This window comes from Notamacropus eugenii, chromosome 1 (genome assembly GCF_028372415.1).
Source record: "Notamacropus eugenii isolate mMacEug1 chromosome 1, mMacEug1.pri_v2, whole genome shotgun sequence".
Taxonomy (NCBI): Eukaryota; Metazoa; Chordata; class Mammalia; order Diprotodontia; family Macropodidae; genus Notamacropus; species Notamacropus eugenii.
The window spans coordinates 328771089-328843177 of record NC_092872.1 but is presented as its reverse complement, the minus strand read 5'-3'; the positions used below and the strand labels follow the sequence as shown (position 1 = coordinate 328843177).

The 72089-nt window shown below is 36.1% G+C and overlaps 1 long non-coding RNA gene across 2 annotated transcripts; it reads right to left on the bottom strand.

Annotated features, from left to right (window-relative positions):
• Nucleotides 1-42401: 42401 nt before the first annotated feature.
• Nucleotides 42402-51008, bottom strand: LOC140525601 (uncharacterized). Of its 2 annotated transcripts, XR_011974071.1 has the most exons (4): nucleotides 50826-51008; nucleotides 49805-49889; nucleotides 46124-46459; nucleotides 42402-42504 (listed from the first exon to the last, which is right to left on the bottom strand). It is a non-coding gene; the product is annotated as an uncharacterized lncRNA (long non-coding RNA). The 2 variants fall into 2 exon arrangements; XR_011974070.1 differs by lacking the exons at nucleotides 42402-42504; nucleotides 46124-46459 and adding an exon at nucleotides 47481-49303.
• Nucleotides 51009-72089: the final 21081 nt, after the last annotated feature.

The following is a 72089-nucleotide window of genomic DNA, read 5'->3' as shown; positions in this document are numbered from 1 at the left end:
AAGAGAAAAGTAGGGCTCCGCTTCTTTTCTTTCCTCTCTCCCCTCCCCCTCTCTCCCCGCTTGTACTTCTACTTCCATTCCCTTAAGCTTAGCCTTCTTAGGAAATCTCCCCCTCTTCGTCCTAAGAAAGAAGACTCCCTGCACTTGTAACTGAAACCCTGTAATAAAGCTCAACCCCTGTTTGACTCTGGAACGTCCTTTCTCTCATACGTGCATCCGGCGTGGCCAGCCGAAGACCTGGACAGGTAAGAAAGACTCGGGTAGCCCAATACAGGCCTCTAGGCTTGCCAGTTGGCGTCCCAACAGGGATTGGGAGCGTAGATAATCCTGGGTGCTTTTGGGGTACACCCGGAAGGGGCTGTGAAAGAAGCGAGTCCCGAATCCTAGATTCGGAAGGAGAGAAAGGGGAGAGAAGCTTCCCAAACCCCTGGGAAAAGGGCAGGGATGAGGAATCAATTGCCAGTAATAAAGCCAGAGGAACAGGAGGTCTGGGCTGAGAAACTTCACAGGGAAGGCAGGGAGGCGGGGGTCACAATAGAGTTAAACGACCTCCGAGAATTTTGTAAGGAAGGGCCGGAGAGGCCAGGGCGGGATTGGAATAAGAGTGGAAGCGGAGAGAGGGGAGGGGAGGACCCAGGCAAGCAGAAAGTTAAGCGGAAAGTTAAGGAGCATAAAGAAAAAATAGACCCGGAGCTCCATCTAGCGGATGGAAAAGGCGAGGCAGGGGAGAATACGCCGTGCCTTCCCTCCGCGCCTCCTTATAACCTGCTCCATTGGTCAGACAGTTCAGGGCCACAGTCCAGTTTGGAAAAAGGAATAAGAAAGGCTATAGAGAATGGAGAAGATGTAGGGACATTTCCTGTGTTAGAAATAGCGGACCCCAGTGTCCCCGGTGGGGTTCGGAGGAGCCACATACCTATAGAGTGGAAGAGAGTGGCGACTCTTAAAGAGGCTTGTACCAAGCATGGCCCTAATTCACCCTTTGTTATAGCCATGCTTGAAACTCTCAGCGGTCAGTTCGTTCTGACTCCTAATGACTGGAAGAGCTTAGCTAGAGCCTGCCTTACCCCTGGGCAGAAAGAAATAAGTACAGGGAGGGGCCAGGATCAGCTTCCCATAGCTATTGCCCTTCCCTTAAGGCACTGGAAGCTCAAAGAAAGCCAGAGACCAGTGTGGGGAATAGGAGGGTGCCAAAATACCTTAGAGACAATGCACCCAGTAAAGTGGGAGGCAGAGGATCGCCAAAGGACCGTATGGCCGTTGGTGATTCCAGGACTTAGTTTTAACATCTGGGGCAGGGACATTATGAGCCGCCTCGGGATGAAGCTATCAAATTTTTAGTAAGGGCCATTGCAGTTGTACTGGAGTCCCCACCCTTGAATTGGAAGTCAGACACCCCGATTTGGGCCTTGACTCCAGAAAAACGCCAGGCACTACAACTATTGGTTAAGGAGCAATTAGCACCCTGGAATGCTCCTGTGTTTGTTAAAAAGAAAAAATCTGGGAAAGTCAGGTTCCTTACAGATGTTAATGAAGCATTTGTAAGCACCTGGCAGCAGCTATACCTAAGTAAAGAGCCACTATGCATTCTTATCAATTTTACCTTAAAGGCGATCCTCGCTAAACAAAGAAGGGGAAAAGGTCGCCTAATACAATCAGAGCTAAGATCAAGAGGCCTAATACAATCAGAGCTTGATACAGCTGTCTCAAAAAACTCACATAATACTCCAGCTATGAGACATTTTAAGATACTAATAGGGGGTCGAGGGTATGTTTGTGTCTCCACAGGAAAAGGGAATGCGTGGATTCCCATTAGAAGGATCCGTAGGTGGGAACCGAGGTCGGAGACGACGGAGACGCAGGAGGCGGAGACCCCGGAGAGCCCAGAGACCCCGGAGAAGGATCATACACCACCTGAGCCTGCTGCTGACAGCTTTAACCTTGCTGCCCAGAGAGGAAGCAGCCCTCATCACAACCGCAGACACTGCTGCTGACAGTTTCCCATCTAGGCATCCTTTTTTCGCCAGCTGAATGAGGACTTTGATATCACAAACCCAGGACACTTGGGTGGGGAGGAGGTGACCAATTTTCCACCTGTATAGATCCATTTGCAAGATTAAGGGAGTGGTGGTGTAAGGCGCCTACACCACCTGCTTCTCTTAAAATATGCTTTGGGATTTTAGTTGATTGCACTTCCCCTGTTGTAACTCAGCCATTTAGTTTCATCTTTGTTTTATTTGATGCCTCCCTTTGTCAGTTGTGCTAGCTGCAGATTTCTGTGTGAATGAAGTCTTGTTGTAAGGTACTCATATGCTAAAGGCCTTCCTAATCCACTCAGCCTCCAGCCACTGTTTGCTCTAGAGCCAGGTGCGCTCCGCGCATAACAAAGAAGGGGATATGTTGGGACTGGAAGCTCAATTCCGTGTGGACAGTCTCGGGCAGGTAAAAGTGGGACTTCTAAATCTTAGAGTCTTACGAGGCCCTCCATGAACAGCGGGGGTTCGAGAAGGTCAGACCGAGCTAGCTCGGCTAGCTCGGGTATTTCCGCCTCTCCCCCGGAGATACCTGATGGGTGGAGTCTCCCTGCCCTCGAGGTCGTCCCGGATTGGAGCACACCTAGTTACCTAACAGCATGGTATTGAGATGCAAACTGTGTGGCTGAAGATTAAGTAGGATTCAGGAAGCCTAAAAGCTCTTAGCACGTGTGGAGCCAAAGAGAAAAGTAGGGCTCCGCTTCTTTTCTTTCCTCTCTCCCCTCCCCCTCTCTCCCCGCTTGTACTTCTACTTCCATTCCCTTAAGCTTAGCCTTCTTAGGAAATCTCCCCCTCTTCGTCCTAAGAAAGAAGACTCCCTGCACTTGTAACTGAAACCCTGTAATAAAGCTCAACCCCTGTTTGACTCTGGAACGTCCTTTCTCTCATACGTGCATCCGGCGTGGCCAGCCGAAGACCTGGACAGGTAAGAAAGACTCGGGTAGCCCAATACAGGCCTCTAGGCTTGGCACAGAAGCCTTGATTTCTATGTCTTTCCCTGATGGTAAGCATTGTTCTTCCTCATCTGAAAGGAAGGGAGGAAATATCTGTTCACCCAGAAAGTAACCTTCTATAGTCTTATTTTTCTTCCCTTTTCTGGGCATTTTCCCAGCCAGTGACTTGACTTCTGAGTGTCCTCTCCACACCCACCTCACCTCCAGATCCACCCAGCCAGCACTTGGGGGCTGAGATTCAAATGCTGCTTCCCAGCCTCAGGGCTTTCAGTGGGGGCAGGGCTGCTATTCAGTGTCAGATTAAGTTCAACTGCTCGGGTGGGGGCAGGGCCACCTCACCCAGGCTTAGTTCCCTCAGGGTGTTTATGTGGAGACCTTCAACAATGCCTGCTTTGGGAGCCTTTGTCTGCTGCTGCCTCTGCTGCTGCCTCCCTAGTGGGTCTGAGTTATGGAGACACCCCGCTCCCTTCTCCGCGAGCCAAAAAGACTCTCTCACTGACCTTTGGGGCCTGTGGGTAGAGGGACCCACGTGGCTGCTGGAGATCCTGTCACTGAAGCCTGCTCGAATCTGCTCCTCTCAGTGCTGCCCAGCCAAGGCAAGGCTGGGCTCCACTCTGGTCCAGTGCATAAGGGACATTTTGCGTCAGTTTTTCAGGTCTCTCTGGAACAGAAATCTCCTCCATTCCGTTGTTCTGTGGCTTCTGCTGCTCCAGAACTTGTTGGGAGTTCTTCTTTACAGGTAATTTATGGGCTGTGGGTTCAGAGCTAGCATGTGTGTATCTTTCTACTCCACCATCTTGGCTGCTCCCGACTGACCAGTTTTTGAAAGGAGAGGTCTGATCAGCTTAAGAAGGAAATGTTCTTGAAATTTATTAGGGTAATGATTAGATAAAGTAGAGAAAAATGTCTTTGATTAAATCAATTATAAGAAGTATCTCTGGATTTATCTTTGACCAGACCAAAAAGAGAATCCTCAGAGGGAGTAGTTAAAGAGAGATTGAATGGTTCTAGAAAAGTGAATCCCCAGGGCTAAATGAATATTGTTCTGTTTTGATTAATTAAAGCTGTCACCTGAACTTTGTAACTATGTTTTATTTTATTGTTGAATTTTTGCTTTGTTTTGTGAATACTACAAACTATGTGTGGAAATGTTGGGTCAAAAATATTTTGAAGGAAAAAATAGATTTCTGTCTCTGAATTTTATCATAAATTAATAAAATTTTCTGTGGAAGATTTGTGACTAAAATGCAAAGTACACAATTTTTCTTCTCCAGTCAGGATCAAAAGAGATCTTGACAGACCAGAGCATTGGGCTGCATCTAATAAGGTAAAATTTAACAGGATAAATGTATTATGCCTGGGTTCAAGAAATCTCTTTAATAATTACAAGATATGGAAGGCATGACTAAAAGGTCTTAGTGTACTGCAAGCTCAATATGTCTTAAGTATCATAAGACAGCCAAAAAATTTAATGTGATCTTGGCCTGCATTAAGAGAGTCACAGTGTCCAGGAACAGGGAAGTGATAATCCAAGGATAGCCAGACAAAATCTGGAGTTACATTTTCAGTGCTGGGCTCCACATTTTAGAAAGAGTTTTGATAAGCTAGGGAACATCTAGAGGAGAGCAAACAGAATTCGGAAGGGCTTTGATTTCATCATCATCATAGTCATCATTATTGTCACATTCATCATTACCATCATTTTAATGATAGCAATGATAATAGCTAACTTTCATATGACATGTTAAGGATTCAGAAGTGTTTTCCATGTTATTTTATTAGATTCTCACAACCCCTGGCAAAATAGATGCTATTGTTATCTACATTAATGGTTCCCAGCATTTTTTGTTCCTTAAAAATTGTGTTGTAAATCTTCAAGGTAAGTTCATATTAGTTCTGACTTCTTTTAGATTTATTCATTAAGTGCTTAAAGTAACTTACAATTACAGTAACTGTAATAGTAACAACTGCCCCCAATATCATTCAAGTTAAGATTTATGTAATATAGGTATATAAACTTAATTCTATATGTAATTATGAAAAACTCTAAATATAAAATTATAAAACTAATTTTATTTTGGACTCATTTGTATGAATAAAGGTTTACAATATTTGGCTCAACACTGAACACAACATGAAATCTACTTCTACATTGAGTTGATCTCTTCATTTTGATTTGAAACAAGAATAAAATGGGAATACTCATTCACACAAATATGATGCAGAAAATGGTAAAAGAATTTTACAAGGTCTCTTGCTTGTAAATGAAATTTATTAAGTAAATATTTATGACTAATTTTTGAATGATATTTGGAGTTCAAAATTCACATCACTCCATTTTTTATTCTTTGTCAATTCGTTATCAAGGAATTTAAAGACAAATTAAATGGGTTGCCAGTCCAATTTTATTTATTAGAAAATTCAGGAAAATATTCATTGAAAGTTATTTCTAGAGAGGACAGAGCCAAGATGCCTGAGTGAAAGCAAGTACTCACCTAAGGTGTATGACAAACTCCTTCAGACACCTCTAAAAAGAGAATCTGAGCAAATTTTAGACTGTCAGAATCCACTAGGAGACACAGTGTAGCAGATTTCCAGCCCAGGACAGCCTGGAAGATTGATGGGAAGGATTTGTTGCATGGGGCTCGAAGAGCACACAGTGCTCAGACTGTAGCAGAGAGGAACCCACCATAACGAAGTCAAGCAGGAAGTGGTAGACAGTCTGAAGTAGAGGCAGCAGTGCAGATTCTCAGACTTATCAGCCCAGGATGGGAGTTCAGTGGAATTGAGTAAGAGAAAAATGCAGAACCCCAGGTAACAGCAGCAGCCTCTCCTGAGAATATCAGCCCATAGATTAAATGTCTAAAAGTCTCCTACTTGAACTTCTTGGAACCAAGATGGTGGAGTGATCTGTAAGTGCCTGTCACTCTCCTCATTGCCCTTGAAAACCCAAAGAATGTTTCCCCAGGAAAAATTCTGGAGTAGTAGGATCAGTTGAAGGGATAAACAGTCTCTTAGAGCATAAGGCTATGAAAATCATTAAGGGGAATTCTTCTTGCTGTGGATGAAGGGGACCAGCGCAGGACCTGAGCAGTCTGAGACAGCCCTATCTCAGCGAACCGGGAGGAGATCCTGAGCCCTAGGGGGATGGAGCCCATAAGCACCAACATCAGGACATGAGGCTTGCTTCAGCACAGCCAGGGCAATTGGGAAGACACTAGCACAGATGGGGTGCACCAACTGCTAAGCCTGCCTGCACTCTAGCTCAGGAGAGGAGATTTTTCATGGCCAGACCACCCCTCCCCAACATACCACACAGTGAGCTACAGGGTGACTCTGGGGAAACTCAGAAAGACTTCACCTGGCCTCTGCTTCAGCACACTAGCCAGCTCAGCAACAGATAAGCTGTAGCATTCTAACTTCTAGCTGAAAGAACCAGAGGGCATAATACACAAAGCTTTAAGTTCTAAGCACAAGAACCATGGGAAAGAGGCCCCTGTGCTCTAGAAGCAGAGATTCACTTTAAAAGCCAGGTAAAAGGCAATCATCATGAGCAGGAAGTAAACCAGAAAAGACCATAGAATCTTACTATGAGGACAAGGACCAAAGGATGAATATCAAATATCGAACAACCTTGAGACTGTACTCCTGTGTGAAGCCTCATAAGGGAATAGGAACTGCTGTCAAGTCCAAAGAGCATTCTTGGAAGAGCTCAAGAAGGATTTTAAAAGCCAGATTAGAGAGATAAAAAAAAACTGGCTAATGATTTTTAAAATATGAAGAAAGGAAGCACAGAAGAATTTAAAAGGAAAATTGGACAAGTAGAAAAGGAAGTACAAAACCTACCTAGAGAAAATAACTCCTTAAAAGGAACAATTGGGCAAATGGAAAAGGAGACACAAAAGTTAACTGAATAAAACAATCTATTAAAAAATTAGAATTGGGCAAGTAGAAGCTAATGACTATATGAGACAACAAAAGTCAGTCAAACAGAATCTAAAGAATAAATGAGGGAAAGAAGATGGAGGAAAAGACACCAATAGTAATCATAACTGTGAATGTGAATGGGATGGACTTTGCCATAAAATGGAGGCAAATAGCAGAATGGATTAAAAACCATAATCCAACAATATGTTGTTTATGAGAAACACATCTGAAGCAAGGCGACACACACAGGGTAAAGGTAAAAGATTGGAGCAGAATATGTTATTCTTCAGCTGATGTAAAAAAAGCAAGGTTAGCAATCCTAATATCAGACAAAGCAAAGACAGAAACAGTTCTAATCAAAAGAGATAAGGGAGGAAACTATATCCTGCTGAAAGGTACTATAGACAATGAAGCAATATCATTACTAAATATATATGCACCAAGCTGTATGGTATCCAGATTCTTAGAGGAGAAGTTAAGGGAGTTACAGGAAGAAACAGACAACAAAACTAGATTAGTGGGGGACCTCAGCCTTCTTCTCTCTGAACTTGATAAATCTAGCCTCAAAATAAACAAGAAAGAAGTTAAGGAGGTGAATAGAACTCTTTATAACATAGATATCATAGATCTCCAGGGAAAAATGAATGGGGATAGAAAAGAATATAACTTTTTCTCAGCAGTACATGGCACATCTACAAAAATTGACCATGTACCAGGCCATTAAAACCTCACAATCCAGTGCAGAAAGGCAGAGATAATCAATGCATCCTTCCCTAATCATAATGCAATAAAAATTATATGTAATAAAAGGCCAAGTAATGATAAATCAAAAATTAATTGGAAACTAAATAATCTAACCCTAAAGAACAAGTGAGTTAAGCAAGAAATCATAGAAACAATCAATAACTTCATTCATGAGAATGACAATAATGAGACAACCTCCAAAATTATGAGATACTACAAAAGCAGTTCCTAGAGAAAGTTCTATATCCTTGAATGCCTACATGAATAAAATAAAGAGAGAGGAGATCAAAGAATTGGGCATTCAGCTGAAAAATCTAGAAACAGAAAAATTGAAAGTCCCCAAGTAAATACCAAATTAGAAATAATGAAAAACCACAGGAGAGATTAATAAAATTGAAATGAATAAAACTATTGAACTAATAAATAAAGCTAAGAGTTGATTTTATGAAAAAGAACCAATAAAATCTACAGAACTTTGGTCAATTAATTTTTAAAAAGAAAGAAGAGAACCTAATTATCAATATCAAAAATGAAAAGGATAAACTCACCTCCAACAAAGAGGAAATTAAAACTATAATTAGAAATTACTTTGCCCAAATGTATGCCCATAAATTTGGCAATCTAAGTGAGAGTAATGAATTTTAAAAAAATATAAATTGCCCAGAATAACAGAAGAAGAAGTTGAATACTTAAATCCATCTCAGAAAAAGAAATTGAACAAACCGTCAATGAACTGCCTAGGAAAAAGTCTCCAGGGCCTGATGGATTTATAAGTGAATTCTATCAAACACTTAGAAAACAGTTAATTCCAATACTATATAGACTCTTTTGGAAAACTGGTAAAGGAGTCCTACCAAATTCTTTTCATGATGCAAATATGGTTGTGATACCTAAACCAGGAACAGCCAAAACAGAGAAAGAAAATTATAGACCAATTTCTCTAAGAAATACAGATGAAAAAATTTCGAGTAAGATATTAGCCAAAAGAATACAGCAGCTTATCACAAGAAAAATACATCATTATCAGGCAGGATTTATACCAGGTTTGCAGGACTGGTTCAATATTAGGAAAACTATCAGCATTATTGATCATATCATTGATATTGATTTATCATATCAATAAAACTAACAGAAAGCATATGATTATGTACATAGATGCAGAAAAAGCTTTTCACACTCATTCCTATTGAAAACATTGGAGAGCATAGGAATAATTGGAGCCTTCCATAAAATACTGAGCACTATCTACCTACAATCATTAGCAAGCATTATATGTAATAGGGATAAGCTAGATCCATTTCCAGTAAGATCAAGGTTAAAACAAGTATGTCCATTATCACCACTGTTATTCAGTATGGTACTAGAAATGTTAGCTTTAGCAATAAGAGAAGAAAAAAAAAATTGAAGAAATTTGAATAGCCAAAGAAGAAACTAAGTTATCTCTCTTTGCAGATGATATGATGAGAATGCCAGTAAATCAAGTAAAAAAACTACTTGAAATAATAAATAACTTTGGTAAAGTTGCAGGTTACAGAATAAACCCAGAAAAATCATCTGCATTTCTATATATTACTAACAAAGTCCAACAGCAAGAGAGAAGGAGAAATCCCATTTAAAACTATGGTAGACACTATAAAATATTTGGGAATCTAACTGCCAAAACATACCCAGAGACTATATGAACACAAGTACAAAACACTTTTCACACAAATAAAGTCAGATCAAAGTAAGTGGGAAACTATCAGTTGCTAGTGTGTAGGCCCAGCTAGCATAATAAAAATGAGAATTCTACCTAAATAAATTTATTTATTTGGTGCCATACCAATCAGACTACCAGAAAAATGTTTTCTAGAGCTAGAAAAAATAATATCAAAATTCATCTGGAAGAAAAAAGGTCCAGAATATCAAGGGAATTAATGAAAAGTAATGCTAGGGAAGGTGGCCTCGCCCTACCAGATCTCAAATTGTATTATAAAACAGGAATCATCAAAACCACTTGATACTGGCTAAGAAATAGAGACCAGTGAAATAGGTTAGGTACTCAAGACACAGCAGTCAATGAATATAGCAATCTACTGTTTGATAAAGTGAAGGACCCCAGCTTATGGGTTAAAGAACTCACTGTTTGACAAAAACTGCTGGGAAAACTGGACAGGAAACTGGACATAGACAAATGCCTTACATTGTACACAAGAATAAAATCCAAACGTATAAAGACTGGTATTATAAACAACTTAGGGGAGCAAAAAGTAGTGTATTTGTCAGATTTATGGAGAATGGAAAAATTTATGACCAAACAAGAGATGGAGAACTTTATGAAGTGTAAAATGAAGAATTTTGATTACATTAAATTGAAAAGCTTTTGCACAAACTAACCCAATACAAGCAAGATTAGGAGGGAAGCAGAAAACTGAGAAATTATTTTTGCAACTAGTGTTTGTGATAAAGGTGTCATTTCTAAAATATGTAGAAAATTGAGTCAAATGTACAAGAATACAAGTCATTTCCCCAACTGATAAATAGTCAAAGGATATGAATGGGAAATTTTCAGAGGAAGAAATTAAAGCTATCTTTACTCATATAAAAACATGCTCTAAATCACTATTGATTAGAGTTCCAAATCAAAACAACTCTGAGGTACCACATCACACCTATCAGATTGGTTAACATGACAAAGCAGGAAGATGATAAATGTTGGAGAAGATATGGGAGAGTTGGAACACTAAATCTTTGTTGGTGGGGCTGCAAGATAATCCAACCATTCTGGAGAGCAATTTAGAACTATGCCCAAAGGGCTACAAAAATGTGCATACTCTTTGACCCTGCAATATTATTTCTAAAACTGTATCTCAAAGAAATCATAAAAATTGGAAAGGGACCCAAGTGTACAAAAATATTTATAGTAGCTCTCTTTGTGGTGGCCAAGAACTGGAAATTAAGGGGATGCCCATTAATTGGGGAATAGCTGAACAAGTTGTGGTATATGAATGTAATGGAAAACTTGTGCTATAAGAAATGATGAACAGGAAGACTTCAGAGAGGCCTGGAAAGACTTATATGAACTAATGCTAAGTGAAAGGAACAGAACCAGGAGATCATTGTACACAGTAACAACTACAGTAGGAGAGAAATTTTCTGGTAGACTTAGCCCTTCACTGCAATGCAAGGACCTAAAACATTCTCAAAGGACTCTTCAAGCAAAATGACATCCACATCCAGAGAAAGAACTATAGAATTGGAATGCAAAATGAAGTAGAATATTTTCTCTTGTGTTATGTTTTGTTTTGTTTGGGTTTTTCTCATGGTCTCTCTCATTCATTTTAATTCTTCTATGCAACTTGACTAATATGAAAATGTGATTAATAAGAAAGCATATGTACAACCCATATAAGATTGCATGCTGTCTTGGGGAGGGAGTGGAAGGGAGGGAGAGAAAATCTAAGACCTATGGAAGGAATTGTTGAAAATTGAAAACAAATTAATAGAATTTTTAAAAAATAGTTATTTCTTATAATTTCAGATGATCTAACATCTTCCTTGACAGCTAGATTGATAGTTCATTTTCTAATATGAAATTATATAATAGCATAAAGTACTCAGTACTATTCACATTGTTGTGTGGATCCAAAAGTTTCATTTCTTAATGATACTTTTTACTCTGTATTGAACATTGCATTGCACCCTATAATGGTGTGTGGATTTCACTAATTTTTAAGATTCTGTCTAATATTTCCTTTGTGGCCTTGGCATGTCACTTGTATATTCACATAGGCTGAAAAGATGGTCATTGAAGAAAACAAATAACTCCTCTTAATTCAAATATATAAGTAACCAACTAACATCTGTTTGTGTTAATAGTGTAATAGGTTTGCTGCCCATCTCTTTGCATAAAATGGTAAAAACCCAAACTTCCAGCATCATTTAATATGCTTTCTCTTTGATGCCAAAATTAGTTTGTGTATGTTGTGTTTCCATATTGCATCCTTTTTAATTTTAATACAAAAAATAATGCTTAGATCTTCTCAGCTATTGATTTTGTTTGATCTGTGCAAATTATGCAAGAGGACTAATGGATTTCTTATCCTTAGAAGATTCAATTAGTTACATAAAAATATCTTCCACAGATTTATATCCTGTTAACCAGTGACAAAAACAGCATAGTCTCTTCTGATTTACTATCATGCAGATATCTTAAAAATACCAATAAAACTGATAAATTACAAATATTACTTTCTTCAAATTGCAAAGCATGAATGCCACTTTTTGGAACTCTTTCTAGATGATTAAATGATTTGATATCATTAGATATATAATGTATAAAATAAGACACTGTATTGTTAGAAATGAATATCACTTCTAACTTCTTAATAAAATCATCTTTAAATATACACTTGGACATTTCTTCTAAGAGCCAAGATGTCAGAATAAGGCAGAAACTTGCCTGAACTCTTTCAAATAATATTCAAGCAACTATGAAATAATACCTCAGAATGAATTCTGGAGCAGCAGACCCAACAGAAAAGGTGAAACAATGTTCTAGCCCAAGACAAATAAGAAGGTTGGCAGTAAAGTTTCATCTCATTTGGGTTAAAAGGAAGCACAGTCCTGTGCAGGTGGAGTCTGGGCAAGCCAACAACAGCAAAACAATGGAAGATCCTGGATCCTAGGACAAGTCAATGTCAGGGGTCCATGGCCCCAATTCACTGGATCAGCAGCATACTGAAGCAGTAATGAGGTTTTGAGCTCCCAGTGCAACAGGCCAGTTGCCAGACCTCATGGTCTGGAACAGCAGGCCAGTGGTCAGACAGTAAGACCAGTGCAATAGGCTAGCAGTCAAGTCCAATGGCCCTGGAGCAACATGTCAGTGGCCAGGTCTGTTGACCACAGACCAGCAGACCCATAGCATGCTAACTTTGTTATATATGTAAAAGGAATAACAAGTTGTACATAATAGATTTTCAGTTTTATATAAAATCATAATTTCTCTCCAATTCTACTATGTTAAAGAAATGCCCATTTTATTTCTTAAGTTTTGAATAAAATAAATTGAACCAAAAAAAGAAGAAGTACATTTGAAGCAAAGAGACATACAGAATAAAGTTAAGGGGCTAGATCAGACTCTATTATGCTTCAGCTGAAGTAAAAAGAAAACAGCTAGTGGTAGCAATCATGATCTTAAACAAAGCAAAAGCAAAAATCAACCTAATGATATATATGCATCAAGTGGTATAGCACTAAATTTTTAAACAAGTTGAATGAGTTATACAGGAGAAAATAGAAAGTAAAATTATGCTAGTAGGGGATTCCTTTTCAGAACTACATAAATCAACCAAAAAATAAGAAATTAAGGAGGAAAATAGAATTTTAGGAAAGTTAGATATGATACATCTCTGGAGAAAACTGAATGGGGATAGGAAGAAATATACCTTTTTCTCATCAGTATCTGGCACCTACACAAAAATTGACCATGTATTAGGACATAAAAATTTCACAATCAAATGTAGACAGGCAAAAATATTAATTACATCCATTTCAGATCATAATGCAATAAAATTAAATTCAATAAAAGGCCTTGGAAAGAGAGATTAAAAATTAATTGAAAACTAAATAATCTAATCCTAAAGACTGAGAAGATCAAAGAAAAAATCATAGAAACAATAATTTTATTAAAGAGAATGATAGGAATGACAATGAGATAATACCAAAATTTACTTAGGGAAAAATATATATCTCTAAGTACTTACATCACTAAAATGGAGAAAGAGCAGATCAATGAATTGGGCATGCAACTAAAAAATCATGAAAAAGAATAAATTAAAAATCTGCAACTGAACACCAGATTCAAAATCTTAAAAATCAAAGGAGAGATTAATAAAATTAAAGTAAGAAAACCATTAAACTAATAAATAAAACTAGGAAATAGTTTTATTTTAAAAAACACAATAAAATAGATAAACCATTGATTAATTTGATTTTTAAAAAAAAGAGGAAAGCCAGATTACCAGTATCAAAACTGAAAAAGATGAATTCACCATCAATAAAGAGAAAATTAAAGCAATAATTAGGAACCTATTTGCCCAATTACATGTCAGTAAATCTGATAATGTAAGTTAAATGGGTGAATATTTGCAAAGATATAAATTGCTCAAATTAATAGAAGAGAGAATAGAATAATTAAATGACCCTATATTAGAAAAAGATCTTGAACAAACCTTTAATGGACTCCCTAAGGAAAAAACAATCCAGTACTAGATGGAGTCAAAAGTGAATTCTACCAAACACTTAAAGAACAATTCGTTCAAATACTACACAAGCTATTTGGAAAAATAGGCAAAGAAAGTGTCCTTTTACTATATAAATATAATTTACAAATACTATACAAATGAAGCAGCAAGAATGAAAAAGGAAGAAAATTATAGGACAATTTTCCTAATGTATATTGTTGCAAATATTCTAAATAAAAATACTAGCAAGTAGATTGTAGCAGCATGTCAGAAGGATTATATACTATGACCAAGTGGGATTGATACCAAGAATTCAGGGCTGGTTCAATATTAGGAAAACTATTAGCATAATTGACCATATCAGTAATAAAACTAACAGAAATCATGTGATTATCTCAATAGAAGCAGAAAAAACTTTTTGACAAAATACAACACCCATTCCTATTGAAACGCTAGAGAGCATGAGAATAAATGGGGCTTTCCTTAAAATTATAAGTAGTATCTATCTTTAGTAGGTATTATCTGTAATGGGGATAAGCTACAAACCTTCCCAAGAAGATCAGGGGTGAAGCAAGGATGTCCATCACCACTATTAATCAATTTTGAACTAGAAATGTTAGCTATAGCAATAAGAGAAGAAAAAGAAATTAGAGAAATGAGGAAAAAAAATATCACTCTTTGCAAATGATATGAAGAAAAGATATGATACTTAGAGAATTTAAAGAATCAGCTAAAATCTAGTTGAAATAATTAACTTCAGCAAAGTTGTAAGACATAAAATAAATTCATAATTCACCAACATACTCTATGTTATCAGCAAAGTCCAGCAGCAAGACACAGGAAGAGAAATTTCATTTACAGTAACTACAGACAATATAAAATACTTGAGAGTTTGTCTGCCAAGACAAACTCTGGAATTATATGAACATATGTGCAAAAAAGTTTTCACACAAATAAAGTCAGATCTAAACAACTGGAAAGACTTCAGTTGCTCATGGGCAGGCCAAACCAATGTAATAAAATATAATAAACCAATGTAAGAAAATAAAAGATAACCCAATAAAATAAAATAAAAAGTAATAAGCCAATAGAATGAAAATGACAGTTCTACCTAAATTAATTTATTTATTCAGTGCCATACTAATCAAACTACCAAAAATTATTTTCCAGAGCTAGAAAAATCATAAGAAATTCATCTGGAAGAAGAAAAGGTCAAGAATATCAAGGAATTGATTTTAAAAATAGTAAGAAAAGTAGATTAGCCATGCCTGAGCTCAAATTTCATTATAAAGTGGTAATCATCAAAACCACCTGGTATACTCTGAATATTTTTTCCAACCTTATACTGGGACCTTCTTGAGAGCAAGGATTGTATTTTGTCTTTCTTTGTATCCCTAGTGCTTAGGATAGTGCTTGCTACAGAGTAAATTAATACTTAATTTTTATTGACAGACTGACCCAACCTTCTTCCTACTCAGTTGCTATTATCTTTCCTCTCTTAGATTTAACCTTGTATATGTTTTGTACCTTAGACTTAGCCTTGTATGTATTTGTATTTATTCACTTTATATTCACACTATATGTATTTTATATTTGTTGTGTCATGCTTTAGATAAAACACAAGCTTCTTGTGAGTAGGAACTGTTTCATTCTTTGTACTTATATTCTAGACGTGTAGTATTGTGTCTGGCACATAGGTACTTAATGAATACTTGTTGATTGTTGGCAAGATAGCAGAGAACAGGAAAGAGATAGGGAAATGGAAAAGAGGGGTTGCAAGGAGATGAAAGAGATAGAGAGATAGGATTCTAGCTCTGTGTGGGAGAAAAGAAAAGCTGGAAGCAGAAAAAGAAACCAAACTCCTTAGAGAGTCCAACAGATGAATTAGTCTAAGAACTATGCTCAAAGGATTCAGAAGATTGGAAAATCTTGGAGTCAGGAGATTCTAGTCCTCACCTCTTCTACTGACTGTATGAACTTGAGTAAGTCATAAACTCTTTGAGTGCCAGTTATCTAGTTAAGAGGTTAGACTAGATGATCAGCAAGAATTTTCTATCCAACATTCCATATTGCATGAAATCTTTGAACCTAAATGAGGTTTGTATTCACATTATTCTCAGTATAGTAAAATAATTTCTTACCCTTTACAAAACAGACTAAGTATGATGTGGTCGATGATTTACTAGTGATTTAAGTCCTAACATTTTATGTCATCAAGTAGGGGAGACATGTTTTTCTTTTTCATCTAAATTTCTCATGTAGATTTCTCAAAGGTTTTCAGGTAGGGTTTTTTCAGAGATTTCTTATAACTCTCTTCCTGACAAGTTTCAGTTTTTAATATAAGCTAAAGTTTAAGGAGTAATTAAATATGACTATATGACTATCTAAATAAATTAAACTGAGATAGACTATTTGGGATTACATGAGTTTTTAGTTGCATTTTATTTTCTTGCTTGTTGCTGAAGTCATGAGAGACAGACACAGACAAAGACAACTTCAATATAAGCGTGCAATTAAATCTAGGACTATTGGTCAAGTGATTCTGCTGTGACTTTACCCATAGTGAAATCCATTCATTTCTAGCAAACGTTTGCTCAGAATGCAATAAAAATTAGTTTATCTAGAGACAAAATCCATTATAAAAGTACTGACAACAAACAAGCAAGATTTAAAGAAAACAGGATACTTCTAAGGGTAAGAAATATTAAGCTAGTAAAGGACAATGAGTCAGGGGAGGGGGAGAAAGTAGAGAAGAAAATAAATTTAACTGATTCATGCATAACCACCAATTCTGTCCAAGCAGATCATTCCTAAAAAACGTTAGTGAACCAGGCAAGGCTCCAACTGCTCATTGTATTCAATTCAGGGTTAGCAGTGCTACTTCCTTGTAGTTATCTGACCACTGACCCACTGTCTATATATTACTGGACTCTAAAGTTCTAGTGATTATGCCTTTCTGTGCCTCTTTTGCCTCCTATAAATCTTCAGTCCCTTGTTCTATCAGGAAAAATCACACTTTGCATGAGTCCCTTTTCCAATTAAGTAGGGGAGTGGGAGGAGCTACATTTTAATTTTGAGCTGGCAGGAATAATTATCATTTGCTCAGTTTGGGTCTGTGTCACATTGTTTACACAAAGAAGTGTGGGGAAATGTCTTATGCAGAGACAGTAAAGTGTATTTGAAGGAGCATTGGACTTAGAGATCTGAAGCTGAATTTCCTAGATCCTAGCTAGAAGGGCTGTAAAATTAAGTGTAATAGCTATTAGATTCAAATTTCTCCTCTGCTATTTATTACCTATGTACCATATACCCTGGAGTTACTCTCCCAAATGTCGATTCACAGTAGCAGTTCAAGTTCAAGTCACCATAGCCAATTCACAGTAGCAGTCCAGGTATCTCTGATGAGTTGGAGGCATCTAAAGCTATGGCTCATAAGCCCCTACATATGTGCTTCACCATATACTCCATGATTACCACTCGATATCAATTTAGTCAGCCAAACAGTTAGCTTGTAGAAACAGGTTTTTAGGAAGATGATACAGCTGGTATAAAACATTCCCCCAAGTTTGGTAACTAGTGCCATGCAAGTAACTCCTTCTCAGGGGCTAAGCTGGAAGGCTTCCATCCTAAACTGTCATATGCTCAGTTACAAACTTGCTTCCTGGTTTTATACAAGCTCCCTAGGTAGTAACCAAGTCTCTCAACTGAATCTAAAAAGACTTCCTTTATGGTGTCATTTTGATCTATCTCCAATAACCTTCAAGTACTCCTAAACTGATCAAGGTCTTTGAGAAGCGTATTGATTCAGTACAGGTGGTAAGGCCTTGTTCATATCTATTTCAAACCATTGTTTGATTGTCTTGGACTCTTGATAATTGCTGAAGTAGGAATATGGGACACATCTCGTATACTTCTAAGACTCTTTTGGGTTTCAGTTTCATCATCTAAATATTAAGGGATTGAATTACACAATCTCTATAATTCCTTCTGGCTCTAGAGCTATGATCCTTCCAAGCAATATGAGTATAGATAAATCATTTAGCCACTCTGACCTTCAGTTTGCTCATCTCTAAAATGGGAATAATATTTACATTGTCAATATGCAAGGGTTTTAGTAAGGGAAATGCTTTACAAAGGAATATATAAAAATTAGTAACGATAATGTCAAGCCTTGAAGCAGAGGGCTTTAAGAAATAGTCACTTTACCTTTATCATTCCCTCCTCCCCACCAAAAGTAGAACTGATTTAGGTTCCCTTACATAGATGCCTATTTGTCCTAGGAAATAATCCAAGCCTAGAACTGGTGGTAATTAGTTTATGATTTATCATAACATCATACTTCATCCTGTTGCTAAAACTCAGCAATTAGATATTGCCTGCTTTATATCTCAAGAAAATCACTGAGTTTTTAAAAAGTCCTCATCTGCACAAAAATTCTTAGCAACAATTTTTGTGACAATAAATAACTGGAAACAAAGAAGATTCCCATTTATTGGGGAATGGCCAAACAAATTATGACACACAAATGTAATGAAATCTTACTGTTTGAAAAGAAATTATCTATTTGATGAATACAAAGTAAACAGAACCAGGAAATCTATATACCCAATGACTTCAACAATGTGAATAGAAAGAACAATGATCAAACAATTGAAAATGAATGCTGCAAAATGATAGAGAACAAGCACAGACGCAAAGAACATCTCCCCTTCCTACCACCCATCTCCAACTCTTTTACAGGTATGGGAATCCATCAGTATAGACATCACATATATTTAGACATTTTCTTTAAAATATTTAAATGTGGGGGCAGAGCCAAAATGGTGGAGTAGAAAGATACATATACTCTAGCGCTTCCCCCACAGCCCACAAAATATCTGTAAAAAATGACTCTCAACAAATTCTAGAGCAACAGAAGCCACAGAACAACAGAGTGAAAGAGGTTTCCAGCCAAAGGTAACCTGGAAGGCCGGCAGGAAAGGTTTATCTCACGGGATGCTGAGAGCAGAGCAGAATAGAGTCCAGCCCTGGCCATGCAGCACTGGGAGGAACAGGACCTGAACAGACCTCAGGAGCAAAATTCCCAGCAGGGAGGGTCCCAGATCCCTCAACCTGCAAGCAACAAAGAAAGCTCCAAAGGTCAGTGTGCAAGGGCTTTCCCAGCTGGGCTAGAGGGGAGTGGGGTCCCCCCAATACTAGCCCCAGGCAGTGGCAACAGCATGCAGTGGGAGGCTATGCAGAAGCAGCCTGGGTCCATTGTCCAGGCGGCTCAGCTTAGAGGTTCTGGTGGAATTGAGCAACTGATCTGAACCTCAGCCCTCAGTGGCAGCCCTGCCCTCACCCAAAGCCCCTGGGGGAGTTGAGCAGCTGATCTGAATCTCAGCCTTGAGCACAGTACTGGGGAGAGGAGGAGCACTAGGACCCTCCTCTTGACAAAGGATTCAGAAGTCAAGTAACTGGCTGGGAAAATGCCCAAAAAAGGGGAAAAAATAAGACCATAGAAGGTTACTTTCTTGGTGAACAGGTGTCTCCTTCCATCCTTTCAGATGAGGAAGAACAAGGCATACTGTTAGAGGAAGTCAAGGCCTCTGCCTCCAGTACCTCCAAAATGAATATGAAATAGACTCAGGCCATAGAAGAACTTGAAAAGCATGTCACCAGCCTGCTAAGGGAGAATGAAAAAAATACTGAGGAAAATAATACCTTTAAAAAGAGGCTAACTCAATTGGAAAAAGAGGTTCAAAAAGCTAACAAGGAGAAGGAGGCTTTAAAATGCAGAATTAGCCAAATGGAAAAGAAGGTTCAAAAGCTCACTGAACAAAGTAGTTCTTTAAAAGAGAGAATCAAGTTCAGGGAAGCTAATGACTATGACATAAACCAAGAAGTTAGAAAACAAAACCAAAAGTTTGAAAAAAATAGAAGGTAACGTGAAACATCTCATTGGAAAAACAACTGACCTGGAAAATACATCCAGGAGAGACAATTTAAAAATTATGGGGCTACCTGAAAGTCATGATCAAAAAAAGATCCTAGACATTATCTTCCATGAAATTATCAAGAAAAACTCTCCTGATATTCTAGAACCAGAGGGCAAAATAAATATTGAAAGAATCCACCTATCACCTCCTGAAAGAGACCCAAAGAGAAAAACTCTTAAGAATATTGTGGCCAAATTTCAGAGTTCTCAGGTCAAGGAGAAAATACTTCAAGCAGCTAGAAAGAAAGGGAGGGTACATTGAGGGAAGGAGTAATCAGAATGCAAGGTATTATAGGGTGGCAGAGGGGAGAGATGGGGAGAAAGATTGGAACTCAAAATTTTGTGGAAATGAATGTCAAAATCTAAAAATAAATACAAAAAAATTTTAATGTTTGTCTTTTTTCCTTCCTCTTGATTACTTTTCTCTTTTTCCTCACCTTTTTCTGTCAAGAATATACTTTGTAATTTACACAAATGACTACAATAATGTAAATAGATCATACAATGACTGATGAAAGATTTCAGTTGCCTTAGGTAATTAAAAATTTTAAATACTACTGCAGAAACTTAGTTTATGTTTTCCAGAGGCTAACCTTATTATCTAATAGTATTTACTTTCTGCTTTGGAATGATCACTTTTCATTGTGGAAATCTGGGTCACTCTTCATTCATGTTCACATTGTGTTGTCTCCACTCTAGTCATTATCCCATCTCTTCCTGACTGCAACAATAGAATCATTTGTGGGTCCCCCAACCCTGATATGCAATTCTGTGACTTATTTTTTCTCAGAATTGGGCTTTCCACACCATTTTGCAGCCATCTCCATACCATATTGTCATTGTTCTCAACCCCTTTCCAACTCCCCTCTATGTTGTCTTCTCCCATTTGAATGTGAGCTCCTGGAATACAAGGAATAACTTCTTTATGCCTACTCTCTCAGTATAATGTCTGACAGAAAAATTACTAGTTATGATTTATGTAACATAATTGACTCTAGCTCTTACTCTATCAAGGACAGACTGTTACAGCTCACCCTCAGGGTTCTCAAGTACCTTGAGGGTTTTGAGATGTCTCTTTTCTCTGCCATTGTCCTAAAACCCCAATGGCTCTTCCCATTTTAAAGAACAAATGACTATCACCCCACTTCCTTAACCACTTAGCATAGGTAGCTTTTTGCAAAGGAATATGTACTTCAGAGATATAAGAAGAATAATCATGTAGACCTTGCCCCCAATACCTGAAACCACTGCAGTTGGAAGAGAGAAGATAGGCTTACAATTTAGCTTAGCCCCTGCATTGCACCAGCTAGAGAATCTACTCTGACTCTAGAACAGAAAAAAATAAACAAAAATGCAAAGAATAACAGCATGCAGAGGTCAGAGGAGATATCGGGGAAGAGGTAGAGGTTGCACTGTTCTTTCCCCTACATCTTAGTTCTCTCACAAGAAGCCACTAGTGAAGGAGTCACCTTGCTCCCTCATACACAAATACAACAAAATGCATTTCTGTTTCAGACATGCCATTTTGAAGATGCTGATCATTCCAGCTGGAAAAAGGCTCTTTCTATATTTGCTGTAGGCCAGCACAGAATGTTCATACCTGTTTTAGTCCTCATAATTATCCCAGAAGTAGCTCCCTAGTATCTCATGGAGATGATGCCATCTTAGCAAACTGATGGTGTTTGCAACAATACCTATTAGATATTGGTTTTATATTCTTTTTGATAGACTTATTTTGGGTCCTGGCCTGAAACTTAAAAATAGGGGGAATTGTTTTGAGCATAACAGTGTCTAATGGAGAGAAAATCTCAAATTTCTGGAAACTGTGTAGCTCAATCATGGCATGGCCACCTGACTTGCCCACTCTAATCTGTCGTGCTCACCCAACCTGTACCAGCTCTGAGATTCCCAGAAAGGGGAAACGCTCATACTGTTACTAATCACTAGTTTCTCTCAGATTGCTAAGGATAACATAGGTATGGGAGAAAAAGAGAGCACACTTTTGTACTACTCACCACTGTAGTTTCTAAGGTCCTAATCAGCATGCTTACTATTTACACAAAGTCTGTCATTATAGCACCATTAATTCAAAATATTCACGAAGTGATAAGACAAAAACAATAATAATCATCAGAACATTTACTCAAGAATAATCATAACAATCCACTCATTAACTTGAGTCAGAGTCTCTCACAAATATATGCAGTGTGGAGAAGTGAGTATACACTTAATTCTTACTATATGTGTGTGCATGAATACATATGTATATATGTAATTATATACTATATGGTTATATATGTATTATATATTAAATAATATGTGTATATACATATATGTGTATGTATTTATATATCCCTATATAAACTTCGTTCTATAGCAGGGAGGCAATGTGTGCAGGGCAATTAGTGACTCAGAACTACAGGCCCTGATATCCTTAATCCCTTCAGGAATCATTTGCATCACACAAAGCTGCTTCTTTGCTACTGCCCCCCCCCCCCCCCATTCTTGTGACTCTCATTCAAGAGAAAAAGTCACTTATCTTCTGCTTTCAAGTTGATGAAGAAATGACAAGCTCTGTTTGTTTCCAGACATCTCCAACAGGATGTCAAGAAAAATGTTTGACTCCTTGAGTGACAAGCAGTTCCCTTCAGCCAGAGAATGCTAAACTTTTCAGAACTACAAAACAGCAAGGCATTCTCTTTTGCCAAATCAGATTCAAACCCTTTCTTCATAGGAAAATCTCACCTCCCTCTCAGACCAGAAAGGGTAATGGAGAGTAATACAGAAATGTCCTCTCTCTCAGCTGTCGGTGGCACTTTCAAGCAATAGCCCCAAACACTCTTCCAGCAGCAGTAGTAACCTTACAGCAACTGGTCCAGCCTTTCTTCAGCTAATCATCAAAGCAATGCCTCTCTTCCAATCAGAAAGTCCTAATAAGGTAGTTGAACAGGCTACTGGGATAGGAGTCTTTTATGTTTTTTGTTATAACTCCTGTTCAGCTCCTCTCCCTACTCTTCTGTTCAACATGCAAATAGTTTTTTCTCAAATCTTCTTTCCTGTTGGCTTTTTAACTCCTCTTCCTGATAGACTCTTAGCTCCCTCTATTTCCTCAAATTATCTTTACCTTTTAAGGAAAGCTCAAATTGATCTTTCTGTCAGACATGAACTCAACAATCCAATAGCTCAATTATATAATTATGAGATTATGTAATAATCTTTCCATAGTACTCAAATGTTTATTTGATTTGTAACTTTCTCAGTTAGAAACATTAAACCTCTAAAAAGTTGTATAAAAATTAGTTTATAGAACACAATATACTGTAATCATTGTTTCCACAATCATTTTTCTGGCTTCAAACAGATCCTCTTAGTACATTCTTTTGACTTGTTCTCAAAGCGGTCTGTGTTTCTCCTTCACATTTTACCTGATACTGTTAATTCATGAGTTAATTCTATTTTTTTCCCTTACACAAATGTTATTTTTTGTCTTTTAGGGGCAACCAAATTGTTCACATATGAAAGAGGTAAATGCCTTCTATGTGTTTCTCACATTTTTTTGTCACTCTTCAGTCTTAGACACATAGTAGGCATTCAACAAATATTTGTTGATTTTACTGAGGTCTTAACAAGCGAGAAATGGTAGAATAAATAGCTAAAGAAGTCACTGTAGAACTTCAAGGACAGAAGCAAAAATACAGAGCACAGGATGTTGTCTTCTCAAGTAGATGGCAAATATGTGGTTACATGACTGAAAGAGTTCATGAGTGGTTTCAGCAATTTCTGTTCCTGAAATATATTTCATCAAATGTTTGATCTCCCAGAGATTCAGAGGGCTGATAACAAAACTTCACTTCTTGACCCTACTTTGAAATAGGAAAGTTAATCATTGCTTGCTAGAATTCCTTTTCAGAAGCCAAAGAATGTGCACACTTAGTCAAGAGATATTAGGGACTATTTGTTTGTTTGTTCATTTTATTCATTCAAAAATAGATAAATTTCCACACTCATAATCACATTCTTCAGTTATGAATACTAACTCTGTATATCAACTTTTTCATGTAGATTAATTAAACTTCAAACCACGTACTGTTCTTCAAGGACCAATGAAATGAAAAACAAGTCACAGCAAACTAGTCATATAAAAACACATCAGAAAAGTAGACATATATTTATGTGTGTATGCATATATATTATACATAAAACACATCAGAAAAGCAGATCTAAATGTATGTATGTATGTATGTATGTATAATACACATATGTGTATGTATGTATGGTACATATATCATCTCAAATACTTTTATTGTCTTCTGAAGTGGTTTGATTTTTTTGTCCTTGAGTCTCAAAGATGGCTCTACATGCATTTCTAAAAGCTCTATTTTTTTCACCACCTTCTCATCAGGCAAGTAAACCCAATGAACTCTATCTTAAAAGAAAAACTAAGTAGAAGGAGCAGTTAAAAGATTTATTCAAAAATCTCAGGGTTTGAATCTGCCTGAGAATCCTGAGGGAAAATGTAACAGGCCTGGCTTTGAGAGAGCCATATTCAAGTATGGTGCTTTTTTTTGCTTTCATTAAGGTCATTTCTACTTCCTCAAGTTTATCATTGTGATGTCATTTTGGTCCTCTTCAGGAAAGACGAATAACAATTAAGATGTTATGAATGACTTTATCTTCTAAATCAATATCACCATTCACGGTTATGTATTTTTACTCAACAAAGGGATCTAGTATTTTTGCTACTTCAAAAGTCTCTACCTTTATTTAGACTTTCATTGTGATAATACATTTACAATCCAATGCAATAAACATTTATTAAGTACCTACTATGTGTAAGACTGAGTACTTTGCTGGAGACACCTATGACAAAATGAATGATGGTTCTTTACTTCAAGGAATCTATGTTATACTTGGAAGAAACAGTAAGTAAGCAGGTATGCTTAACCACAGTTTAGTAGTGTAACTCTCCAACAAAAGGATGATCTTGCATTTCCTTATTATCATTTTCAAATGCTTAGCTTTTTGATTACAATTCTTTTTGATTACACTATTATATTCATCCCTCCACATCATATCATGGCTTTGTGGTTCTCCTGGGTTCTTAAAGACTATTCCAGTGCAGCATAAACTCTGGAAGATTGTACCATGATGATGTAGCGGTTGTGAAATGAGTAAAAATTTCTTTGACTAATCAAGCAGTTAGTTATTCTGTCTTGTCTGGTCCCACCCTTGTATAGATGGTGCCATTTTTTCCCAGGTACTTCCTTCAGGTGTCATATTTTAGGAGCCACTATTTTCCTTTCAAATATGCCACAGGAAAAACAATAGAAATAGGAAGTACATGAGACAGTTGCCTCAAAATCTATTTCCAGCTTGTTTAATAATTGGTGTACAAGTGTAAGTCTTGATTCACTTGTTCTTCCCCAGGTTTTGCAAAGCTATAACATGCTATGCAAGAAAGGAGAAAGAAGAAGGAAAATGGAATCACTGTCTTGGATCTAACTCACTAGATGAAATTAGCAAAACAAATATCTGCTCTGACTTCCTTGGGCTATCACTGTGGCTCTACTTTCACTTATAGGATGAAACCACGTTTCTGTGGTTTGAGCTCTCTAGTCCCCTACTTCTAAAGCGTATTGAAATGGATTACCAGACTGCCCCTTGTTTTCTGTGATATTCTTTTATGCTCAGCAGACCCCACTATGGATCACAGCAAGGGCCATGCCAAATCTTATTCTCAGGTCCCCAGTATAGCAACTGATGATGTTGATGACTACTTTGGTATTGATAGCCATGGCAACTTCCTTGTCTCTGTTTTTACTTACTTTCATGGCAGCGTTAGCCCTTGATGAGTTTCCCTTGAACTGTACTATGCTCATGCCTATCACTTTCTGGTTTTTTGCAATCATCTGACACCAATGAGATGTTCCTCATCCATGAATGAAAATTATTCAAGTTTTCTTGATAATTATAACAAATAGCTTGGTTCAATGATCCTTTCTGATCATAAATATTAGAAGAAGCATAAGACAGGGAGATATACTTTTGCCAAATACCTTTGGAATCCAGCATAGAGTTCAAGTTGCATAGGGATTAAATGGTAAGGTCCTCCAGATAGTCCTCTCTGTGGAAGAAATTATGATAAATACATTAAGCTCCACAACATAGCAAACTTTTGAGTAGAGATCTGTCATTCATTGCTCAAAGGAGTCTGTCCTGGCCATTCACAAAAAAAGAATAAGAAGTTTATATTGCCCATAGAGCTTGTAATCTAAGATAACAAGTACAAATTGACAAGAAGTTGAGCTCAGTACTGAATAAAAGGAAAAGAATATGCTTTCCTGACTTTGAGAAATTGAAAAGTCCCTTTAATGACCCTATGATTATGAAAAGAAAAGCACATCATTTTAATACCAAAATTGTACACTGTTGCTTCACGGCAGAAAAAATATGGAATACAACTATATTTGAGGAATGAAAAGTTAACATTATGTCAAAGGCAACCACAGCTAAAGAATTTCAAAGAGGAGGGAAGAAGTAGCACATTCTGGGCCTGTGGAAAGACATAGAGATAGGAAATGGACAGGAAACATCAACCATGGCAATTTTTCTAGAACAGTGTGTGAAGAAAAATAATGTTTTAAAAGTTGATATTAATTGGCAAGCTGAGGAACTTACAATGTCAAAGGAATTGTGGGGCCATTGACAAATTATACAATTTCTCAAATGCAATTCAAGTCATTCTCTTTCTTCTTTTCAATTCTTATGCCAGCTTATTTTCCACCTATAGTGTCTATTTGGGTTATACTGTCATTATTGTTTATAACAACTCCTCTTATGGGGACAAAATATTGGAAAATGAGGGGATACCCATCAATTGGGGAATGGTTCAACAAGTTGCATTATATGATGTGTTGTGAAATTTTTATGCTAAGAGAAATGATAAGGAGGATTGTTTCAGAAAAATCTGGGAAGAAGACAGACCTGTAGAAGCTCGCCCCCCACAGCCTATAAAATACCTGTAAAAAATGATTCTAAACAAATTCTAGAACGCAGTAGCCATAGAGTGACAGGGTGAAAGAGATTTCCAGCCCAGGAGAGCCTGGAAGGTTGACAGGAAAGGCCTATTGCACTAGGCATGGAGCAGAGTGCAGCCCAGCCTTGGCTGTGCAGTGGAGCATGGACAAGACCAGAGCAGGCTTCAAGGTGCCACTAGCAGCAGCTGCAGTTCCAAGAATCTTCATCCCATGGGCAACAAAGACAGCTTCAGGGGTCAGTGAGAAAGCTCTTTCACTTGGGTGAAAAGGGAGCAGGGTCCTCTGATAGCTCCAGCCCCAGGTGCCCTCAGGTGGTGGCATCCATTTTTGGAGTCCTCAGGCTAAAGACCCTGGGGGAATTGAGCCACCATTCTGGATTTCAACCCTGAGTGGCAGACTTGGCGTGAGGAGGAGCACTGGCTGGTGGAGCTGGTGGAAGCTCTGGAGAGGGATTTCTACTCACAGATTCTGGGTGGAAAATAGTGATTGCAGTTGCTCCAAGACCAGAACACAACGAGAGGAATAAACTCCTCTCCCTTGATTGTGCCACCATGGAGGAATTGAGCACCTACAGGTCCTCAGAGTATATCCTCATCTTGACCAAAGACTCAAAAGTCAAGTAACTGGCTAGGAAAATGCCCCCAAAAGGGAAAAATAAGACTATAGAAGGCTACTTTCCTGGTGAACAGGTATTTTCTTCCATCCTTTCAGATGAGGAAGAACAATGCATACCATAATAGGAAGACATCAAAGTCAAGGTTTCTGCATCCAAAACCTCCAAAATAAATACGCACAGGTCTCAGGCCACGGAAGAGCTCAAAAAGGATTTTGAAAATCAGGCAAGAGAGGTGGAAGAAAAATTGGGAAAAGAAATGAGAGAGATGCAAGAAAATCATGAAAAGCAAGTCAAAAGCTTGCTAAAGGAGACCCAAGAAAAGGCTGAAGAAAACAATACCATTAAAAATAGACTAACTCAAATGGCAAAGGAGGCAAAAAAGCCAATGAGGAGAAGAATGTTTTAAAAAGCAAAATTAGCCAAATGGAAAAGGAGGTTCAAAAGCTCACTGAATAAAATCGTTCTTTAAAAATTAGATTGGAGCAGATAGAAGCTAATGACCTTATGAGAAACCAAGAAATTACGAAACAAAACCAAAATAATGAAAAAATAGAAGGCAATGTGAAAATATCACTGGAAAAACAACTGCCCTGGAAAATATATCCAGGAGAGACAATTTAAAAATTATGGGACTACCTGAAAGCCATGATCAACAAAACAGCCTAGACATCATCTTTCATGAAATTATCAAGGGAAATTGCCCTGATATTCTAGAAACAGAGGGTAAAATAAATATTGAATGAATCCACCAATCACCTCCTGAAAGAGATCTGAAAAGAAAAGCTCCTAGGAATGTTGAAGCCAAATTCCAGAGTTCCCAGGTTAAGAAGAAAATATTGCAAGCAGCCAGAAAGAAAAAATTCCAGTACTGTGGAAATACAATCAGGATAACACAAGATCTAGCAGCTTCTACATTAAGGGATTGAAGGGCTTGGAATATGATATTTCAGAAGTCAAAGATATTAAGGTTAAAACCCAACAAAACTGAGTATAATACTTCAGGGGCGAAAATAGCCATTCAATGAAATTGAGGACTTTCAAGCATTCTTGATGAAAAGACCAGAGCTGAATAGAAAATCTGACTTTCAGACACAAGAATCAAGAGAAACATGAAATGGTAAACAGCACAGAGAAAGCAAAAGGGACTTACTAAAGTTGAACTGTTTACATTCATACATGGAAAGATAATATTTGTAACTATTGAAACTTTTTTCATTATTTGGGTAGTTGAAGAGATTATACACATGCACACACACACACACACACACATAGACAGAGGTCACAGGGTGAGTTGGACAGGAAGAGGTGATATCTAAAAACATAAAATTAAGGGATAAGAGAGGAATATATTTGGAGGAGAAAGGGAGAAATGGAATGGGGCAAATTATCATTAATAAAAGAGTCAAGAAAAAGCTTTTTCAATGGAGGGGGAAAGGGGGGAAATGAGAGAGAAAAGTGAAGCTTACTCTCATCACATTTGACTTAAGGAGGGAATAACATGCACACTCAATTTAGTATGAAAATCTATCTTTCACTACAGGAAAGTAGAGGAGAAGGGGATAAATGGAGTAGGGGGATGATAGAAGGGAGGGCTAATGAGGGGAGGGAGTAATTAGAAGTAAACACTTTTGGGAAGGGAGAAGGTCTAGAAAGAGAATAGAATAAATAGGAGGCAGGATAAGATGGAGGAAAATATAGTTAGTCTTTCACAACATGACTCTTGTGGAAGTCTTTAGGAAAACTACACATATATAGCCTATATTGAATTGCTAGCCTTCTCAGCAGTGATGGGTGGAGAGGGAGGAAGGGAAAGAAGTTGGAACTCAAAGTTTTAGGAACAAATGTTGAGAACTGTTTTTGCATGCCACTGGGAAATAAGAAATATAGATAATGGGGTATAGAAATTTATCTTGTCCTACAAAATAAGAGAGAAGATGTGGATAAGGGAACGGAGGGGTATGATAGAAGAGAGGACAGATTGGGAGAAAGAGTAATCAGAATGCATGGTGTTTTGAGGTGGGGGAGGGGAGAGATGGGAAGAAAATTTGGAACTCAAAATCTTGTGGAAATGAATGCTGAAAACTAAAAGTAACTAAATAATTTTTTTAAAAAAATAGAAAAATCTGGGTAGATCTATTTGAACGGTTATAAAGTGAAGTGAGAAGAATCAACAAATTTTTGTACACAATAAGAGGAATATTGAAACAATGATTAACTGTGAAAGATTTAGCTGCTCTGATCAATACAGTGATCCAAAACAATTCCAAAGGACTCATGATCAAAAATGCTGTCCACCTCCACAGACAAAACTGATGAACTTTGAGTATAAATTTAAGTTGTTCTTTTTTACTTTATTTTTCTTGCTCTTTTGTATAACATGACTAATATGGAAATATGTTTTGCATGATTTCACATGTATAATTCATATATTGCATGCCTTCTTAGTGTGTAAGGGAGGAGCTGAAGGAAAACAGAATTTGGGACTCAACTGTTTTTGTTAAAGTAAATAATAAATTTTAAAAATAAAAATTAAAAACAAGTTAATGACTTTATAAAAAAGAAATATTCAAACAGAGCACAAAGATTGAGCAAATAGAAGAAAATGTGAGGTATCTCATATGATAAGTAAAATGAAAGGTCAAGAGGATATAAATTAAGCAGCATTGGATACTGTAAGCAGCCAGAAAGAGCTCAAGTACTGAACTTTCAAGTACCTCATTCAGAATCAAATAAGATTTGGAAGCTGTCACCATAAAAAAACAAAAAAGATGAGCTTGGCATACAATAATAAGAAAGCCAAAAGTTAAAGATCTACAATGAAGAATGACCTCTGGGGAGAGGTGGTGGCAGAGAATGAGTATTACATTACAGGGGGAAGTATACACTTATTTAAACAGAGAATTTCAAAGAACTCTTGATGAAATAATCAAAACTGAGTAGAAACTGAATGCAAATATAGGAAAGAAGAGAAACATAGATAAGTAAATAGTAATGAGTAAAGTAAATAGTAATGAGTAATCAGCAAAGAGTTCTTAAGGGTGAACTGTCTGCATTCTAATGAGTTTGGGGGGATGATATAGGTGTCTCTCCAGAATTCTATTGTCATGAGGGTCATAAAAGATGTCAAAATAATATGAAGAGCTTGGGACTCTTTAGGTTATTTTTTAAAGTTAATTTATTTCTAGTTTTCAGCATTTCCTTCCACAAATTTTAAATTTTCTCCATTTCCTCCCCCTTCCCCCTCTACTTCCCCAATATGATGTAGACTTTACATATACATTCTTATTCAAAATATTTTCACATTTGTCCTGCTGTATAGAAGAATTATAATGAATGGGAGAAAACATGAGAAAGAAAAGACAAAACAAAATAGTCCACTTTGCTCTGCATTCAGACTCCATAATTCTTTCTCTGGATGTGGATGGCATTTTCCCTCGTGAATACTTTACAGTTGCTTAAGATTTTAGGGTATGTTTTGATGTTCTTTAAGGGGAAAAAAGAAAGGGAGACAAGAAAGGCTACCCTAGGAACAAGAAGAGAAGGAAAAGTGAGGGAATTTATCTCACTTCATTGAGATGTACAAATAGAAACCTATAAAAGCAAGGGACAGGGGAGAGCTCATCACTTGAATATCAATCTCATCTGAACTGGTAAAAGAGGATTAGAGTACCCACACACAGAGTCAGATGTAAATGGGCATTCAACTTATCAGGAAAATAGGAATGATTGGGGAGAAGGGAGAGAATAAGAGTGAAGGAGGATTCAGGGATAGATTTTTCATAAGCCAAATAAACCCTAAGCCTAGGAATCAGACCAGGGGAAATTGAGAAAAGTTTAAAAAGAAAGAAAGAAAAGGTAAGAATTATGATAAAGTTTGGGAGGAGTTATTGTTGTTTGCCCTTCATTCTAGAAGAGGACCGTGATCTCGAGAAGGTGTTGCCATGACTTGCAAATGAATTGAATTTAAATGAGGGAGGGCTATGCAAAGTCAGCAGCCTTACTTTCTCTTCAGGAGCCATCTGGGTCCAGTGGCAAGACATAAATCAGGATGGTTAGAGATGCCCCTCTTGGGAGGGGTAAAAGAAGATAAAAAAACATAAAATAATAAGATAGGAAATATATAATTTATTATCATAACTGGGAATATGAACAGAATAAACCATCATAAAATGAAAAAGGATATCAGAATGAAGTAGAAAGTAAAACCTAAACATAGTTAAAACATAAAAACTCAAAATACAGGGATGGAAAAAAATCTATTATACATCAACAGAACTCAAAAAGGCAAGGGTGATAATTATGATATCATATCAGTCAATAGCAAAAAAAGACTTAATTAAAAGGTATACACAGAGAAACTATATTTTGATAAAGGTACTACAGACAGTTTATGGCATATCATTTAAATTCTTGAAGAGTCGTGAGGAGAAATAGTGAGTAAAACTCTAACAGTGTGGGGGACTCAAGTTACTCATTTTCACACCTAGACAAATCTAACAATAAAAAAAAAAAAGCAAGAAAGAAGGTAAGGATCTGAATGGAATGTTAGGAAAGTTAGATACGTTAGCTCTCTAGTGATTAGTGAGATAAAAAGAGATATGCATAGTTCTAAGATATATATGGGATCTTTATAAAAGTTGACAATATATTAGGGCATAAAAACTTCTATGGATTGAGGGGAAAGCAACAAAAGTTGGAGGCAATGGGAAAAAAATTGATACACTGATTTACTGTAGGTGGAATTGTAAACTGATCTAATAATTGTGAAGTTATCTCAAATTATGCCCAAAATGTTATTAAACAGACTATACCCTTTGACCCAACAATACTAATACTGAGTTTATTTCCAAAGATGATTAAGGGGAAAGGAAAAAGAACCTATATATTACAAAATATTTATAGCAGCTCTCTTTGTGGAAACAAAGAACTGGAAATTGCATGGATGCACAATAATTGGGGAATGGCTCAACAAGTCATGGTATGTGAGTGTGATGGAATACTACTTGACACAAGAAATGACAAGCTTGTTGATTTTAGAAAAACATAGCTAGTCTTAAAGACTGAAATGAGCAGAACTAAGAAAATATTTTATATCGTAAACAGCAATATCATTTTAAGAACAACTTTGACTGACTGGGTTATTTTGACTATTATACATACCCAAATTATTTATAAAGAACATGTGAAGGCAGATACTATTTGAATCCAGAGAAAGAAGTGATAAATAGATGTATAGAATTGTTTTATATATATATATACATATATATATGTGCGTGTGTGTGTGTGTACATACATATATATGTATATGCATATGTATATATGTATATATATAACTATAGATATATCTATAGATAGATAGATAGATAGATAGATAGATAGATAGATAGATAGATAGATAGATAGATAGATAGATAGATAGATATGTCTAGGGTTGAGGGTAGAGGGAAGAAAAAAAGAAATAAAAGAAAGTTATATACTGATTTTATTATATATTTAAAAGGAATAGCAAGTTGTGCATAATAGATTTGCAGTTTCATGTACAATCATCTTTTTTATTCTACTGTATTATGGAAATGCTTGTTTTATTTCACAAATTTAAAAATGTGAATAAAAAAAGAAAAATGGTAATGTTAAACACATATTTTACTGACAAGAATGCAATGAAAATTATATTCAACCGAAGGTCATTGAAGGAGGACTCAACGTTAACTTAAGTTTAAGTAAATTAATCCTAAAGAGTTGGCAAGTTAATGAAGAAATATTAGAAATTCCACATCATTTCATTAAAAATAATGGCAACAATTAGACAATGACAAATGAGACTTCAGAAAGTCTGCAAAAGCAGTCCACAAGGGAAAATGTATATGTCTAAACACTTTCAGCAATAAAGTAGAAAAACAGTTTAAGAAATTGAAATTAAAAAATGAGAAAATTTAAAAAAATGCCAATTAAACACCAAAATAGAAACCCTGAAATTCAAAGGAAAGAATACAAAAATTGAAAGAAAAAATGAATAACAACAGCAATAATAAAAGTAAGAATCTGTAAAAAAAAAAAATGGACAGAACAGCTCATTTAAAACTGAAAATTTAAGTGAAAAGGATGAATATTTACAAAATATAAAACACCAAAATTAGCAGAAAAAAAAAAGGCTAAATAGGTTAATTAAGTTAAGCAACCTAATTTTAGAAAAAAAAATTAAACGTCTTAATTAATTCTCAAAGATAAAAACCTCAGGACAAGATGAATTTACAATTGAATTCTATCAACTACTGAAAGAAAAATTAATCCAATTATCACACAAACTCTTTGCAAATATATCAAAATTAGAGATCCTCTGAAATTCTTTTTATGCAACAAAAATGATCCTGATAGCTAAAACAGGGATAGCCAAAGTGTGGAGAAGAAAACTATAGATCACTTTCCCTAATGAGCCTTCATGAAGAAATTTTAAATAAAATATTAGAAAACAGACTCCAAGAACATATAACAAATATTACACACTTTCCTCAGGAACGTTTTATACCAGAAACACAACATTGATTTAACGTTAAGAAAACTGTAAACTTAATTAGCTATATCAATAATAGCCACAAATATTATATGATTATTTCAATAGATACTAGAAAAGCAGCTGAGTGTGTGTTCATCTTTCATTGCCAAAGAAGACCATGCCATCAGAGAAATAATAACATGACTTGCACTTGACTTTGTTTTGAGGGAGGGAGGGCTGTGCAGGTCACCAGCCTCACTTTTTCTCCAGAGCCATCTGAATCCAGTGACCAGATATTCATCAGGATGACTTGAGATGACCCAGGATGAGGCAGTTGGGGTTAAGTGACTTGTCCAAGGTCACACAGCTAGTGAGTGTCAAGTGTCTGAGGTGAGTTTTGAACTCAGGTCCTCCTGAGTCCTGCACTGGTGCTCTATCCACTGCTCCACCTAGCTGCCCCAGAAAAAAAAAAAAGCATCTGGGTAAGATGGTAGACAAGACAGTTTCTCTAATTCTTGCAGTCTTTAAAAATTTTCTAAAATAAGAATTATGCAGAAGAGGAGAAATAATTTCAGCTGTCTTCCAAGAACTATAATGAAATAATGAAATGATGAATTTAGAGTAGAGAAAGTTAATCCCTAATCCCTTTTATCCCTATCCAGGAATTATTAGAGATCTACTATATCTAACTTTCCTAACTCCACATTTGACTCAACACCCCTATTCTTACAGCCCTCATATTATGGCAGGGATGTACAAATGGACCTACAGGTTTTACTCTGAGATCCACTTAACAATTCCCTTGTGGCTACTGCAATCTCTGGCACCAACATTCTCTCCACTTCCCCTGTTCTCACTTCAGCAATCTATGGAAAGGAGTAATAGAACTCAACTCTTTTCATCCCTATTTTCACTCCTCACAGCTTCCATGGAGGAGGTGAAGATATAGGAAAACAAAAATTTGTTCTGCCTAGGGTGACAGTATTATAGTATTACAGTAATACTCAACCAAAGAATTAAAGAAAAAAGAGAATTGAGGCAGGGCACCAGTATGTGTGGGGCTCCACCAGGTTTGCAAGAAAGAGGATTGGCTTCCAGTTGGGGTCAGTTCTTTCTCCCAGAAGTCACTTAGGAAAGGACCCAAGGATGGATAAAAGTGAATTTCCAAGCTTGATAGGAGGATGAAACAATCTTTGGGTCCCACTCTCAGGGATCCACCATTAAAGGGGAAGGAGCTCAGAAAATGAGCAATAAGGAAATAAAATTGGGAGACTATGGAAGTTACCAAAGATTTTAGGAGAAGGAAAACTCAGCTAAAAACCTTGAGTACATGCTGATAAATCAAGAGGGAAGATTCAAATAACAGAAAGAATGTATGACCTCTAGGATATCTAAATGAGTCCAAGCATCTCTGAATAACTATTGCAAGGAAATGGAAAATGAATCAACACCTAATGAGGCAAAAGATTCAGTGGATTCCCAAGGAAGCAATTAACCATGGCAGGATTTTTCCAAATGATTCAAGGGAGAAAAAAGAATCAATAAAGCAGAATTTATGACCTGTACATCAGAAGTAAGTGATAGAAAAGAAAAGCTCGAAATCACAGTGGTAAATCTCCAAAGAAACAAGCGGAGAGAATAAATGATTTGGAAAAATGAATATACAGAAGTGAAGAGCAATATACAAGAAGAAGAGGAGCAAAAAGCAATAATATTAAAAGAACACATGATTTTTATACAAATGATTATCTCAAAGGCAGGCTGTGCAGAGGTAATATAAGAATCACAAAACTTCCAAAAAGAAATATGATAAATTTAAAAAACAAACACTATAATGCAAGAATAATATAAAAAATTGCCCAATTTCTGAATAGAAAAAATAAACTACCAATTAAAAAGATACACAAATAGCCTCCAGAAAGGGGCAGAGGGAAACTGCTATAAACAATATAATGCATATTGTTTAAAATGAACACTTCCAATGACAAACAATTCCAATGAGAGAAACTTCTACAAATGACCAGGAGAAATATCTTCATATACAAAAGAAATCATATTCAAATAACTAGAGACTATTCTACATCTACCAAAATACACAAAAATGTTTTCCAAAAAGAGATGCAATAACAGCAAATAGCTCAAGATGCAGCTGAAAATGTCATAACTTGAAAAGCTAAGTACAATCATCAATTTTAAAAGATAGAAATTGATAGAAAAGAGGTATTTGAAACTCTCTAACAAAAAAAGACAAACATGAGCATATTTACTTCACAAACATCTCTATTCTGCCTTAACATAAAAATAGTAAAAGTAGATAAATAAAAAAGTCACAAATCATGAAACAAAATACCCCAGAAAAAAAGGAAGAGAAAACTAAAAAGAAAAAAAAACAAAAATAACAAAATCACAACAAATGAACCATTATGAAATTTCTTTCTAAGGTAGGAAATAAGGGAGAAAACAGAGCTTAAAGTTCTATGATGGTGGAAAAACACCACAAAATATAATTCATTCATCTAGTGAGTTAGTGTTTTAATGAGACTAATGAGAAATTCAGAATGGTAGCATACCTCAAAGAATTAGAGGTATACCAGGAGACAGAGGGAAATCTGTGAGAAGCATTAATCAGGACAATCGTAAAAAAAGAAGAGAAAAGAACTCCTTTAGTGTCTGAGGAAGGGAAGCTATGAGAATATAGGTGAGGCGACAAAGGGAGGGACTAAAACAGACTGGAAGAAATCTCCATTTAATTGTAAGAAGTACCTCACTAAAAAATGTTCCCATGGGGAGAGGTATTCTATCTGTCTATCTAATTGCATACACATATATATTGAAATGTGGTCCTTAACTGGTTATAATCTTGTTGTTTATAGAGACCATGACTTATGAAATAATATTTTTCCATGCTTAGCATCCTGACCCAGTATAAAGGGAATCAGAGCTCCAGGAAGCAACACATCCAGAAAGGTGAGAGGACATAAATCCAGAGGGGAAATTTCATGACAAAAGGTGAAAAAAATGACACATTGAGAATGTAAAGGATAGTAATGAACCTCATAATTAAGGACATAGGAAAATTGGGCAATATTTCTATCTTCTCTGTTTTAGGAAATGATACTTCTAAAAGTGGGGCACTACAGCAATAAAAGTGAAAGGAGCAAAGGCAACAACATAGAAACTATTAGGAAGAGGAAACTTAAAATTGGTACATTAAAAATTTTAATTCCATGAAGAATAGAGACTAAGAAAGGAGTAAGTAAGAGGATCATGAATACAAAAATAAAAGTCTAGAACAGAAAAAAAGGGAATAGAATTTTTAAAAGGAGAGCAAAAGAAAGAAATCTATTTTAGGAAAAAAGATATAGTAAATTTAAAAAACTAAGAAATGAAAGAACTTGAAGGGAAGAAAAGGAAGGACTTAACTCATTAACTATTAATTAATTAGAGAAAATAGGGGACTAATTAAATAACTAGATAACAAGAAGAAAGAAAAAGGAATTAATAAACTGAATAAAACTCCAAAAGAAAGGAAATGGGGTATGGTAGTGGTGGGGAAGAAATGAGAAGGGAAGCTTGAGGGTGAGTTAAAGAGAGTCCGTGGGAATAAGATTGTTTATCATAGATCATAACTGAAGAGAAAATAAGGTACAGTTTTTTACAAAGCAAAAGGAGCTCCTCAAATATATCAATTCAGAAGAGGATATTAGAGACAAATGGAGGAAAATATAAACCTTACTCTCATAACTTTAAATGTGAATGGCTTTTAAAATGCAATAAAACAAAAAGTGACAAATCAGACAAGGAAACGAATTTCATACTCTATTACTTACAAGATATACATACCAAAATTGAAAACATAACAAAATAAAAATGTGGAGTTGAAATAAAATTTACTATGTATTACCTGACTCCGAAAGGCATGGGTTCCAATCATGTTATCAGATAAACAAAAAAATTCATAACATAAGAAGATAAATAAGGAAAATAAATATTTCATGCTAAAAGAAGCATAGATAACAAGCCAATCTCAGTGTTAAGCAAATCCTCCAAATACCTTAGCATCTAATTCATAAAGACAAAAATAACTGAATTATAAAAAATATAGATATTAATATGATAATGGCAGAAGACTTTAGTATCCTTTATTTTTGACAAATATAACACAAAAAGGGAAAAAATATAGAATTGAACAAATTGATAAAGAAATTAGAATTTAAATATTAATGTTATCTTCTAAGTGGCATTACTGAAGAATATTTACATATATAATCAGCAGAACTTCATGGAGAAAAACATTTTTAATGATGATATATTAAGGCACAGAGATATTGCAAATAAATGCAAAAAGGAGAAATCATAAATATATCCTGCACAGATAATAGCACAACAAAAATTATAATCAGTTCAAGGAGCACAAACTAAAACTCCAGTAGAGACTTAATATAATCCTAAATTGTGAGTGGGTCAAAAATAAATTGTGTAAATATGATTTGAGAAAAAATCAAATAAAGAGTAACTGTGAAAGAAAATAATAATGATAAAATAACACTAAAATTTCTTGGATGCAACTAAAGCAGTCATCAGAACAAAAACATTTCCCCAACTACACATATAAATACAATAGAATAAAATGGCAGGCCAATAAACAGAATGTTCATTTGAAAAGTAGAAAGGTAAAATATAAGTAAATGGACAAAATATAAATAAATGAATTGAAAATTAAAGAAATTCCTGTATCTGATCACAATCTATTGTAATTTCACCTCCCCCTTTGCCACCCTGACCTCCAGGCCCTTGACCCCTCATTTTTCAATGAAGTCATCATACATGAACTTGGCTACATTCTCCTCTTTTCCCCATCTTGACTGTAGTGTATCTGTTGAACTCAGTACTCTCTTGAGTCCCTTATCTTCTTTTCTGGTCACTTATTGTGTCCTGCCAAGCCTCAGCCTTAGATAACTCCCGCCATCCACTGTCACTCCCATGCACATCCTGCTGAACAATGACTGAGAAAATTATACCATTTTCCTGACAGGATCCAGTACAAATTTATATTATATAACCCCAATTGAACCCTCATTGCTGCTTAGACCAGTCTTTTACACTTCTCTGATCAGCTCACTATCCTATTCTCCACAGTAGATCTTCCAAAGATTTTCATCCCTCTTCATACTTCCTATGCCTCATCCTTTCCCACCCTTCTAACCTCATATTTTACTGAAAAATCTCTCTCTTCTGCTTTTTTGTCTCTATTTCACATCACTCAGATGCAATGAACAACTAACTCTTTCATACCTGTCTCACATGATGATATGGCCCTTCTCCTTACCAAGGCTGACATTTCCACATGTACAAGGGATCCCATTCCATCCATCTCAAACAGCATATTATTCCTCTATCACCATTTTTTTTCACATAATCTCTCCTGTTTTTAACTGTCTGACTGAAATAAACTGGAAATAAGAAAAGAATATAGAAATGACTTTTGAAAAGATTAACAGAATTTTTAAAAACCTGATTCAAAAGAAGAAAGAAAATCAGATCATGAAATAACAAATATAGAGGGTAAAATCACAACAACAAAAGGAATAAAAATAATTATCAGAATTTATTATGTATCTTTACATGCTAATAAAATTGAGAACATAAAAATAGAGGAATATATTCAAAACATAAAATGCCCAAACTAGCAGAATATCAAGTGGGTATCTTAAATAATCTGATTTCTTGAAAGGAAACAGAACTATTTCTAAATGATCTACCAAAGAAATGAAAAAAAGAACTGCTTGGTCTGATGAATGCATGATAGAATTCTACAAACTTTTTAGTGAACAATAGTTACTAATACTATATTAATTACTCCAAAAGATTCAGGAAGAGGAGATACCATCAGATTCCTTCTGTGAGACAAATACAGTCCTAACACTCAAACCAGGAAAACTATAGACCAACATAAGTAATGAACATCAATTCCAAATTTAAAATAAATTCCTATCACAGTATAGCAATTCATCCAACAAATAATTTATGGTTGCCAAGTAAGATATATTACAGATGTAGTAATGGTTTAACATAAGGAAAATCACTAACATAATTATATTAAAAACCAACAAAAACATTTTTTAAAAATACATTATTTACTCATCAGATGCAGAAAAAGTCTCTGACAAGGTATGAAACTCAGTGTTGATATAGAGGAACCTTTTTTTAACACAAGAAGAATTTACCTAAAACCAAAAGAAAGAGGTATTATATGAGACAATAGCTTCAGCAATGATGCAGACTACAATAAACCCTCAAAAATCAACATCATTTCTACAAAATAACAGAATCCAAGAGACAATAATAGAAAAGTAACTCCATTCAAAATAACTAGAAAATGCATAAAATATTTTGTCATCTATCAAACCGTACAAAATACTTGTATAGATTCCATTATAAAGTGCTCTCTAAAGAAATAAATGACTTTTTATAACCTGATTCCATATCTTTTCAGTCTTCTTACATGAATTCTGTGATCCAGTGATATTGGTCTCCTTGCTATTCCTTGCATATGACACTCAATCTCTTAACTCTATGCATATTTTTTAGACTGGATCCCCTTAGGATGGAACTATACTGACCACTCATATATGTCCAACCCTCCACTGTTGGCAAGAAAGCTCTGACTTGCTCCATTTCTGATCTACCCTGGTTCATGCCTCCTTAGTTATCTTGATGGTCCTCCATTTCCAAAGACTCACTGTATTAATACCGTACTTTGCAGACATCTGATTGGCTTTTGCCACTTTGCAGAAACTACCTATTTGATAATAATTACTGGAAAAGCTGGAAAGTAGGCTAGAAGAAATTAGGTTTAGTTAATAAATTATGTTTTATGATAAATTCCAAATGAAATAATTATTAAAAATCATATAAAATAGAAGAGAATCAGATAGTAACTCTGTCGTATCTATGGATAGATGGTATATTCTTAAGGAAACAAAGGATAGAAACAATTGAAAGATAAAATATTTGTATATGAAACTTAAAAGCTTCCGCACATGTGCAATTAATAAGGGAAACAATTCAGTAGAAAAAACATCTTAGGATGAGATTTCTAAAATAAGGATTTCTTATATAAGATATATAGACAACTGACATCAATTCATATATATACTGCATAGATATAGAAATTCATATATACATAAATGTATTACTATTATTATTGTTATTTTACCAAAACCTATTCCCCAATAGATATGTGTTCAAAGCATATGAACAATTATCAAAAAAAATTGTGAACTATCAACATGAATGTTCCAGATAATTAAGAATGAAATAAATGCAAATCAAAACAAACCTATTGTTTTGCCTGACTCAGAAAACTTGCAAAGCTGACAAAAGATAGCAATGTTAATAGGATTGTGTCACACTAATATATTATTGGTGGAGTTGCAAATTAGTACAACCATTTTGTAAAGCAAACTGGAATCGTGACAATAAAGTAACTAAAATGTTCATACCCAGATGTTCCAGTCCTAGGTTTACCCTCCCAGCAGCTATTGATAAGAAGAAAGTTCCCATGTACACCAAAATACTTAGAATAGCACTTTTTGTGATTTCAGAGTGGCTAAACACATTGTGGTACATTAATGAAGTAGAATATTGCTATGCTATAAGAAACAACTAAAGTGAAAAATGCAGAGAAATATAGAAAGTCCCACATGAGGTGATATAGAGCAAAGCAAGAATCATACATAATGATTACGAAAATGAAAATAAAAACATCAATAAATGTTGCAAGCAGACTTCAGAAAAACCTGGAAAGACTTTTATGAACTGATGCAGAGTGAAATGAAAAGAACCAGAAGAACCTTGTGCACAGTAACAACCACATCATGCTTTAATAGACTTAGCTCTTTGCAGCAATGCAAAGATCTGAGACAATTCTGAAAGACAAAAGATGGAAAACGCTATCCACATCCAGAGAAAGAACTTTGGAATCTGAATGGGGATGGAAGCATCCTATTTCCTCTCTTTTTCTTTTGTTGTTTTGTTTCTTCTTTGTTGTAGTTCTTCACATTAGTTCTAATTCTTCTTTACATCATGACTAATGTGAAAAGATGTTTAATATGAATGTATAAGTAGAGCCTATACCATATTGCATGCCATATTGATGAGAGGGAAGGAGATTCAGGGGGAGAAAATTTGAAACTCAAAATCTTATGGAAGTGAATGTTGAAAACTAAAAATAAACAAATTAATTTTAAAATGACAATTGCAAAATTACAAGAAACAAAATTATAAAGAAGAGATAGGAGAAAAAAATCATAACACATTCCTTTGCAGAGAAAGAAGTACACAGATTTGGTACATTGCATCTATTTTCAATATTTTTTAATGTATTAATTGGGTTGTTTTAAATTTTTGGCTCATTCTTTTTCTTTAAAACTATTCTTTGTTTTATGGATGTCTTTTCAGGAAGGGGATATGTGAAGATGAGATCCTGGGAGACATTCTGGTGACATAAAAGAAAAATAATTTTAATAAAAACTTATCTTAAAATATCATTGAAGAGCACAGGTTCTTCACTATGTTAAATAGTATCTAAAACCAAGAGTCAATATTGTGTATATGTAATGACAGCAAAGTAGATAGATACCTTTCCAATAAGATTAATCATAAAACAAGACTGTGCATTGTCTCCACTACTATTTTATATTTTGTACACAATATTCTGAAACAAATGAACCTAATATCCTGTTGTTTGATAAACCCCACTCTTGGTGTAAGGACTCACTTTTGACAACAATTTCTAGGAAAATTCGATAGTAATTTGACATGTTAGATTTAGTCCAACAACTCACTTTATATACCAAGATAAACTCTAAATTAATATATGACCTAGTTGCAAAAGGTCACATCATAAAGAAATTAGGGGAACAAGGAAGAAAATATTTCTCAGGCTTGTAGGTAAAAGAAAAGTTGATCAACAAACAAGGAATAGCAAAGATCACAGAAGATAAAATGGACTATGCCATTATATAAAATTAAAATAAATTGTGAACAAATCCAAAGCAACTAAGTTCCTAAGGTAAATAGTTAAATGGGGGGGGGGGGTGGAGCTTTACCTCAAATTTCTCTGATAAAGGTCTCTTCCAAAATATATGAGGTACTAATTCAAATTTATAAGAATAAGAAATTTTTTGCCAATTGATAAATTGTGAAAGTATATGGACAAGCAGTTCTCAAGGTTCCAAAGCTACCCATAGCCATATTGGGAGGAGTGAGGGAATCTTCCAAATCATTAGTAGAGAACTTCAAATTAAAGCAACTCTTAAGATTTCACCTCATACCTATCAGATTGACAATTCTGACAAAAAAAAGGAAAATAACAAATGTTGGGAAGGTGGGAGGACTATGGGAAAATAGGCTCATGGAACTGTGAATTGGTGTGACCATTCTGGATCCTAATTTGGTACTATGCCCAATAACTACTAACCCTTCTCTACCCTTCCCTTCTCTGAACCTCGAGCCTACTACATTCTAAAGCTGAGGCACCTGCCCTGTGTCCCCTTCCCCCTGCCCTGTACCCACCCCCCCTACCCCCTCCCTAAAGGCTCCTTTCTGGACCCTCCTGACTTCAGAGTGATTATCAATAGGAACTGTTGCTGTTTCCTTCCCAGCCTGATGCCTTTCTTTTATTTGCCTCATTTAAAGGGCCATACCCTGACTACTTCTTAAATAGGCCTATTGAATGAATGGGTGTTACCTCACCCTAAGTGAGTACCTGCATAGACCTTGGCCTAAAGGGGCCAAGGTCTCCCAGTGCATCCTGGGCCATCTCCAGTCATCTTGAGGAATACCAGGTCACTGGATTCAGATGACTCTGAAGTAAAAGTGAGGCTGGTGACCTTGCACAGCCCTCCCTCACTCAAAACAAAGTCAAGTGCAAGTCATGTCATCATTTGTCCAATGGCATGGTCGTCTTCATCAGCGAAGCACAAATACAACAACAACAGCTAAATTGTGTAAATACTTTAACCCAGAGCCATCTTTACTAGTATTATGTACCAAAAAAAAATTAAAGAGATGAAAGTTTTATGCACACAAAAATATTTATAGCAGTTCTTTTTCCAGTGGCAAAGAACTTGAAACTAATGGAATTCCATTAATTGTACAATGGCTGAACAAATTATGGTGTGTGAATATAATGGTACACTACTGTGCTATAAGAAATGAAAGATATTGAAATTAGCAGTGACTTCTTGATCACCCGAGAATTCTCTGAGAAGAATTTGTCAAATGATATCCAGACAAACTGAGTAGCCAAGTGATTTGTCTTCCTTCATAAGTTACTTCCTTATCTCATTTGAGGTAAGGTAAAATTAAGAAACTTCTGAATGCTCCTGTTGAGTTCAAACTACCTGAAATTACCTTTCTCTGTGTTTCAGGATTAATTCTTTTAATAGTTTTTGGTGCAATAATGTGGAGGTAAAGATTAAGAAAATAGCTTTGATTATGAGCACCTTTTAATGCAAACTTACTTACAGGAGAGAATGATTAGCTCTGTGGCAATGAACAATTACCTAACCTCACTGAACCTTAGTTTCCTATCTGTAAGATGGGAAAATAATATTTGTACTATTTCTGCTCACCAGTCGCAATTTGAAGATTTAACCAAGAATCAAGAGTAAAGGCAAAATTTAGGAATGATTCCTTAGCCCCTATTTTATCATTTCAGTATTCTCCCAAACTGTTTTATAAGGGGTGCCCCTTTTCCTCCAAATAGTCTTTTACACTTCCTCTAAGACAGGACTTCTTAAACTTTTTCCACTCCAACCTCATGGCCTACCCCATATTCCTTTAATCTCTCTCAAACTCCTATCCCTAGTTTCATTCTACTTTCCCTAATCCAGAAATGCTTTTTCCATGCCATGTTCATGGATACCTAAGGCCAGAGGTACTTGAGATTCTACTCAGCCTCGATGATGAAATTCACCCCTCCACAATCATGTACACTTTATGTGGGTTGAGGGGGCCAATTTGATGAATTCACCCAAGGTACCACCCCCAGACAAACTGAACCAAATTTACCTCCCATGTTGGAACTTGCTGCACACAGTTTTCTCAATGTCTCATGTTAGTCATGAAAGCATAGTACTGGACTTCATGAAGCCTTCTTCTCCTCTTATAAATTATGAAATTAAGACTATGGACCAAGTGGCAAAGAGAAGAGAAGTTCACTCAAGGACAATTTGCTGTCTATATTCTCACCTTTAGTGTCTTCTTTTCATAAAGTATGGCTATCATATTAGCCAAGTCTAGACTATAGAGTGGAAATAATACAGATGAGGCAGAACTGGGCTAAGAGGACTATACACAAACACACACACACATACACACACACAAACACGCACACACAAGATTCAATCACCCAATCAAACTGTTCTATAGAGAACAATTCCCCAGAATATAAGTCTTGAAGCACACACATAGAACCACTAAGTTTAGAAAAGATTTTCAAGGTTTAACTCAATGCCTGGCTCAGTTTGCATGCCTATCATTCTCCTGAAGTAAATTGAAAAGTCCTTTTTGATTCCTGCTTCATCCATAGAAAAAAATAAATACTAGAGATGTTCTCAGTGGAAGCTTTCATTGTTACCAAGCATAATAGAAACATTTTAAAGGTAAATTTCTTCAGCTTGATGTGACCTTTTATCTGACAACTCAGAGCATTGTTCATACTGATAAGCAGATTTTCTTTCCAGTAAAATAAAATATCAGAGACTCTGTGGAAAAGGTGATCTGCTTATCCTGTTGTCTAATCAAATAAGAGCTGGTTTTTGTTTCTCTCTCACAAAGCTGATTTTGCTGTATTCTATTCTCACAATCAGCTCAGCTTATTTGCCAGGAAACCAATGGACTGACAGCTTGTACAGCTGTGTCTCTGACTTAACGGAGTAGGTCCCTGACATGACATTTGAGTAGATGTCTTTCAGTATTGGCCCCAACAATTGTTCTTTTTGCAATTAAAACCCTAGCATAATGGCACCCAAATTGGGTACTACACTTGTCTAAAAGAGATGCAAGATATTTTTGCTTTTGTAACAAAAGGGTATCCGGCTTGACTTTACCTCTCTTTACTTATCCTCTCTGAGGTCACTGAATGTGAAAATTTCTCTTTCTTCATTCTGGATGAATTCAAGGTGTGTGTGTGTGTGTGTGTGTGTGTGTGTGTGTGTGTGTGTGTGTGTGTATGTATGTGTATTGTATATTTGTGTGTAAGTGTGCATGTGTGTGTGCATATTTGTGTTTATGTGTACGTGTGTGTGTCCATTTGAAATCAGCCCAATAAAACAAATGCCAAAGCAGTAGTCCTTCCAAATTTTGTGCTGAAAGCAGACTTCATATTGGAATGTAGCAGTTGACTTTACTCTGGATATCTCTTTGGGGAATTATGGGAAATGAATCTAGGAAGAAAGTTTAGGAATTATTCTCAGAAAGATATTCCTATTCAGAATATTTTGTTCTTGAACTCCAAAGAAAAATTCTATTCTTATAAAACTAACCTTTTAACAACTTAAAATTTAAACTATGAACCCAAATGACTTAATCATAGAATTAATGGTTAACTGCAGATCTTCTGACTCCTTAAATCCTTTGTTCTTTACAAATTAATGGAAAGTTGTGAGGGAAAAGACATTAATCTAGGAAAGGCTCTACAAAGCCAAAAGTAACACCCAGGTGAACAGTTGACCCCCTGAAAATGACTCATACCTATAGAAAAAGCTTCAAAAACCAGCAGCAGACAATGGGGCAGATGTTACATTTAATTATTAAGGGAAAAGATTCAATTCAACAATGCTTTTAAGCACCTATAGTGAGCAAGATCCTTTTCTAATCAAAGAACATAAAATATGAAAAATGATGTTATATTCCTGAACTTAATGAATATAAAATCTAGCAGAAATGGTAAGTTATAATGTAGTCAAAGATAAACAAGTAATACTATACTCTGCACTGCAAGCACAAGCTTGCCAGAAATATTTTTAAATTAATTTATTGTTATTCTAAATCTAACCATTTTCAAGAGAGAACTGTCCAATCTGCTCCATCATTTCCAACAAGTCATTTTGAACTCAGTTTAGGATATTATGTCAGGAAGATTTCAGTCAAGACTGAACAAGGGTTTGGAGTTTAGGTAACAGCCCAGTTAATCGTTTGCTTCATTAAGCAGAAAAATAGTCTCATAATTATAAGCACACCTTTGGAGAATCATTTTGCTTTTTTGCCCACTCCCTTCAAGAATTCTACTTACCATCAGGTCTGTGACAGGTAAACTTCCATTAATTAAAATAATCAGAGACTTCTTTTGCTTTTCAGTAAATCATTATCTTAATCTGATCAAGATGAATTTTCCAAGGCTTCTAGTTTGCCTCTCCACTGGAATTAATTCCAGAGAAGAGTCCTTTCTGAGTTGACCAGGGAAAAGGCAGCAAAGGATTCTTTGGAATATATAGTTAATAAAAGATTGATAAAGTTTCTTTTTTAGAAGGCATCAGATTAGGATAACTTTTAATACTTTGTTAATATTTCAAAACAAGAAAGTAAAGCACTTTTCTTCCACAACAAAAATAGCAGTACATATTAAAACATAATTAAGAAAAGAAAACAATTTACACAATGACTCAACAATGTCAAGAACAACTATATGCAAAAACATTGAAAATGAATATTGTAAAATTGTAAATATAATTATGACTATATGAGATGTGAGAGGACATTTCCTACCCACTTCTTTGCAGAAGTGGTTGGTTATAGATGTTTCAAATTGCACATGTTTTTTGGACTTTTTCAATATATTGATCACTTCTACCAATTTTTTTCCTTTTTTATTTTTAAAAATACTATTTATTATATGAGGTGTTCCTCTAAGAAGGGGAGGGAGGAGGATAGTGGAGAAAACTATGATGATATAAAAAAATTTTAAATAAAAACATTTTAGAATCAGTGCTTTATAGAGGTCATGCAGGTCTTACAGATCAATTTTTCTAAGGGGGATTCAAGAAAGCTATCTAGTGAACTTGCCACCAGAACCGAATCTCTAATAATCATTCATGTTTGTAAAATACTTCAAAATTTGCAAAATATTTTCCTCATGAAAACTCTGTGGAGTCAAAAGTATAAACATTATTTTCCTTATTTTATAGACAGAGAAACTGAGGCTCAGGAAATTAAGCATGTGGTTATACAACTAGTAATCTGTGACTCAAACCCTGATTGCTTATGACAACAGATTTAGCATTTAATTAATTTATTTATTTGCCATTACACTACCCTTCCTTTTAAAAGAAGTCAAGGAATTCAAGAAGTAGAGAAATGTAAGTTCTTCTGACACATAGGTTAGAGCTAAAAAGCAAACAATAAAACCTGCTCTCCAGACCCCTTCAGGAATGAGTTGATCTGGATAACCAAGTTATTTAGAAAGACTGCCTCAAGCAATTAAACTTTGTTTTCCTCATCTTTTCAAGATACCTTCCTCAAATGAATGATTTATGTCCCTGTGATCTATTATTATAAACATTATTATCAAAATGATTTTTTTTGTTCATCATGTTCAAGTCTTCATAACCCCAGTGGGGGTTTTCTTGGCAAAGACACTGGAGTGATTTGTCATTTCCCTCTCCGGCTCATTTTACAGATGAGAAAACTGAGACAAACAGGGTTAAGTGACTTGCCCAGGGTCACGCAGTTAGTAAGTGTCTGCGATTGTATTTGAACTCAAAAAGATGAGTCGTCCTGATTCCAGGGCCAGTACTCTATCTACTGTGCCACCTAGCTGCTCCATCAAAATGATAGAGATAAATAATTGTGACAATCATTATACTGGATTATTTGGAATGTACAGGGGTTCAAGGAGGACAAGCACCTCTGGTATGAGGGCTTGCTGAGTCCTTTTGAGGGCTGCTTACTCTTTCAACTTTGGCATCAACCTTTCACCCAACTCTCACCAGTGGCTCCAAGAAGCTATAGCATGCCCCACATCCTGGTAAACAGGTTTCAAACCCTTCAGTGTGGTAGGAGGGTGTCTACCCAAATATGTTAAGATTCTTGCACTCTCATACTGAAAAAATGGGATGATGGTGGATTAGAGCAATTTGTTTCAATGGTCATGAAAGTTGGCTGAAAAAGGCAGCGTGTAGCATGTAGAGTGTGGACTGACATGGATATTTGAAGATACCAAGGTCATCCACTGCATCCAAGGTCATTGAAAGTTGTCTTGATTTGTGTCATGCTACTGGACTTTGATAACTCTGGAAGAGAGAGTGAAGGTAATGACTGTGCAATTCTGGTCAACAACAGTTTTCATTTCTATAAGAGATTGTCATTTCTAAAATATTCTCCTCACAGATTACATCAAATTTAGTACTTTCTTCTCTCCTCACATTATCTTGTACTTACTTATCTGTACATATGTTATTTACCCTCTGTACAATATAATGTACTCAAGGTCAGGACCATCATTTCCCCCCCTTTATATGCCTAGTGCCTTGCATATAATATGTTTGTTGCATTGAAAGTAATGTTAGAGTTCTCAGGAATCTTAGAGACAATTTTGGCCAACTCATTATTAAGATCAGGAAACTGAGTTTAAGAGAGAGGAATTATTTAATTATTTCCCAGAAGTCCAACAGCTAGTAACATACACAGTATCTTCTAATGTCAATGGGAGCTAACCAATAAGAATTAGATCCATTTTATGGATTGACTTTCCAGGCCTTAGTTTACCTAAGTTAACAAGATCAAGAACATACCAAGTCACTGGTAGAAGAGATGTTCAACTTGCCAACCTAGAATGCCCCACTGTAAGCCATGTAATTGCTGGAGATTTGTTTTTCCCTGTAAAATAAACTTTAGGTAGGTCATTACTCAACATCTAAGAAATTAAACTTAATTTAAATACTCAGGCCCCAATCTTTCCATACAACAATTTCCTAGTGAAAATGACAATATTTGATAGTCCCAAATTTTCCTATCATGTTGTGGTTGTCAGATTGTAGATCACCTTGTAACACAATGAAATGATCCAATTAAAACCATTTCTAAGATGGAGAAGAGAGCAAATATGGGGAAAATAATTTTTGAAAATTCCATTAATCAAAGTTTTTGATTTTGAAAATTCCTCAAATTTTCTGCCCTTATAGAAATTACAAAAAAAAAAGAGAATATTTTTTCTGGGAATTGAGCCATTTACATCTTAACATTGTATTCAAGAAAATTCATTTTATAAGATAATACAATTGTATCACTTTATGTCTTCTGGGAGGGGAAAGATTTGTTTCCATAGTGGAGAAAGGATGGCAAATGGGCATACTTAGCCATCTCTCTAGCACCCTAGTCTTGACCTAGAACTTTAGGGTCCCGTTTTAGTTTGACTCTTCCCAGATGCCAGACTGAGATGGCAAGAGTTTCAAAATGTGCTGCTTGGTTTTAGCAATGGAAACCAATGTACCTGGAGGATACACCAGGAAGAGATGAATCATGTATGTGGCTAACTTGAAACTGTATTCACAAGATAGTGTCAACCACTGACCCAGCCCCCACATTCATTTTATTTGTGCTCATATATTTGAAAAAAATCTAAGTTTACTTTTTAAAAACTAAATAACATTGCCTTGTGGCACTCATATTGTATCTATTACACGTTTCACTTCAAAACCTCATCTCTCCTAAACCCTCTTCAATGAGCTTGAAGGAGCACAGCAAAAGGAAAGGAATTTTCTATTTAACTAGAGCACTGACATTCTGTTACACAATTCGATCTTGTCTATTTACCTGCTCTCAAAAACACAAGGCACTAAACACAAAATGCTGAATGCATCAAGTCTGTGGTGCCATAGGTGTCTGAATGCATCTGTAGCTTCCCTCTCACTCATCAGTGTAATTGTTGTCATGTTATTCCATTTTTTGATTAGTCTAGTCCCTCAAGCTCAATGCTTTTTCTGGCCCAACGTTCTTCTGCTGGTTGTCATGGTGACTGAATTGTTAGAGAGTAGAAAGGCTCTGTTGTCTGTCATTGTTCTGTTGTGGTTTAGGTAACGCAGGAGGCAACACAAGTGAAGTGGATGGACCTTTTTAGCTCTGCATCATTTCATAGTATTGAAAAAAATCACATAAAAAAGGAGCAAATAGGCCCAAAGAAATAACCAAGCTCTTTCTGAAAGAAAGTGCACATTATTATAAAGAGGAAAAATGGCACTAATGATGAACTGAGTGATCTATGAGAAATGCTGCTGAATATTACATTTATTATTAGAACAATTGCAGCACCTTAAACATTACATACAATACCTATCATTTTATCATTTTATGGTGAATATAGTTTTTAACTATGCTGTTGGAGCATCACCCCCTTTGGCTATTTTGCTGCTGTGTAATTTTAACCTTTTTGCTTTAATGACTGTCTCATTGAAATAAGCAGAATTAAGAGTTGGGTGAATTTTTTTTCTTAAGTGATGATTTAGTGCAGTGGTCAATTTGTGCTTTGCTAAGATATAGAAATTTGCTCTTTTGGATTGAATCTGGAATGATTACAAAAGAAGATTTGAGTCTGAGCTTTATGTTAAGTGGTACAAAAAAAACCCCAAAATTGTGAAAGCTAGCCCAAAAAGTCCAATTCTTCCTTTAACTTAGTTGCTGATTTTCCTCTCCTTTTGGAAACATCAAGTGAAGAAAAAGATAATACATGTAATCTAATTGCACAAGTCGTCTCCAAAGGATTTTCCTAAACTTACTTTCATGGTCTAGTAGGTAGACAAACTACCTATCCTATCCTGTAATTACAGTTATCACTGAGATTTATTAAAAAATAGTTGATGTCTGTAATATAAATCTAACATCCAATGAAGTTATTGTACTAGAAACCTGGTTTCAAGCTATAGTGAATTTTATCATACTCATAGTCAATGACCATGACTAGCCAACATTTATCCATAAATGTATTTTTCTATCGATACCCCAGGACTGATACCCATTGCTTCTGTTGAAGTCAGTGTCACACTAGTTTCATACATATTCAGCTCCAACAGAACTGAATTTGCCATTAAAAGAAAAGAAGCTGGCTAGGAGAGGGCTATTTCCCATCTGACAGTTCTCTAGGAAATGTGTTACAGTAGTGCATTCGTAAATGCCGGAATGCATTTATTTAGCATTACAAGGTATTTGATAGCAGCTGAAGTCTTTGAAACATACTCCTCTTGCCTTCCAAGGGTGCTCCACAATGACTTTAAAAACTACCCACTAAAGAGTGTTTGAAAGGGCACTTACTATTTAGTACCCTGTAAATATATATATATTTTGATTTTTTTTCTTCATACTATTTAATGGTATAATATTCAGCTAGGATCTGTGGAAACCAGCTAGCAATCACAAAGGAGACACTCTCAGGAAGAGTACCAGCACGTTCTAAATTGTGCTTCACTCCTCACATCAGAAATGCTGCTGACTGAATTCATCAGCTTGCCAAATATTCACATGCTTCTAGTCTGTTTTTGGTTTGATATATTATATTCACTCAGGTTGAAGTTGATTTTCAATAAAGGCCTACAAATAATCACAGCCTTCGACTGTGATCTTTCGACTTTCAAGATTAGCTTTTTCCCTCCCCACTCCTTCCTTCATGTTAAATATTCCAACCCTAGGAAGACTAACGTACCTGAAACAAAAAGATGACTTTTGATGTTAAACCTACCCAATAATCAAAAGTGACAAGGAAAAATAGGGCAGGTAAAAACCCTTCTTCGTGTGATTACCAGGAAGAAGAGAGATGATTTATGCTTTTGCTTAAAAAGTGCCCAAACCATTCACTGAAGGTAGCATTTGGCTACTAATCACTGCTCTAAGACCCATTATAAAAGGTTGGCAAAACTTAAAAGCTCCCCTCCCCTATTAATTCAGATTAAAGTTGACCTTCATAGAGGTACCATTGCAGGAGTGGCTTTTTTTTTTTCTTCTGGTGAGGATGATGTGAAAATAATTTGTTCTGAATGGACTTTTCTTTCCATTCTTTCCCCATGGCAACTTTTGAAAATTTGTTAAGAAAAGAAGGAAGGAGAGGAAGGAAGGAAGGAAGGAAGGAAGGAAGGAAGGAAGGAAGGAAGGAAGGAAGGAAGGAAGGAAGGAAGGAAGGAAGGAAGGAAGAGAAATACAGAAGAAGGAAAGGAAAGAAAGAAGGAAGAAAGGAAGGAAGAAGAAAGAAAGAGAGAAAGAAAGAGACAAAGAAAATACAGCTGACCTATCACCACAAACAAACCTCAAGTTATCTAGATGCTTACTTTTCAAGAGAGCAGGAAAAATGGTAGCCTGGCAAAGAATACACGTAGGGCAAATGCACAATTTTAATCACTATTTTACATACAAACCTGTTTGACTCTGCCCTTTGGATGTGTTTCTATAGTCCTATGCACAACTAAAGAGGGAGAATTTAAGCAAAGTAGTTTAAAGTATTAAGTGGTAAGAGGTAGTTTGGTCCAGCTATTCCTTAACAAAACTCTGTAAACTAATGAACTTCTTCCAGCTTGGAAACCTAGCTGAAGAAGAAAGAAAAACAAGAAACCTAAATCTCCAGAACCATCATACTTACTATATGAAAGAGAGAGAAAGATGGGAGTAAAGAGAAGTTGATTGATTTTTAGGGACAGAGACAGATGTGGAAACAGAGACAGAGAGACAAAGAGATGGGGAGATAGACACAGTCAGAGGCAGAGGGGAAGATGTGGGAAGCTTTTAGATAGGACACAAAGAGAGGAAAGGAAGAATTCCTATTTTGTCTTCTTTTAAAAGGTTTTTATTCTGGTTTTTATTATTATATTTTTATCCAGACTTGTGATTTCCTCAAGGAAAAGAATAACTCATCAAAGGAATTCTCTCTACCAATGCAGATTATGGGATTGTATACAGCTGGGTCATATAAAGCTGGTTAGAAACTTATAGGCTATACAGTTCAACCTCTTAATTTTACCAATGAGGAATATGAAACACAGAGTTGAAGTGACTTGTCCAGGGCCATAAAGCCTGAGGTGGAATTTGAATTCCAGGTCTTTACAATGCAATCCCCTATCCATCATGCTTAACTGAGTATCATTAAATACTATCCCTGGAAACTGGAATAGAACTTATGGAATTTAGATACCATAGACAGCTTTTCTACATGTCCTTACATAGAATGAATGTTAAAGTAGTTTAAAAACAATTCACGGACCCTATTTTTACAAGGTAAAATGAGACTATATATGTCTCTGTGTGATGATTATATATGATTGTTACAGTTTTTAAATGCCCTGGCATTCTGAAAGTAGGGAAATTGGGTTTTGTAGAGAGGCATCTACATAATGGAACCCAATTTACTAGGAAGTGCATAGTAAAAAATGCTAAATACGTGGTATTGGGTGTAGAAATGAGGAGACTCCTAAGGAAAGCAACATATGGAATTTAGGAGCCACCATCAGGAGGCTTTCTCATGTGATTAAATGATACATATGAGCTATCTTATAACAAGCAGGCGAAGTGCATTTTAAATTTATTTTATTAAACTTATATTAAAGTTCAGAGATCTTTTTCACATGTCAAACTTTAGACCAAAGTGAACACATGAATGCTCATCTTTCTACCCCTTGAAGAAAAGAGAATCTGATACCCGGAAACACACACACACACACACACACACACACACATACACACACTCATTACTCCAGAAAAATTCCTGCTATGTCAATCCATAATGCAATGGATTTCATTTGGATATAGTTGAGGTATCTTGAAAGTTTCACTGCAAATTCCTTCAAATCCTAAGGAGGCATAGGAAATACTGTTGGGCTATGAGCTCCTTAATGCCTCTGCATGTAACAGCATCTTTGAAATTCTGATTTTTTGACACTGTCAACCACTTGATAGTTCTGATACAAGGAAGATCAGAGAAGCCATAATCAAATGTTTTCTGACTTCATCCCCATTGCAACCCTCCTCTTAAACCAAAATTAGGAAGTGAAGTGATATTTGTTTTAGAAAATACTTACCAGGCACCTGCTTAATGCTATAAATGTTATCCAGCAAAAGCAGTCTCTCACAAAGAAAATATTTCACTGGAAAGTCAATATCTGTAGTCTCCTGAAAGAAAGGGAACTGTTTCAAAAATACAAATAAAACCTCCTGTCTCAACTCTCATTCGACCTCTTTTTTCCCCCTTTTGGTTTTGTTTCCACTAAGCATATTTTAGGAGCTAATCAGCTTTATAAAAGGTAGCACGGTTAATCTACTGTTTGTCTTGGTCTTCATTGCAGCTGCTTAAAAGAGAGCAAACAAAACTAGAATTAAGGTCATTCCATTTAAATCCTTCAGAAAAGAAGACAAGGAGTAAGTTATTACTGAGAGCTACATAGAGGGGGGTTGGGGAGTATCTGGGATTAATAAACAATGAGTTTTTTTTTTCATTTGCCAGACTCAGAGCTGCATATGTTGCCATATTTGTGATAGGGTTGCGTTAATATCTTTAAAGATGAATTGGTAGTGGAAAGAATTCCCTCACAGTGTCAGTTCTACTCAAAAATGTCTTCTGAGGAAATTGGCAAGAGGGCTATCTTCCTTCATAGGATCCTCCATGGGACATAACACTTAGTCTAACAATTATTCAAGCTATTGCTTCAAGGAACAAACAAAAAAGCACTTTACAGACTGCGAAATTCTCTCTTTCTCCCTATTGATCTCTTCCAAACTTTTGTCTTAGGGAAATGCAAAATTGATTTTTTAAAATGTGTTATATATCTTAATAAATATAGTATATAGTTTAAAAGAAAGAGTTAAGAAGTGAAATGAATCACAGCTTTATCTTTCAAGCTTTTGGGGTGAGAGAACAACAAATGATAAAAGTTCTGTTTCATGTAAACAAAATAATCTCTCAGTGTACAAGGTACTTTTGACCACTAAAGATTTTATTTTTTGACTTCACCTTAAGAAACTTTCATAAGGCAATTATTTTCAATGCTATTTTGTTAGGAGAACTCTTTGGGGAATGATGGGAATGATCCTTCTTTTCGGCTCTCTCATGCCATTGTGACCTATCCTATTTAATTAATCAATTTCTAATATTTCTCTGTTGAGTCTAGTCCCAGCTTCTCTCCCCACCCCACCCCCAGCCACTGGAGAAATTCCTTAAAGGCAGGAGTCATCAATATTTGCTTTTGCCTACCTAGTACCTAGCCCTATATAGTAGACATGGTAGATTAACTTAATTTGTTTTTTAATTGAGCAGAAATAACTCTTTCAGGAGACATGGGTTGGAGAGGAAATCTCTGTCATTTAATGATGGAAAAGACTGCAGAAATCCTTTTTTCAACTCCCTTGTTTTGAAGTTGAAGAAGCCCAGAGAAGGAAAGTGATTTAAAAATATCTCAACACTAGTATGTGATATATCCAGGATTCAAATCCAGGTCACCTGACTCCTGGTTTGACAAGCTGCCCTTGAAGGGTCAAAGGTATTAGCTTCAAATTTTACTTTTGCTCTTAGCAGATTTTAGCTACTTAACAAATTATACTGAACCTAATATCATAAACTTTTAATCTAAACACTCCTAAATGCCAAAATGTCCAAAAAGTCTTTTTTCCTTTATAAACTACCATATGAAACAGACCATCAGAAAGGAAGTGTCTTCTTCCTTATCATCACTCCTAATCTACCCCCATTCTTACACTAGAACAATATGATGACATAATGATCTAAATTTATTATTATTTTTGTCACTCTGTTCAAGTTGTGGGACTGTCTGCTTCCTGTAATGTTTATTTATAACTGATCTAGTTAGATTCCCAATATCTAGAATTAGAAGAAACCTTAGAGATCATCTAATCCAACCCTGTTATTTTATAGAAGACACTCAGAAGCAGAAAATTGTTCTCCCAAGGTAACATAGCTAATGATTGGGAATTAGAATTCAGATTTCCTAATTCTTAGTTCAAAAGTTCATTATTAATTGTCATTATTATTATTCTACACTATTATTTTCTACACACTTTATAAATGGTATGTAATAATTTTGGACATTAGAAGGACTTAAATTGTTGTTTTAAAAGACTTGAAGAGTGACTATTGAAGTTCAAGTCAATACAAAAATTGAGTCATTTTAAAGAAAGAGCAATCAGCAAAGATAACTTATAAGCAGGATAACTAATAAATAATTAATTTTAAAGGACCTAGTAAAAACAGTAATGGCACTTATAGTAAGATTCCACAAAGAACTGGACATACTAGTAATGCATAAAGCTATAGAGTCATCACCTTTCTCTTCCTTATGGAAAGCAGAATCTGATGCCAAGAAATACGTTGTGTGCAACTAGGTATTCATTTTGCTAAGTTGGATTTTGAAATTATTGACAGTTTTGACTCAAGCAAGAGGGTTCCTGAGGGTAGGTGGTAAAAGTGGAGTGGGGATTTGGGGAAAGAACATAGAGGAACAGGGGAAACTAAAGGAGATGTAATTGGTCATTGCTGGCACTGTTCAGGTGCCAGTTGGGATAGGAGGAAGAAGAAGACTTAGCAATAAGCCCTAGGAGAACCAACCTGCACAACTAGCAGTCTCCCCTTCTTCACTGACTCCTAGGGAATGCTGCATCACAACCACTCCACATGATTTTTATAGTATTTGAGCCAATTCTTTTTCATGCTAGCTTTATTAGTATCTCATATCTGGCCAGAGAAATGCTAGCTATTGGCTAAAATAAGAGTCCTGGAAAAGTCAAATAGGAACTCCAAGCAACATGCAAAACACTCCTACTTCAAGTTTTGAAGAATTTTTTTTTTTGTAGGGACATAGGACCTTGAAGAGGGAGGGAGATAGAGGTCACTTCCTTCTCCTCACAAAGATATATGGAGGCATAAGAAGGCTGATGTTAGGAAAAACATGACAGAGAAAGAAGGATCCCTAGAAGAGTTCACTTTGAAGGGATTGTGGAAGAGAGGCTTCTTATTTTAACTAATTATCCCTACAAACTAAGATAACAGCCCCTCTAAATATCAGTGCCTTAAGGGAAAGCAAAATTTTTCCTCCCCTAGTCACAACTCAGTGTTCATTAAAGGGGGTCTTTTGCCTCAATTCCTGTGTTCATTTTTGTTTTCTTAATTTTGTCCTCATCTAGCTAAGTACTAGAGACTCTGAAAATTAATTGTCTCATGCTAATTAGTATCCAATTTTCTGCTACTGGACAAAAATAGATTAACCCCAAATGTAAATTGGCACAAAAATACAAACACCAATCAGTTAAAAGTTCTGTTTGATATAAAGGAATGTTAACGTTGTTCCTTCAATGGAAAGTTTAGAATCTGTTTTATTACAGATTTATGAAGGCTTAGGAAATCCCTAAGAATAGCACAAGAAAAGGCCAGTAGTCTCCCTTAACTGCCTCTTAAATTGCCAGATAAAAAGCCTAAAGAACATTCTGCCTGGCTCAGGGCCCCTCATCACAGCCCTGATGTTTGGCAGAATGAGGAAGGCCACATTGTCAGGGGCACATAATTCCAGATCCAGCCTTGTGTTCTATACTTCTAAAGTCAAGAAAAAAGAAAATCACTTTGACAGCTGAGTGGAGGACTAATTAGTGCAGGGAAAGACTTGAAACAATGAAGCTAATTGTAAGGCATTAGTTTAGGAGGCAGGGCAACTAGCTAGTTCAGTGGAAAGAGCATCAGATTTGGAACAAGAAAGATAAGAGTGAAATTCAGCTGCAGACACATACCTGGATAAGTCACTTAACCCCTATTTGCCTCAGTTCCTCATCTGTAAAATGGAGGTAACTGGAAGACAAAATGGTAAACCACTCTAGTATCTTTGCCACAGAAACAACATGGAATTTCCCATAGAGTCAGGCATGATTGAAACACTGAAAAGCAGCAATAGCCTAGGAGGGAGGTAAGGAGGACCTGAATTAGGATAGTAGCTGCAAACATCCTTAGTTTTAAACCCCTGAGCCAATCAAGTCTCAAGGACAGTTTTAATAACTTTGAAAGAAAAGAACTAGTCTAATCTACACTGGGAAGTGTTGGTAGATGTATCTCCTACTGCCTGAGCAAAGCAAAAAGAACCAGGAAAACAATATATCAATGACTTCAACAGTATAAACAGGAAAAAAACAATAAAATGAATGTGAAGGCTGTGTAATGATAACAACCACCTGTCTTGGAAACAGTTAAAAAACTGTACCTCTCCCATCACTACAGAGAGGGAGGATTATATATATATGGAATATTATATAGCCAGATACCATCATTGTATTATTGTTGACCTTTTTATTTTCCTTTTCTCTTTTAGAAAAATATTTGTTACAAGTAAAGAGCCACAGGATATGGGAAGACATAAAGATATTTCAAAAGTGAATGTCACATAAGCAATGTAAAAAAGGCATAAATGAACAAATTAAGGAGGCTGAACTAGGTAGCCTCTGAGATTTCTTCTGGCTCTAACATCCTAAGATTCCAGGGGTTCTCAAACTGGATCATCAAACATCAATGTGACAGTGAAATTTTAAATATTAAAGAGAAATTTTCAGAGGCCAAAATGGTTAATTTTAAGGTAAATATGATTTTGCTAATCCCTTAATGGGAAACCAACCATATATGAACAAATCATAGGATGAAAGCAATAGCTCTCAATCTATGAAACAGGATATTCAATTCAATTTAACATGCAGTTGTAAGGCACCTACTAAGTCAAAGGCACTGGGCTAAGAATGGCACCTTCTGGCAAAAAAACTCACAATTTTCACCCAAAGTGGAAGCCAGGTCCCCTGGGTGGGCTGTGGCTTGACCACCAATGTAAGTAATTCAGAGGATAGGATGATGAATTACATCTCACACTCACTGTAATGGCCAATGGGGTTTGTTTCCAAAGTCACCCAACCTATCTTTATCTTCCAATGATTTCCATTGATTTGATATCATTCCTTCCTTGTGCAAATTCTTCTCTTTCTGAACTAGGTGTACAGCCCTCAAGGAGAAAGTGAGGCAAGTAACTTTGCACAGCCCTCCCTCACTTAAATCCAATGCACTTGCGTATCATGGCATTACTTGCCTTTTTCCAGAGCAAAGGACAAACAACAACTCTGTGATTTATATATATACTCTAATGGCTTCCTGAACACTTAGGTAGCTTCATTGGGCACCAAGGTGTCATTAGGTACCCAACCACCCATCACCTCATGGAGTCCCTTAGAAGATAGGGCACAGTTCTGCAACAGCTACCAATGAGTAAGAGTACTACTTTCATTCTTTTCATTTAGGTGGGACCAGAGCATAAAAGTGAAATAACCTCTATTTACAAACTTCTCACATAAACTGTTGTATTGCAAAAAGATCATAACTTTGTCTGATTCCTTTATGTCTCATTCATGATGAATGCTATTCTTCCTCCTTCCCCCATGCCATCCTGTTATAATTATACCTAGGCAAATACTGTGTAATTCTTGAAAGAAGAAAAACTAAAGAGAGATGAAAGAAGATATTTAATTTATATACATCTGAGGAAAGAAAAATAATTTCTTAAAAAATACCAGACTCTTGAAAAGGAAGTTTTGTACTTGGTTCAATGAAATAACAATGTGACATAAAGAAGGTATTATCATTGAATCATGCAAATATTGACTAACTTAGCTAATCAGTGGCTGTGTATAAACAGCCTCCCTTTCCCCTTGGAGTCGCCAGCAGACAGCTTTGTGTACTCTGCAGTCTCTTGTGACTGAACCAACAACTGATAGAGTACCAGATCAAAGCCTGGATACAGATATGCCAAGCAATCTGAGTATTAAGCAACTGATAAGAATACAAAAGAAGTCTCAATGAACTTGCATCATATTTTGAATGGCAAATAGTTAATTATATTTATAAAAGATGTCAACATTTCAAATAATGCCATGGTTCTACAAGAGATGATTTTCTTTTCCTCAGTGGGGTGAAAAAGAAGCGATTTTCCTTTAAAAAAAATTAAGCGAAAATGTAGACAATTGCATTACTTATGATTTTCTGAATTGAAGCATTTGGTTAAACATGGTTTTAATTATTTCTTCAATTTTTTTAAAAGAACAAGATATAATTTTTGTCTGCATAATTTAAGTGAGATATTTAAAAGGTGATGAGCCAGGAAAGGTTTGCATTAAATGCAAATAATCAAGGCCTGAATTCATTAAGGCTATCCTGGTTCTTTCAGATTTTTTTATGCTTTTTATCATTTGTATAATACTTCTATACTAACTTTAAGAAATTATATCTTCCTCTAACTGGCACAAGAACTAAAAAAATGATAGATGATCCAGTCATTTTTAAACCCCTGGATTTGGTGATTAGTGTTGAATTATTCATTTTTTTCTTCATATGTTTGGCATCATATGAATGTGGGCAAAATCTGTAGAAATTATATTTCTTGAAATAGGAAAAATGGAAAAACTGTATAGGCATGAAGTTAGAGTATAAATGAAGTCTATCCAATATATATAATACAGCATTGAGCAATAAATATCAAAAAGATGTCTATAAATCAATCAACAAGGATTTATTAAGTGCTTATTGTGGGCACTATGATAGCCACAACGAATACAAAGCTAAAATACCTTTAAAAATGCAAATAGACAGATGAATAGGTAAGCATATATTCATCACCTTCTACATGTCCAGGCACTATGATAAGAGCTGAGAATACAAATATAACCAAAAAAGACCATCATTATCCTCTCTTGCACTCTAATGTGGAAAGGAAATATATAAAAAAGGAGCTAGAAAGCTGATGGAGCATAAGAGAGTGAACCACTCAGGGACAAGGTAGAGAAGTCCCAGGAGAGAAGCTGGAAGAAAAGTGAGCAGAGATTATCTGGACATTTGATGAAATGATGGTCCCGGGCAGGGGCTCATAAATCAAAGAAGGGGATTGTGAGAAGGAAAGTATCTCCAGGATGAGAAGCCTATTGTCAAGGAGTTGGAAAAACAAGGAGTTGGAAAAATCCAGAGAGTCAGGATTAGAGTGAAAAAGAACTTAACATGATTTTAGTTTTATTATTTGCATATACAAAAGTATGTTGGTTGGGAAGAGATAAGAAAAAGTGAGGCTTAGATTTACCACATTTTTACTAAGAAAAAGATGTTCTATCAGCATAGTAAAATCTGGAATGTCATAAAAATCTTTATGTGGCCTATATAAACTCTAGGTAGAATGGGATCCTTATATTAATTCTCACTGTTAACTGACAAGTTCCACATGGTAAAATCTTTACGTACCCCATATAAACTTGAGGGGTCCTTTATTCCAAGACAAAGTTAACTGCATCATGCTTTATGAGTTCTTGGGGTATCCATCAAGGTAATATGGTATCATTCCAATGCTATTAATTCAAGTCAACATTCCATTGTGTTCCCCCTAAAATATAAATTACCAGTAATTGCTACAATATATCTAACTAATGCCAATTACTCAATATCACAAATACGACTGATTAAATCCTTGTATCTTTTAACCCAATTAACATCAACTGACTTTTTAAAAGCAAAGATTGAGCTAGAACAAAAATTCAGAATGTCTTCTCTAAGCCAAGAGGCAGACTTGCCTCAGTATGTGTCATCTCAGTCTGTGGGGAGAGTGGACTCAAACTTAAAGGTTTGTAGTACAGTTAATTGACTAATTATCCTATTGCTTGCAGATATCAATGTCTCACTCAGTGAGGTGTGGTTCCTCTGAAGGATGGGATCATTCATCAGGGTTGACTCACTCTTTGCTGGACTTGTCAGCCTACAAACTCTGACATGAATTCTTGTACCTGTTGTTCTCTCCTGAATTTTTGAAGCCCATAACATCACAACATTGTCTATTCAGTCATTCAGTCAATAATATTTAAGTACCTAATACACACCAGGCACTGTGGTACACACTGGGTGTACAAAGAAAGCTAAAAGATTGTTTCTGCTATCAAGAACTTCACTTCTAATGGAGGAAAAAAATGCAAACAACTAAGAACAAACATACTGTATCCAGATTAAATTGGAAGATAATCAAAAGAGACAGAGACTAGAAATATGGGAGATTAGGGAAAAGTTCCTATAGATGGCAGGAATCCATTTGGGACTTGAAGAAAACCAGGAAGTAAAAATGAAAAGGGAAATGTTTCAGGAATAGGAAACATTACAGGAATTATTCCAGTGGCAATGAAGTGGGAGGCCATTGTGACTAGATCATAGGATATATAGTGGAGGATAGGATGTAAAGTGTTGAAAGACTGGAAAGATAGGGAGAGAGTTAGTAATGAAATGATTGAAATGTCAAAAGCAAAAGATTTTGTATTTGATCCTGGAGATGGTAGGGAGTTATTGGAGTTTATTGAGTGGGGAGTAACATGATTGAATCTGTGCTTTAAGAAAATCATTTTGTCAGCTGAGTGGAGAATGAACTAGAGTTGGAAAAGACTTGTGGAAAGGAGAAAAAACAGAAAGCTATTACAATAGTCCAAATGTAAGATGATGAGGGCTTGTATCATAGTGGTGGCAATGTCAGAAGAGAGAAGGTGTATATGAGAGAAATTACAAAAGGGAAATCTACTGACCCTAGCAATAAATTGTATAAAGGGATAAGAAAATGAGGAGCCAAGAATGACATTTAGTTTTTGAGCCTGAATGAATGAGAGAATCCTGATACCCTCAACATTAACAGGGAAGTTAGGAAGAGGGAGAGATTTGGAGAAAAGATAATGAGTTCACTTTTGGACATGTTAAGTTTAAGATGTTCTTGATTGGAGATGAACAGAGAACTTAGTTCTGGATAAGCAGCTTTGAGAATCAAATTTTTATCTGCATAGAGATGATAATTAATTCCATAGGAGCTGATGAGACCACCAAGTGAGGTAGCACAGAGAAAGACAAGAAGAGATTCTAAGATAGAGCTCAATGGGACACACAAGATGCATGGATGACGATAGAGCAAAGGAGACTGAGAAGGAGTGACCATGCAAATAGGAGGACAACCAGGAGGGAACAGTGTCATGAAAACTTAGAGAGAAAAGAAAGGGATCAGCAGTGTCCAAGGCTACAGAAAGGTCAAGAAGGATGAGAATGCCCTCTCCAGGCACGCTGAGAGTGTGTCAGGAGGTGAAGCTATGGCATATTTGAAAAGGGTTGGAAAAACCACACTGCTGAATGGGATAGGGATTTGATTATCTTACTCCAGTGAAGGCCCAGTTGAGATCAAGCAACATAAATATGTAGTGAATACAGTCAACATGGTTTCATGATTTTTTCGAGCTTTATTAGGGAGCACATGAAGGCAACAGATAGTGGGGATAATGCAAGACTCGGGCTTGGCAGAGGAAGATCAGAGATACAATAATGGGCAAAAGACTTCAGCAAAAGGCAGTGTAGATTTCAACTTGGTGAAATTTCAAAGGGTCAAGTTGGGGAAGAGAAAAGAGTGTAGCCACTGTGGGAGTGATGGCCAGGGAAGTAATTAAGAGGACAAGGGACATGGCTTTCAATTGGCAAAAGTAGAAGTGAAATGACAATGAATTGTGATCAGATAAAGGAATTTCAGAATTCATAAACATAGAAACTGAACATTTGTGGATGATGGTAAGATCGAGACTATAATCATCTATGTTGAGCTAAGGTGGGATGCAGTATGTCACAAGAAATGAGCAAGTTGGGGGACTGGAAAGTAAGAGTGCTTGAGAGAGTACCAATATACATAATTCTCTGATATGAAAGGAGGGGTTAGGGAGGAAAGAAAAATTCATCTAGACACTAAACCCATTGAGGAAAGAAAGGAAGCGTTTTGGATGTTGGTAGAAAACACTTACCAGGATGTTGATTGGGTAGTAAATATGGACTGAGTGAACCTTAAGGGAGAAAAGTTATATAAATGTTGGAGGGATGGGCTTTCATTGGTCCCATTACATTTATAATACAATTTCTATTTTCCTGCTTTTTGGTAAAAAAAAGAACAGTGTCAATTACTGACTGCTTAGAAGCAATGATAAAATCAATATCTCCACCTTATCTTCTCTTCTTCCCCTGATAGTGACCCAATGAATCTAGAATGGCAAATGTGACTATCATTACAAAATTTACCACCAAAATAAATGTCGAATGCACTAAAGAGTACATTATAAATAGATGCAATCTTGGACTTCTAACAATATGCCATCTGGAAAAACAGTGAATTTTTACCCAATAGTAATAATGATAACATGATTATTAGTAATAATAATGATAATAATAATTTCTATTATAGTGGAAAGCTTGTAAAATTCTTTATAAGCATCTCATTTTGTCTTTCAATAACTGTGGGAGGTAAATCCTATTATTATCTCCATTTCACAGATGAGAAAACTAAGGTAGATAGAGGTGAAGTGACTTGCCTAGGGTTATACAGATAGCAAACATCTGAGCAATATTCCTGACTCCAGGTCCAACATGCTATCCACATCACCTAGCAACATGTAGGTGGATACTGAAAACCTCCAAACAGGGATTCACAGAATCAGATTGTTCTGGTTTCCATTCTGCCACTAAATTGTTTGACTTGAGCAAAGCACTTAACCTCAAAGAGGTTCAGTTACTTTATCAGTGAAAAGAGGAATTAGAAATTATCTAAAAAGCTGCATGTCAATGTTAAATTCCAATGCTAAGATATCGTGTGGTCCTGTCACCTAACTTATCTGTCCCACCAAACCTTCTGCTCTTGCAAACTTCATTATTTCTGTCAAATGTACCAGTCACCCAGAGCCAAACTATGATAAGATTTTCAGATTCAAATACTTGATTCAGGGGGAGTGAAGCCAAAATGGTGAAGTAAAAAGACATATATACTCTAGCACTTCTCCCACAGCCCAAAAATACCTGTAAAAAAATGACTACCAATAAATTCTAGAGCAGCAGAAGTCAAAGAACAACAGAACAAAAGAGGTTTCCAGCCAAAGGTAACCTAGAAGACCAACAGAAAAGATCTATCTCACAGGATGCTGAGTGGAACAGAGCCCAGCCCTGGCTGCCCTACACTGGGAGGAACAGGACCTGAGCAGAGCTCCAGGGCAGAGTTGTCAGCTGGGTGGATCCCAAATACCTCAACCCACAAGCAACAAAGAAAACTCCAAAGGTCAGTGTGGGAGGGCTTTCCCAGCTAGGCAAGGGGGAAATGAGGTTCATCCAGCAATAGCCCCAGGTGATGGCAGCAACAGCAGCAGCAGACTGCAGGCAGCTACGATGACCCAGAAGTAACCTAGGTCCATGGTCCAAGTAGCTCAGCTTAAAGCCTCTGGCAGTAGGGATCAGCTGATGTAAACCTCAGCCCTGAGTGATGGGCCCACCCCCACCCAAAGCCCCAGGGAAATCTAGCAGTTGAGTCAAATCTCAGCCTTGAACATGGTACCTTGAACACAATGGGACCATCCTCTTGACAAAGGAGTCAGAAGTCAAGTAACTGGCTGGGAAAATGCTCAAAAAGGAGAAAAAATAAGACCATAGAAGATTACTTTTTTGGTGAACAAGTGTCTCCTCCCAGCCTTTCAGATGAGGAAGAACAAGGCATACTATCACAGGAAGTCAAGACCCCTGCCTCCAGGGCCTCTAAAGTGAACTTAAACTGGTCTCAGGCAATAGTAGAGCTTGAAAAGTGAGTTAACTGCTTGCTAAAGGAGAACCAAAAAAATGTTGAGGAAAATAACACCTTTAAAAAGAGGCAAACTCAATTGGAAAAAGAGGTTCAAAAAGGCAATAAGGAGAAAGAGGCTTTAAAAATCAGAATTAGTCAAATGGAGGAGAAGTTTCAAAAGCTCACTGAACAAAATAGTTCTTTAAAAGAGAGAATTGGATTCAGGGAAGCTAATGACTATGAGATAAACCAAGAAGTTAAAAAACAAAAGCAAAAGATTGAAAAAAATAGAAGATGATGTGAAACATCTCATTGGAAAAACAACTGACCTGGAAAATAGATCCAGGAGAGACAATTTAAAAAACATGGGACTACCTGAAAGCCATGATCAAAAAAGGAGCCTAGACATTATCTTCCATGAAATTATCAAGGAAAACTCTCCTGATATTCTAGAACCAGAGGGCTAAATAAATATTGAAATAATCCACCAATCACCTTCTGAAAGAGACTCAAAGAGAGAAACTCCTAGGAATATTGTGGTTAAATTTCAGAGTTCCCAGGTCAAGAAGAAAATACAGCAAGCAGCTAGAAAGAAACAATTCAAGTACTGTGGAAATACAATCAGGATAACGCAGGATCTGGCAGCTTCAACATTAAGGGATTGAAGGGCTTGGAATAGGATATTCCAGAAATCAAAGGAACTGGGATTAAAACCAAGAATTACCTACCCAGTAAAGCTGAGTATTACATTTCAAGGGAATAAATGGTCATTCAATGGTATAGAAGACTTTCAAGCATTCATGATGAAAAGATCAGAACAGAAGAGAAAATTTGACTTTCAAACACAAGAATCAAGAGACACATGAAAAGGTAAATAGGAAAGAGAAATCATAAAAGACTTTCTAAAGCTGAACTGTTTACATTCCTACACGGAAAGAAAATATTTATAACTCTTGAGACTTTTCTCAGTATTTGGGTAGGTGGAGGAATTGTACATACACACACACACACACACACACATATAGACAGAGAGTGCAGGTTGTGTTGAATCAGAAGAAATGATATCCACAAAATAAATAAATAAAATGAAAATTAAGGGGTGAGGGAGGAAAATACTGGTAGGAAAAAGGAAGAAATGGAATGGGGAAGGCTATAACTCATAAAAGAGATAAGAAAAATCTTGTTCAATGGAGGAGAAAAAGGAGAAGGGGAGAGGGGAAAAGTGAAGCTACTCTCTCCACATATGACTTAAGAAGGGAATATAACATGCTCACTAAATTTGATATGAAAATCTATCTTACACTACAGGAAAGTAGGGGAGGAGGTGACAAGATGTTCCTTAGCCAATGTGACATTAGAGTCATATCTGAAACCTGGTTATTGGAACTTGCCATTTTTAGATGCTATGGGGCTATAAAGTAACTGTTCTTCTGAGTCTAACTCCAGGTATGGGTAGCAAGGAAGGTGGTCTGAGCCTCTAATCCATGATGCCAGTAAGCCTGTGAGATGCTGGTATGAACTGCACAAAAGGTGATCTCATGGGAAGGGTGGGAGAGCAGCTGTTCAGCCTGGGCTAAGGTAGGATTCTCCTGACTCAATTTCCCCACTGACACCTGACAGACTTTAAGCCTGACTGAATGCAAGTTGACAATCTACTCCTGCCTGGAACTAACATGAAGTTGGGGAGATATTGTTTCCCTGCAGTGTCCCTACTCTTAATGGCAATTTCCTATAGTCAAAAGGTTTGTAAGCTTAATACCAGATCTGTTAAATTATAGATTGTTGGTAGGGGAACATCCAACGTTAAGTCTAAAATTAAGCTATTAGGCTTAGGACTTTAGGCCAACAACAATAAGTTAGGGTCCTTTAATTCTTAGCAATAGGGTGGAGACAATTACGTCAAGAGCTTGTTAAGTTAGCATACATAGTTATTATTTGTGTCTCATTTGGTTAGTGTTAAAAAAAATTTGTTTGTGGTCTATATGGTAAATGCTTTAAAAGAAGTATCACCTGACCAAAAGTTGGAATTGTTTTATGTGATGTGAGCTGTGTTAAAAACGAAAAATGAAAAATAAATAAAATACTTTATTCAACATACTATTACAGGAAATGTCTATTAACTATTCTTTTTTAAATAAAAAAAATTGAGCAACAAGTATTTTTAAATTAATTTATTTTTTCCACAACCACCATACACCCAAATTGAACTAAAGGAAAATTAAGTCCTTCGGTACATAGCTGTGGAGTCTGACAAAACAAATTTCCTCAAAAGTCATATCTGAAAATACCTGTTTCTTTCTGCACTTTGAGTTGTCCACCTCTCTGTCAGAAGATGAGTGGCATGTTTCAATTTCTTTCTTTTGGATTCATGGTTAATCATTGTGTTGATCAGAGTTCTAAAGTCTTCCAAAGTTGTTGTATAATGTTGCTGTTGTAGAAATTGTTCTGCCAGTTCTATTAATTTTATTCTGCATTAGTTCATAAAAGTCTTCACAAGTTTCCTATGAAACTTTCTTATGGCATAAAACTGTTCCATTACATTCATATACCACAATTTGTTAAGACATTCCCCAACAGAAGGTGATTCTGCTTATTCTATATCTATAGGATTTTTTCCTCTTTCTTTACAACTAGATCACAGGATATACAGTTGGTGATGTTGAAGGACTCATTTTCAAATGACTTTTCAGAATGGTTGGACCAGTTAATCTGACCATAGAAAGTTATTATGGTGACAACAATGACCACAACACACACTCATAAGAGGACAAAACTATCAAAGCACCTACAGGCAAAATTCAAAAGAAAAATGGCAAATGGTCCCACGCCCAATCCACAAACAGTGCATTAGTGTACATGTTTTCAACAATCTCTCCAACAGTTGCAATTGTCTTCATTTGTCATCTTTGTCTGTTTGATAGATATGAGGTAGGAAGTCAAAGTTAATTTAATCTCTAATTTTTGGTGATATAGAGCATTTTCTTGTAGTTGGTGATGGTCTGATTTTTTTTCCTTTGAAAACTTCCTCTTCGTATATTTTGAACATTTATCTATTGGAGAATGGCTCTTAGACTCATCAATTTGAAGAGTTCCCTTAGTATCTTAGAAATAGGACCTTTATCAGGGAAACTTGTTGCTAAGATTCCCCTGCTCCCCACCATTTACTGTTCCCCTTCTAATTTTTGCTACAATACATTTATTTGTGCGATAACTTTTAAACTTTCATAATCAAAATTATCCGTTTTCTTGTGTAAGATCCTTTATATCACTTATCTATTAATGATTCTTCCTCTAGTCATAGATCTTAAAGGTTATTTTTTTCTTTCCTCTTCTAATTTGTTTATGGCTTGACTTTTTTATCTAAATCACTTAGAGTTTAAGTTGTTATATGGTTTAAGGTGTTGGACTACAACTAATTTCTCCCAGATTGTTGTTGTTATTGATGATGTTCAGTCATTTCAGTGGAATTCAACTTTTCATGACCCCATTTGAGGTTTTAGGAGTACTTTGCTATTTCCTTCTCCTACTGGATAAGGTAGATTTCTATCTTATTGATAGAAATATCTATATTTCTAGATAAGATAGATTTCTATATTCAACTGATTGTGTATATTATTCCCTCTTTGAGCAAATACTGTTAAGAGTAATGTTCAAGAGATGTCAAAGGATTTTGGTTTAGTTCTGGTCCTTATAATGACTTGAAATTCTTCAGTTTCATTGAATGACCATTTTTGCCCCCATTGATAAATTATGCTTAATTTTGTTAAGCAAGTGATTCTTAGTTGTAGTCCTAGTTCTTTGCCCTCCAGAATACCATACTCCATAACCTCTAACTCTTTAATGTTGCAACTGCCAGGGCCTCTGTGATCCTGATTGTGACTTCCCAATATTTGAATTGTTTCTTTCTGGTTATCTGTAGTATTTTTTCCTCCACCTGACAGTTCTGAAATTTGACTATAATGGTTCTTAGAGTTTTTATTTTGGAGTCTCCTTCCTGGAGTGATCGGTAGATTCTGTCAATGCCAGTTTTGCTCAATTTGGTTCCAGGACATCAGGGCAGTTATCCTTGATAATTTCTTGAAAGATGCTGTCCAGGTACTCCTTTTTATTGTGACTTTCAGATAGTCCAATGATTCTGATGTTGTATCTCCTGGATCTATTTTCCAGGTCAGTTATTTTACCCATAAGATATTTTACATTTTCTTCCATTTTTTCATTCTTTTGATTTTATTTGATAAATTTTTGAGATCTCATTGATTCTTTAGCTTCCACTTGCCCAATTCTAGCTTTTAAGGTATTGCTTTGCTCAATTAACTTTTGCACCCTCTTTTCCATTTGGCTATTGTTCTCTTTAAGGAGTTATTTTCTTCAGTGGATCTTTGTGTTTCCTTTTCCACTCAGCCAAGTCTACTTTTTAAGCAGTTTTCCAAGCTGCTGAATCTGTTTTCATAATTCTCTTACATAACTCTATTTTTTCCAAATGTTTCTTCTACCTCTCATATGATTTTTAAGCTCCTTTTTGAGTTCTTCCATGAGATCTTTCTGAGATTAAGACCACTTCCCATTTTTCCTTGGGATTTTGCCTATAGGTGTTTTAATATTTTTGTCCTCTCCTTATTTTGTTTTGTGGTCTTCCCTATCACCATAATAACTTTCTATGGTCAGATTCTTTTTTTATTGTTTCCTGCTTATTCTTTTCTTTTGGTCCTTTTTATCTTTGATGATCATAAATCATCCAACATATCCTCTTTACTCCAAAGGGGGCAGCAACACTATCTTTGGCTTCTTGTCCTAATTGCTTCAGTCCCTGGATCTTTACCTAGTACTATGGTGACAATGACCTGAAAGGGACCCTTGTGTCTGGTGTTGCCCTGAGAGTGGGGAGTGGGAAGCAACTGGCATTGTTGGAGGCTGTAGGGGTCTGGTAGATTATCTGATGATGAGCTAGGCTTCTAGCAACGGTGCCTGGTGTTCTGAATTCTGGTGGGTTTTTTCTGATTTTCACTATAACTAATGAACCTGAGGGTCAGACCTCAGGAGGCTGCCTGTTAGCTTATCTAGTGCTAGTCTGTGACTGTTTGTTTGCTTAGGTACCAGTAGGGTAGGCATCTATCTGCTTTCTTGGGGATTTGCTGAAGTACATGAATGCCTGACCCTGAAGGTCTATTTACCCAGGGCTACATTGAAACACAAAGTGGTTCTCAGAGCTGGAGTCTGCCAATTCCCTTGACTATGCTAAGGCACATGGGGGGTCCTGGTGTTGGCATTTGCCTGTTCCACCACACTGGGGCCTAGGATCTCCCAATGCTTTGCTGAGGTGGGGCTTGCTGGAATGCTTCCTATCCTGAGCTATGCTCATTTTCACCTGAGTGAGATGAACTTTTCTTGCTGATCCTCCAAGTCTCTTGGGCTAAAATATTATTTCACCTCATTTTTTTCT